The 72,089-nt window shown below is 42.3% G+C and overlaps 1 protein-coding gene across 4 annotated transcripts; it reads left to right on the top strand.

Moving 5' to 3' along the window:
- Positions 1–12,135: 12,135 nt before the first annotated feature.
- Positions 12,136–69,831, top strand: tfap2b (transcription factor AP-2 beta). 4 transcript variants are annotated; one of them, XR_013497758.1, is made up of 8 exons: positions 12,136–12,632; positions 17,277–17,726; positions 26,030–26,090; positions 43,272–43,488; positions 55,858–55,976; positions 59,284–59,425; positions 63,901–64,573; positions 69,368–69,831. XR_013497758.1 is itself a non-coding variant. In XM_078212602.1 (7 exons), exons 1-7 carry the CDS (start codon positions 12,552–12,554, stop codon positions 64,196–64,198), a joined length of 1,368 nt encoding a protein of 455 aa, XP_078068728.1. In that variant the 5' UTR covers positions 12,136–12,551; the 3' UTR covers positions 64,199–66,539. The 4 variants fall into 4 exon arrangements, 2 of the variants coding, with proteins under 2 accessions (XP_078068728.1, XP_078068730.1); XR_013497759.1 differs by lacking the exon at positions 69,368–69,831 and adding an exon at positions 64,722–64,900; XM_078212602.1 differs by lacking the exon at positions 69,368–69,831 and having other exon boundaries at positions 63,901–66,539.
- The last annotated feature ends 2,258 nt before the right edge of the window (positions 69,832–72,089 follow it).

The following is a 72,089-nucleotide window of genomic DNA, read 5'->3' as shown; positions in this document are numbered from 1 at the left end:
AATGGAAGCCATTCAGTGGGCTCCCCGCTGTGTGCCACGGCCTCTGAGCATCTCCGTGGACAGGATTTCCAGTGTCATCAGAAGTCTCCGGGCCTGCTAGCCTCTCCCCCTGCCAGGAATGGTTCACTGCAGCAGGGTTTACAACAGCTCCCCACTAATGGCAGTGCCAGCCTGGCCCCCGGCACTGCCCAAGGGCAAAATGGCAATGCCTATGGGGCACCTTGGCGTTTCCCACCACGCATTGGGCAGTGCCAAGGGGCTGGGGCCTATTGAGAGCCTATTGGGGTAGGGCCTATGGTGGGGCAATCAGTGGAGGTGGGGGTCCCACCGCACTCTGCACAGGGATCGCTGGAACAAGGAGGGAGGAGGTGATCAGGGCTGACCATAGGAGTGGTGGAGTGGGATGGGGGGTCGGGGGGGGGTTGGGTGGTTGTCAGGACTGCCCGGGGGAGTGGGGGAGGGGAGATCGGGGCTGGCCAAGAGACGTCCAGGAGGCCAGTGATCGGGAGGGGTGGCGGAATCGGATTGGCAGCGATGTGGGTTCGCGGGGCTGGCCAACGATCAGCAGGCTGGCAATGCGGGGCTACTGTACATGTGCCGATCTCAGTGCTGACAGATCGGTGCATGCGCATTGGCCTGCTCAGTGCTATGCTGTCGACCTCTCCAGTGGGAATAAGCCCGCCCACTGATTTTCAGCCTGCACCTCCCTGAGGCACTCTGCAGTACACGGAGTGTGGGAGATCCATTTTGAAAATCACGCTAAAATATACAGTGGGCGTTACTCCCGCTTTTACGCAAATTGGGATAATCTCGGCCTGTATGTTTTCAAGAGGACATAGATATATCTTTTGTGGCCAATGGGATTAAAGATTATGGAGGAAAGCAGAAACAGGTTACTGAGTTGGATGCTCATCCATGATCATTATGAATGTTGGAGAACGCCCAAGGACCAAATGGCCTACTCCTGCTCCTATTTTCTATGTTTCTATGTTTCTCTGAACACCACTTGTGTTGCTACTGCATAGTAGCAACATGAAACAGCTAGCTTCACTTGTTGCTCAATTTTTTCAGATGTGTTGCTCTTCCTGGATAATCTGAGGGCAAAAGTAATGGCCTTAGGCCTGTTCATGAGTTTGCATGTTATACAATCTTGAATGATCTGATCAGGATAGACACTATCCCACAGGATGTCTTCGATGTGCCCTATTTCAGCATCAAGCTTGCATGGTGAGCAAATGGTTTGGGCCCCATTTACAAGTTTGCTGATAAATCTTGTAGTGTGTGGAATGATAAGCATCCCAATGGATGCTTGCAGTATAACATGGTGGAGAACCTCATGGCAGATTTCTCAAATAGTATGCATATTCTTGTGCAGTGTCCTGATGAGTGCAAGATGAAAACTTCAACATATCTCTATTGTCAGGAATTATTTTATGTTGTTAGCATTCACAAAGCTTACTGATGTTTCAACAAATGTGGTTATGTCACTTTTTCCTTCTACTTCCAATTTTCCTGTAAAGTCAGGTGTGGCTCATTTGCTCCAATTGATTTAAATCCTGGATGAGCCCTGTAATCTGTCCTGGACAAAATGTATTTCTTACCGTCCATTGTCAGTATGTTTTGTATAGAAATAAGTGTATCATTCCTGTTTGCTCGAGTGTATGTTCCAACTAAATAATTCAGCAGCAAGCTTTCATGAGTTTAAAAATAAGGAATGTTATTTATTGTCACATATTTACTCTGAATTAACGCAACATCACACACTCAGCCTCATGTATGCATACACACACACACACACTTGAAGGTTAGATACAGATAAATATAGTGCACTTTTACAGATTACATTAAATTCAGTCTCTGATTCTAGATTTATGGTCTCCTGCATGGTAGGCCAGTGGTTTCTTGAATGGTTTTGATATTTGATTTGGCCTATTGTCACATGTACGGGGATACAACGAAAAGTATTGTTTATTGTGCAAAGGGGAGAAGGAAAGGATAGGGTGCAGAATATAGTGTTGTAGTTACAGGCAGGGTGACGTGAAAGATCAGCTTAATATATGATAGCATCATTTAAAAATCTGATAGCAGCAGAGATGATGCTGTTCTTGAGTCTATTGGTACATGTTTTCAGACTTTTGTATCTTTTTCCCAATGAAAGAAGGTGGAAGAGAGTATATCCGGGGTGCGTGGGGTCCTTGATTATGCTGGCTGCTTTCCCAAAGCAGCGGGAATTGTAGACGGAGTCAATGGATGGGAGGCTAATTTGCATGATGGACTGGGCTACGTTTACAACCCTTTGTAGATCCTTGCGGTCTTGGGCAGTGCAGGAGCCATACCAAGCTGTGATACATCGAGAAAGGATGCTTTCTCTGGTGCATCTGAAAAGATTGGAGCGAGTCGCAGTTGACATGCTGAATTTCCTTGGCCTTCTGAGAAAATAAAGGTGTTGGTGGGCTTTCTTAACTATGGCATCAGCTTGGAGGGTCCATGACAGACTATTGGTGATCTGAACACCGAGAAACTTGAAGCTCTCGATCATCTCCACTTTATCACCATTGATGTAGACAGAGGCATGTCTTACATTACATTTCCTGAAGTCAGTGATTAGCTCCTTCATTTTACTGACATGGAGGGAGAGATTATTGTTGCTGCACCATTTCGTCAAATTCTCTTTCTCTTTCCTTACTCCATCTCATCGTTATTTGAGATCTGACCCATTACAGTGGTGTCATCAGCAAACTTGAGAATGGAGTTGGAGCAGAATTTAGCCACACAGTCATAAGCGTATAGTAAGGGGCTGAGGACACAGCCTTGCGGGACACCAGTGTTGAGGATAATATTAGAGGAGGTGTTGTTGCCTGTCCTTACTGATTGTGGTCTGTGGGTTAAGAAGTCAAGGATCCAGTCACAGAGGGAGGAGCCGAGCCCCAGGCCACGGAGTTTGGAGAATGCATTTTGTTAGAATAATGGTGTTGAAGACTGAGCTTTAGTCAATAAAGAGAGGTCTGACAGAAGTGTCCTTGTTATCCAGATGTTCCAGGATTGAGTGTACGGCCAGGGAGATGACATCTGCTGTGGACCTCTTGTGGTGACAGGTGAACTGTAGTGGGTCCTGGCAATCTGGGAGACTGGAGTTGATGTGTGCCATGACTAACCTTTCGAAGGACTTCATAATGATGATGCAAGGTTGAAGTGAGCGTTTTGTAAAATGAAGGGTTCAAAGCAGGTTATGAGGTTTCTTGTAGTCTAGGAGGATGGTTCCCAGATAAAATTTGGAACCAAAACAGATTAAGTTGGCCGCTTGATGATTCACAGCTAGTTTCAGAGTCTGCTTCTCAGACTGGCTGCTGACCGATGGTTCTCAAAAGGCAAAGATGGCACGGCCTTTTTCAGCAGCTGCTGTCTTGTCAGTGTGCCCCTGCCATCAGCCCAGGTCTCTGCTGGGTCCTGGGGTAATAAATGATCTCAGCCTTCGAAGCCAGTTTGGCCAAAATGGTCATACTTGGTAACAACAATTGTCCACCTTGAATTTCTTAAAACTAAAAGGCCATTGATATACAATAGGAAGCAAATGAAGGTCTTTTGCACTTAATTTGTGGATAACTGCTCTCATCCGTGTTCCTTTGTTGAATTTTAAATCTGGTGATACAGAGGGGGCAATCTAAGCATCACGCTCCACCAGCCAATGGGCAGGGCGAGCTGGTAAGATCACGTGAGAGCCGAGAAATCAGGCTCGCGCCCAATTTATCAGCTGTCGTGATCTTACTGGCACTACCCAGTGAGGTCAGCCTCACACCCATTTCTGATGCAAGGCTGAAAAAATTATTTAAATTAAATTTGAATAAAATTTCAATGTAATTAGCGCGTCCGAGATGTCATCGTCCGGTCTCAATTGGCTCTGTGGCCTCGCCGAGGGTAGATAGGCCCGGGCGGTGGGGTGGGTCACAGGATTGATTGATCAGGTGGGTGGGCGTGCCATGAGATGCCGAGGACCCCCATGATAGCTAGAGAGAGGTGCCTGCATCAGGCCATGGAGGCTGGCTGAGAGCAGCAGAAGCTGAGTGACAGCCTGTCTACTCTCACAGCATTGGGACCTGCGCATGTGCAATTGCACCCTCTGCTGCACTCAGTCTGCGTTCGGGTGATTTAAGCCTCAATTCTTGTCCCTACAGATGAGAAACGGTTTTTGCTTTTTTTTCACTCTTAGTGCAAAAGATCGCAGATTTGGACTCGTCCAAAAAACGGGTCAGAAACTCTCCCATTTTCACGTTCGTCCTGAACTTAGAATTTTTTTCATAAGATCGTCCCCCCAAGAGTCTAGGAATTCATTGATGCTGTGTTTTGAATAAGCTTCAAACAATAGCAGGTACTATTTTCAGAGATAACATTTGTCTTGGTATGTCCTTCCTAAGGGGAGGTCCTCACCCATGGTAATTCAATTTGGAACTTTCTGGAAACTTAATAGTCTGTGTTGAATGGGTAAACATCACCTGAGCTCTTGGAGGTCATCTTAACCATTGAGGAGTGTTGATTTTAAGACAAAAGATGTTCCAGAAACTTCTATATGAATACAGAGACTGAGATTTTCCAGCCGTTCATGCCATGTCGCTGCTGCAAGTGAGGATGGAGAATTTAGCGCTCAGCCAAATCTCCGTTCACTGCAGTGGGACTGGAAAATCCTGCCAGAGTGAACAGCCGGAAAATTCTGCCCATTATCTAAAGTTAGGCACATGTGTTCACTGGGCATGACAATAACTAAAGTTCTTCTGATGAATAAAATAAAGGATGACATCTTCTAGAAAACATTGCTGGAAAACTTATCCAAATGTCTAGGGGGCAATTTATGCCCTCTTTGGTGTTTCAATCAATGAAACAACAATTTGCAATACCATAATGGGCGGGATTTTCCAGCCGTGCTCACCCCAAGACGGGAAATTCCCACCTGGATTCAATGGACCTTTGCATGGTCCACCCCTCCCGATACGATTCCCTTGGTGGGCAGGATGGAAAAATTCCACCCAAAGCCTTCAATGCAGTAAAATATCCAAAGTGCTCCATGGGAGCACCATCAGACTAATGCTGACACCAAGTCAAAGAATGAGATATTCAGAAAGGTGAATGAAAGGTTCACCAAAGTGGTACGTTTAAAGAAGGCTCTTAAGGAGGAGATACTGGTGAGGAGCTGAAGATATTTAGGGAGAAACTTCCTGAGCCTAAGGCCTAAATAGCTGAAGGCACAGCCACATTTGGAATGACAGAGCAGACAGAAGATAGACAGGAGGTCAGATTTTAAGGAATGCAGAGTTTCTGGAGGGTCACATGGAAGGAACGGGTTACAGGAATGGAAAGAGGCAAGGCCATAGAGGGATTTGCACACAATGAGTAGTTCAAAATCTTGGTGTTGCTGGACTGGCATTCAACGTAGATCAGCAAGCACATGGACAAAGGGTGAATAGAGTACATTTTGGTTCAATGAAGCTAACCCCAGGTTTACAGGTGATATTGCAAAGGGGTGTATGCAAAAGATGTGAAGGAAGAACAAAAGAAGTAAGAGGAGAACCACTAATTCACTAAATCCAGGGCAGGACTTACTCAGTTAATGGTAGGGCTTTGGGAAGTGTTATAGAAGAAAGAGATCTAGGGGTACATGTTCATAGCTCCTTGAAAGTGGAGTCACAGGTGGACAGAGTGGTGAAGAAAGCATTCGGCATGCTTTGTTTCATTGGTCAGAACATTGAATACAGAAGTTGGGACGTCTTGTTGAAGTTGTACAAGACATTGGTAAGGCCACACTTGGAAAATTTGTACAGTTCTGGTCACCCTATTATAGAAAGGATATTATTAAATTAGAAAGAGTGCAGAAAAGATTTACTAGGAGGCTGCCGGGACTTGATGGATTGAGTTATAAGGAGAGGCTGAATAGACTGGGATTTTTTTCTCTGGAGCGAAGTAGGCTGAGGGGTGATCTTCTAGAAGTCTATAAAATAATGAGGGGCATAGAACAGCTAGATAGTCAAGATCTTTTCCCAAAGGTAGAGGAGTCTAAAATTAGAGGGCATAGGTTTAAGGTGAGATGGGAGAGATACAAAAGGGTCCAGAGGGGCAATTTTTTCACACAGAGGGTGGTGAGTGTGTGGAACAAGCTGCCAGAGAAGAAGTAGAGGCGGCTACAATATTGTCTTTTAAAAAACGTTTAGATAGTTACATGAGTTAAGATGACTATCGAGGGATATGGGCAAACAGGGCAATTGAGACTAGCTTAGTCATTAAAGAAAAAAGGGCAGCATGGACAAGTTGGGCCGAAGGGCCTGTTTCCATGCTGTAAACCTCTATGACTCTAAATTGTGATAGATAAGACTTGATATAAGTGGAACACAGTCCATTCATTGAGCCTTCTGTTCCTATTAGTTTCCTGGTTTTCAACTGGATATGGTAAGACTAAAGATTTGCCCTGATCCATTGGTTGTCAGACTGTTTAGCTCTGTGCATAGTCTCAAGCTTTAATTACTTAATATACAGATAGCTCTGTGTTGTAATTTTGCTAAATTGATGCCTCGTACTAAGATAGACCTAGTGTACTCCTTGAGCATTCTTATACACTCAGGATTCACCTATCCCCTTGACAGAACTGGTGGAGGGAGGATGTATGGGGCCATAAAGTCATAGATTTGAATTGGAACATAATTCTGTGGTTGCCACAGATGTTTCACAGGTGTCCTGCAAATGCCTAGTTTTGCTATATCTTTGTTATCCGTCCTTATGCTGTTCCACTTAACATTGCAGTGGTTCCACTGTAAATAATGGAGGAGGGCATCACTGTGAAGGTGGGATTTTGTCTGCATGAGAATTGTGTGCACACTCTAAACATGCTATAATCAAAACACATGCCTACAACAAATCGATTGATGAAGACAAGGTTAATCACAGTGAGGCCGGAATTTTACCGCTTCGCCTGCCCCAGAACCCAGAATCGGGGCAGGTGAGGCCCGCAGAATGGCATTCTCCGTTGGCCTCGGGCAGGATATTATGAGCCTTGGGCGGGTTCTGTTGGATCCTTCATACCAGGCTCATTCTGACCATTCTGCCTTTTAATACAGTGTTGGACATTGAAGCTTCTTACCTAGAGTACATTTTGTGTCCTTGCTTTTTCATTTTTGTCTCTAAGTGCTAATCATCACTGGGGAGCACTGATGCATTATGCACATGTCTCCATCATTCAATCTATCACTAACAACTGTGCTTTCGGCTCAGATCCCTCTCTCAGGAATTTCTCCCTCAATCCCTCTGTCTCTGCAGCTTCCTACTTTTAATTTGAGAATCTCCTTAACACACAAATCTCAGATCAAGCATTTCATATCCTTCTGGTGTTTCTTCTTTGGCTTAGTCTTTACTTAAGCCTTTGTCAATGACAGATTAGAATGACTGCCCTTGACATCAAGGCAGCAATTGACTTGAGTGTGTCATTAAGGAGTCCGAGCAAATCGGGAGTCCATGGAAAAGATGAGAAAGTCCAAATATGTGCAGGTTAGGTGGATCGGCCATGTTAAATTGGCCCTTAGTGTCTCAAGATGTGCAGGTTAAGGGGATTAGCGGGGTAAATGCATGCGGTTTCATTGATAGGGCACAGGTGGACCTGGGTAAGATGCTCAGTAGAAGAGCTGGTGCAGACTTGATGGACCAAATGGCCTCCTTCTGCAGGGACTCAGTGATTCAATAATTTGATGACTTGGGGGAAAACTCTCCACTTGTTGGAATGATACCCAATGCAAAGGAAGATGGTTGTAGTTTTTGGAAACCAATCATCTCAGCCCTGGCACAGGCTCCTTCAGCAGCACATTCTCAACTTGTGCTCTCATAGAACCCTACAGTGCAGAAAGAGGCCATTTGGCCCATCGAGTCTGCACCAACCACAATCCCACCCAGGCCCTATCCACATATCCTTACATATTTACCCACTAACCCCTCTAACCTATGCATCCCGGGACACTAAGGGGCAATTTAGAATGGCCAATCAACCTAGCCCGCACATCTTTGGACTGTGGGAGGAAACCGGAGCACCCGGAGGAAACCCATGCAGACATAGGGAGAATGTGCAAACTCCACACAGACAGCGACCCGAGCCGGGATTCGAACCCAGGTCCCTGGAGCTGTGAAGCAGCAGTGCTAACCACTGTGCTACCGTGCCGCTCTCTACCACTTAGAAGGACAAGGCCTAATTGGTATAGAAATACCACCACCTGCAAGTTCCCCTCCAAACCGCACATTATTCTGACTTGCAACTACCATCTCCATTCCTTCGCTGGATCAAAATCCTGGAGCTCCCTCCCTAACAGCGAGGCGTATCTACCTACACCACTGGGGCGATTCAAGAAGGCAGCTCAAGGGCAATTAGGGATCGGCAACAAATGTTGGTCTGGCCAGCGATGCCCACTTTCCAATAATCGTGAAAAGCGCATTATGAATGCAAGTTGTTGTTTGCTTTTTTGGCTCTTTATAAACTTTATTTTTCGATTTTAAAAAGTGTGATTCCACTGCTTATAGTCACAATCGGATAAATATATAAATGACAGAAAGTATAAGTGCACCGTTTTGCATAGATGGCGGTCTTTGAGACCGCGAACGCCAAAACTGGTTTGGTTGCAGTTGTATTTTGTAGTTTGTGTCACTGCCAGGGTAAAACCAGTTTGGAGCAGTGTGAAAATTGCGATGGCACTAAAGCGTAAAATAATTTGCATGGATTTCTTAGTATGCTATGATGGCGTTATATGAATTGGATCAGTTCATGGGGACATTCAGATTTCATCTGGATGAAGATTTTATCTTGTGTGTCTCCGTGGACTCCACACGATGGCGCTATTGTGAATAAATTTGTGAATTAACCCACAGTGCTTTTTCAAATTGGTTTATTTCACAATCGCGGGGACGGATATAAAGCCCAAACTTACATTCAAACTAAACCTGCATGGACGTTTCAGTGCTTGTAAAGTTCAAATGAAAACCTATACAAAATAAGCCACTGGAATCACTGGAAATAGCAATCGAAAGTCCTGTGTACTTCAACTCTGTTGCACAAAGCAGTTTATTTTTCTCTGAATTCACGAATTGACTTAAAAATGTGCTTGTCCTGAGCGAAAAGGCCAACTTATCAAGTAGTCACCTCAATAATAGGAGTTATTAAAACGCTACGATTGTGAATCCTGTGCTTGGGTTGGGCCTAAATTGACATTTCGAGTGGAGATGAGTAGCTGTAAAAACTGATTCTGAAGTTGAAGTTAATGACAGACAAATAGCAACGGTTTAGTCTCACTCCAGCCCATCTTTCTGAGAGCAGAGAGGAAGATCTCAAGTTTTAGAGTTGTTTTTCTGAAATGTTGAATCAAACAGTTTCACACAAGGGTGTTACAAAGTCCAGCACGAACGTGGCTGTACCGCACAGTGAGTGGGAGCATTGTGCAGATACCGGTGAACCCTACAATTCAACAGTTAGTCAAATACATGATACACCATGCACCGTCCTTTGGTATCTGTGGATGCTTATATCAATTGATATCCTTTTGTGTTCGGGCAACAATTATGTTAACCTCTTGTTAACATTATCAGCTAAAACTTTTTAATAATCTGACTAAACGACGCAAATTATAAGCAGGCTGAAAACAAGTCAATATTCCCACAGGGTGCAGAAAATACATTTAACGGTGAAAGGGCCATATCGTCCCGCTTTTAACAATTAAAGTGCCGATTGAAAGGGGGGAATATCAAATTACGTTCGAGTCGGTATTTATAGCTTAGATTTGTTTATTTTCCCACGGGGGCAGGGCAGCAAAATATTCGAATAACGTGTAATGAATGTGCAATGTGGTTTTTTTCTCTCTCTCTCTCTGATCCAGCAGTGGCGTTTGCACCCAATCGCCGACAGAGGGCAGAGCAACTACATATAATCGGCTGGCCCATGCCGAGCCAGATCATTTCCCAAGTCGGAATCGCCCTTTAAAGCTTCTTCTACAGTGTCTCGCCGTCCCAGTGTCCAAAAGTTAGGGATTTCCGCCACAAAATCAAAAACGGGTCACAATTTCGAAAAGTTCCATCCCCCGGGAGGCAGAAAAGGGGTAATACGAGGCAACAACTTGGAGGGACGATTCTTCATGAAATTATTTGGCTTACGTATAAATTAAGGGTATTATAAAATGAAATGCTTACCAGTTTAACAATTTAACCAGTTTGTAACAACTTCGATTTATATCAAGAATTGAAATTAATCTGTTAATATTTATAGTGTGTGTGTGTAATCAGCATTCTTTACCATAACGCCATTTATAGTATCCACCCCACATGTTAAAACTATCACAACACTTTTGCCATTCGTTTGAAGAAAAGTGGACAATTTCTGAGTCTCAAATTCCTCCTTGAGTTATTTCGAGGCGTAATCTTGAATTGGAATGACCGTACTTCGGTACATTTTCTCTAACAAAGAGGACATGCTTGTTACCAACACTGTCAGTGTGGGCAATAGTTGGGTTACTTTTATTCAGAATAACATACAATTCAATTTGAACGTTCTTTTGTGCGGGATCAGCTGATCGAAGCAGCTGTTGGCTTTACTGATGGAGCGGTGGACCCGGGTGTAACCGCAGGCTCCACACACCCTCCCAGCTCCAGCGAAAAAAAAATCATTTCATCATTAAATGATCGCAACCCAGCCATAGCCAATCAATCAAATTGAGTTTCCGTGCAGTTTCTTTCAACTTATGGATTAGCTTTGGCAAATATAATTGTTTCCAAATATCGCAGCTCCTGAAACTTCGTTTCTCATTATATATGTGCGATGTGCATTTGCCAGGAACATTATTTAGTTGGTCTTGACGACATGGAAAGGGCATATGCTGATTCTGGGACCACTATGACCTCCAAAGGATTTACACTAATAGCGTTTTACTTCATACTAGTTGTGCTACAGAATTGGCTTATTCAATATTTGTCTGTCTTTCTATCTGTTCACTCGAAACATCTACATCAATCTATATGTTATCTATCTCCATCTATAGAATAATCCAAAGGAAAAAAAACAGGAACGAGTTCACACGGTTATCAATTGAAACCTGTTTATCGTGTATCTCTCTGGATATTTTAGTACCTATTTATGGCCATCTGTTTCTTACATGTATTGTATAAACGATGCGTGTTTGGTAGGGAAGTTATTTGGTATGTTTGACGACATAGAAAAGGCACATGGATTTTAATATTGAATCTTATCAGCCGCGGCTCGCTTTGTATCTGCTCCGTGTAGAAATACAGAGGATGGAACGATTATCTATCGATATATATATATATAAAATGGAACTTTTATTTTATGTTTGTGTAACCACCAATAAATATTTTTTTAAACCAGTATCTTTTTTTAAAAAAAAACGTTTTGGTGAAATGTAAGCACCCAGTTTGTTGTAATATAGGTTTCTGAGAGTGTTATCAAATTGAGAAAAGGCGACTCAATCCTGCTAACACTATCGCTATTGCTTCGCTATTTTAAAAGTTACGAACACAAATCTCAACCGTATGATATTGTGTGTGTGTGTGTGTTTTCCTGCTATTTCAGAAACGGCGGCTATGATTGTTTGATCCATTTTCCGGTCCCCTCCTAACTCCTGAACATGAAATTGATCATTGTTAAATCCACTCTGGGGAAGCTAGTCTCTCGTTCCAGGGTGGTTATCAATACCATTCGAGTTGGGATGGTTGTAATGGTGAACAGAGTGTGTTTAAAAGGGGGAACGTCAAATAAATTAAACACTTCGCGGGAAAAAATGCACATATTCATCAGTAGCCGGATGACTGATAGGTGGAGAATTACTCTGAAAGTCAGGAAGGTCAAAATGATAAAAGTGACCCAATTCATTGAGAATAGGGGTGCTGGACTGTGTGTGATGTTAGTGACTGTATTTGCTTCGAAAGTGATATTTAATTTCATGTTATAGTGCACCGAAACTAAGGAAGTGTCGGGTTCAACAGAACGAACTAAAACACTCCATATACTCCAATTACAAGTTTTCCTGAGATGCTGTGCATCCAATGGGAGAGATAGATTGATGGAGAGGCAGGCGGAGGTGTGCCCTCATATTGCACTGTACAGGCATATATCCTATCTCTAAATGTTTCAGATAGATCGACATATAAATAGATAGAAAACTAGGCAGGCAGACAGGCAGGCTGGTTTTACGTTTTACACCCCACACAGACAGTAAGGGGAATTTTAAATCCACGGCATTGATGGGATTTCCATTATCAAATAAATCCGTTGTCTTTAGTTTGCTGTTTCGGGTTTGGGCTAAACTTTGGAGGTTACCGCTTGAGTTGGTAAATGTGTGCGTTCTGGGGGCTGAGGCGCTAGTGTCACTGTATCGAGTGCTGTAGGAATTCGCCTCGGAATCGGGTTCCCCATTTCTCCCTCCAATTAAGTCGATCATTAGCGAGGGGAGGAAAGAGAGGAGAGAGAGAGAGAGAGACAGCGAAAACGAGAGGAGAGAGAGAGAGAAAGCAGACAGCTGCTCTTCACATGAATGCACCCATCTTCTAAATATCAGACTGCAAATATGCTTTGGAAACTGGTGGAAAATGTCAAGTACGAGGACATCTACGAGGTGAGCAAACACGGGGATTTTTTTTATATTTGTACTGAGGGCCATGTGAATGGCTTTTCCCAGTGCTGTGTGTGTTGCTGTTCTCGTCTAAGTAGGACAATCTGCTTCGTTCACCGAAACGAAGCATTTGTCAGTTATGGTTTGAGATAGATTTTAGTCTCTCTCGGAAATGTCAGCTTAACTTCAGTTATGTAGACCAAGTCTGTCTTTTCATAGCATATCAACACGGGAGGTGAGGGGGGGGGGGGGGGGGGGGAGGTGAATCTTGTTCATGTGTGTTGGCCTCCTGATTGTGAACGGCCGATCGGAGATCGTACTTGCGCAATTTTCGTTAAGGTGGCGATTTTATGGGCTGTCTATGTGAGTTTATTTTTTGTGCGCCGGGATGTCTGTTGCAAAGGCTGCTCGGAAAACGAGGGCAATGTTCCTGTCTCCAGCCGTTTGTTTATGATAATGTAATTGCTTCCAAATGATAAAAAGTGCATTTTAGGAGACCGGTTTCGGGGGTTGTGTGCGCCTTCAGTCCTGTTGCCGGCAGCCGCTGAAGTGAGACGGTGTCAGGCTGGAGATTGCGAGAGGTCAGATTCTCTGAGCCACTCATTCCGGGAGCCGGTTAATGTTTAATACAAAAAGTTGTAGCTCACACTCGGCACATTTGGCATAGTTTAATTTATGGGGAGATTAGAGGAAGGGAGGTGTCACATATGGACACGCGTGCAACCAGAATTGTAAGCGGAAGGAGAGATTGCAGATAAATGATGTCAGCGGAGTGTTTTGCTTGAAACTGTAGCAGTCCACCCCCCCTTCCCCCCACTCCCCAAAAATTGGCTTTCCATAAGGCTGCAGACTCGGAAAAGTTAAAGGCAAATAACACGCGTTGGTAAAGGTTTCCTAATGTGTTCCCGGAATGGTTTGTTGAATTAAGTGACTAGCATAACAATGCACTGAGAGGCCAGAAAATGGCCCGTGAAAGAGAGTGAACAGGCTGATGAATTGATGCCAATGTGCTGCTCACGAAGCTTTTCGAGCACCCCAGCGGGTAGCCGCCCTCGATACAGCCACAAATGTCTCCGCTCTCAAGGCTCCCGTCAGGCTAATTATCAACTCCAAGCTGGCAAAAGTCCGAAACATTTTCGCGACAGAATTTCAGCACAGACCGGTAAAAGGTCACTTTAACTTTCTCGCTGTTCGATGGTGAGAAAACCTTTGGCCAATCTCTGATGGGATCTGTGCAGCCACATCGCAGTACAATTAAACATCAATGTTTGAACAGTACTGGACAAGAATTAACTTTTGCTTTGCTGCTTTCATTTTAACCGTGCGGCCAACAAAACAGCAAAACAAAACTCGTTGACTTTTGTACATTTTTGTTCCCTTAAGACCAACCTCTTATCCTATGGTCATGTCGAAATTAGGCCGTATCTCCCGATTTGTTTAATGCCAAGCTCTTGTCGTGTCCAAACTGTTTAAAGATTCATCAGTCATTTGAAAGCCAAATACATTTAAACGCCCTACTCTTCAATGCGAACTAACGCACATTTTTTAAATTTATCAATCATCATTTACATAGAAATTTATTTGGGGATAGCATTTGCGCTGGTCATGTTAGGCTGTTAAATTATTCTTCTGGATTCAGTTGTAAGGCAACATCGACTTTGGAATCCAATTATCCAGCACATGAAAGGAAAACCCTCAAGTTATAAATGCGAATAAAAAAAACATTTATTTATTTGCAATGTATGGTGCTCGGGGTTAGTATTTTTGGATATACACGGGGCTGACCTGGGGGGTTTGGGGGGAATGGTTCCAGTCGTGTTCGATTCCAGTTAGTGGGAGATTTTGAACTTTTTAAGGTAGTCATGGAGGATGTGGCGGGACAGGTCGAGGCAACTGATGTGAGGAGGAGGTGACTGTATCAGCAGAAAGGCCGGACAAGCCAGTCGAACGGGTTCGGCAGTAACCCGGAACAAGTATTTCACATCATGCCCCCAAAAAAACCCAAACAGGCCCCTCTGGCTCGAAGCAACCCTGCAAAGGACAAGACTCTGCACAGAAACCCTTGTAAATGTTTTACAGCTGGCGGCAGGAAAGGGGGGACTTTATTTTTGTTTAAGTGAGATAACGTAGCGAGGGTTGGACTTGCAACGCCTTAGATCACGGGCTGAGATAACAAAGGAAGCTTTGGCCTTCCAAAAGCAATTTGCAAAATGTCTGACATCTTCCCCTTCTTCCATTTCTCATGTGGGGTTCTGGGCATTTGGTTTTTCTACTTACGCGAATTCCTATCCATTGCACTTCATTTGAATAGAGAGGGAGAGAGAGCACCCTTTATAAATCTATACCAAAGTATTGTTTTCCTTTCATGTTTTTTGCTTTTGGATTAACTTTTTAATCCCCGCCAAAACCACGTGACAAACACTGTGTAACATTGAAGATGCGAGAGGCAGTTTCTTTAAGTGGATTTCTGATAAGATCAACTTCATGTTGCCGGAGGGACAAGGTGAATTGGATCTTATCAGGAGTGGCATTGGTTTAAGCACAGTTTTAGGACGACGCTGAGTTGGTTTTAAGTGGCAAACTGCTAGTTTAGAAAGTAGCAACATTAGGCTGTGCATTTCCCCAAATTCACTTCACAATGTTTGGAAGTACAAGTTATTTTTCTCTGAAGGAGATGCAGCATTATTCTCTCCCCACCCCCTCCCCCTGTAAGCGTTGCTGCCTCAATAAAGTGCAGGGGGCGGGACATTTATTTTGCCCCCTTTGATGCAGTTAGCGAAATTCGGTTCCGATTATAGTAAAGACAACAATGGCATTGTAAAATTCCGAATTCCGTATTGAAACGTAAAACACGCCAAGTTAAAGAGAGAAGAAAAAAGACTAAACTTAGCCGAGTGGACGGCTAAAGAAGGCGTTTGCGTGCAATCGCTCTGGAAGGTTGGGCGACATTAAAGAGGACGCTGAACAACGCACACTTTTGAACGGAACAGAAGCGAGCCAAGGGTGCTGCTCCTTTAAGACAGCTGTTTTGCTTATTTGACTGGACCGCTTCGCTACGATCTTTTGATCGTCTGGCTATTTTTCTACAAAACTTTTTTTTTGCCCAAAAGTCTGGCCAGGGTGCTTTCAGCTCTCACTGCCCTCCCCTCCCCCCCCACCTCCCTCCCTCCTTGTCTGATTACATCTAGTAATTCTCGTCTGAATGCACGTCATTTACAATAGTAGGGGAGCGCTCGCTGGCTGCTTCACGCTCGATTTGCCACCATTCTTCCTTTAAGTATTCGTGTAATATTAATAGTCATGAATATCAATTATTATGAGGCGGTGTAGAGTGGCAGAGAGGGATGTGAACAGTCAGCACCTTGCCTTGCAGAGGTGAGCACTGGATGTGAAGCTGGAGATTTTTAAAAAATATATACATATACAGCATGTGTCCACTTTTTGGCCAATTTTGATGGATATAGTGTTGGAGATACTTCAGGCTAGCGAGCGTCTCTCTCTCTCTGCAGTCTCTCTCCCCTTCTGGTTGATGGTCTATGATCAGATTTACTACAGATGCTAGTCCACACTTACACAGCCATGGTGAGTTGGATCAGTGCTCGACACAATCCCATTTCGCCCCAAACGCTGGTGGCTTAGTAATTTAGTCCATAATTGCAGCCTCTTTCTCTCGTGTTTGCATTGTTATCTAATCGGGTTTAGATGGACGCGTCATTGGACTAAAACTTTCCACCGCGCTCCATAGCTTTTGGCGATTTGAGTTTCAATTTTAGTTAAAGATGTTATTTACTTTACTTTGACATTCCGCTGCCAACTCGGACTGTTTTTTTTTGTGATCACCGAGGCGACCTCCAGAGCGCAGCTGCATTGCCCAAATTCATCGTTTGCCTTTATTTCGCATCTCCATCGCCTTTTTTTTGGGACTTGTTTAAAAAAGCAATTGGCGGGTGCAAACATCTGCTGCTGTCTTTATTTTCCTTCCTGTCTGAACTTACGTGCGTATTGGTGGAGGGGGGTGGGGTTCTTCTATTTCACAGTATTTCATTATATTTGTGATATCGAATGTAAAGGTGTATTTGTAACCCCCCCCCCCTCCCCCCCCCCCCCCCCCAAACTCTTCTATTAACCCATGATTGAGTTCGCAGCATTGGCCTGAGACTGGACTGTCTGCTGTTCATTTTGAAACATTTGTTCCGAACTGATGTTTACCACGATCTCAGCTCATATCCTGCCAGACCAGAGCCGCTGTTAAATGTACAGCCCCTCTTAAACACATTTTGTCGGATATCTAAGAGTGGAGATTCAAAAAATAATCGAGCGGCTGTTTCAGATTCTCTCTCCCCCAATATTACACTACTTTGTTATCCCGTCACCACTTTTTAACATTTTAATGCGGTTTTCCTTTGCATTTTTCTCATGCCACTCTTACTCTGCAACGTTCTCCTGTTTTGGTCGCATTCTTTTTCAATATTTCCCTATTTATAGTCAAATAATGAGACCAGAATGAAAGGGCCTCTTTTCGAATCACCGTTCTTGGCTCTGTGTTATCTTCATTTTACACATTATGTGCATTTTACTTTCAGAAATATAAGATGTCATAAAACAAGAGCAATATTTAAACTGAGTCCTGTTATTTCTTCCTTGCAGGACCGGCACGATGGAGTTAACAGCCACAGTTCGAGGCTGTCCCAGATCGGGTCGGTCTCCCAGGGACACTACTCGACGGCACCACCACTCTCACACACCCCGACCTCGGACTTCCAGCCACCTTACTTCCCTCCTCCTTACCAACCTCTCCCTTACCACCAGAGCCAGGACCCTTACACACACGTCAACGACCCCTACTCCCTGAACGCCCTACACCAACCCCAGCAGCATCCTTGGCAGCAGAGGCAGCGGCAGGATGTGGGTGCCGAGCCTAGCCTTCTACACCAGCCCCGGGTTCTACCCCAGATCACAGGGCTCGACCCTCGCCGGGATTATCCCGGCGTGCGGCGGCCTGACGTGCTCGTCCACTCTGCTCATGGACTCGACTCGGGGATGGGAGACAGCCTGTCTCTGCATGGGATCAGCCATCATGGAATGGAAGATATTCAGGTGAGCCGACACTCTTCAACTTGCATTCCAGTCCGCTCACAATTTTTAATGTCGGTTCAACGTCCATGTGCCCAATGCACTATGATACCGGTTATATCAATAGAAAGGTGCAATTCGTAGTCAAATCCCAGGGCGGCACATTCAAGCATTTGGCTTATTTGACTCGTAAGTTTCATGTAAGGAATCAGAATGCCAAACTATTAACTCAGATTTTAAAGTGCTGCAAAACGCTGTTTTAGCGATTGAAACTCTTAACTTTCCCCGACCGAAGCCCTTAGAAGAAAAGATTGACTGCCACTTTGTTAGGTGACGAAGTTATTATAAGGGCCCATATCATGAACGCATTTCAGGGCAAGGCTCACTCCACTAGGAGAGCAGACCCTGGAATCCAGTGCAAGGTGCAAATGACCAAGGCTTCCTTTACAGTCTACACTGCAGTTCATGCATGTAGTTCCCATTGCCGTCTGTACACAACACGTTTCTGTTAAGTATGTACTCTGTCGGCCACAAAATTGTCTTCGCTTATCAGAACTAGCCCCCAGAGAGGAAATCACATTGGAATATGAATGATGGTGCTCCATAACACCATTTTCTGATGTGCCTTTAACTGCAATAAAACGATGTGGTGCATCTAATCCATTTGCATTGTTATCTCAGTTTATTTTGGTGGAATCGATTTCATAATAAATAAATGTAATAAAAGCGGTTGTACAATTCGAAAGAGGGCTTTTCTGAAATTAGAAGACTGCAAAGGTGCTACTCAGCTATAATGGGTAGGGGTGTGTGGAAAGGATGAGATGTTTAGAAGCACACAAAATATGAACTACTGGATTAGATCTGGTGTACTATGACTTCGGAATAATATTCAAGAAAGTATTATCTAGTTGATTGTTGTTATTGGTTATTTACCCCCCTTTTGATTGAATAGACGTTAGTTTGTTCTGTGTACATGTGTGGAATTTGGGAACTATACAGAATATGTATGACAACAGTCTGTAAATTGTTACTTTGATGATACTGTACTCAGCACTTATCCAGTGAAAGCCTATATGTGTATTGAATCCTACTAATGTGCCGGATTTGCTGAATGGATTGTCTTTATGTGTCTGAAAGGATCCCAAGCATTTCGGAGATTGGTACATACATTATAAACATATCCAAGCTGGGAATATTATAAGCAATTGAAGTTTGAATAATTCTAAATTTCTTTTAAGAAAGGAAACATGGTTTGTTTAGAAAAACATGCACTTACTCATAAACAAAGATGGCCGCTGTGGTTAGCGATTGCGCTTTCACCATAACGATGGTATATCTAGCACCTTGCAATATTTCGGCAATGTTAGAACTACAAGGATACTGTGCACATTTAATTCTGAAGTCACGATTGGCTGTTGCAAAGCATGTATACATTTTCTTAAAAAATCGACAATCATTGCCTCTTCATATTTGTTGAGTTTATTACAGAACATGATTCCCTGAATTGTCTTGCATGTTAGCTTTTGGATTAGCCTGCAATTCAGATATAATCTGAGTTGTGCTTCTTTGCAGCTTTGGCGCCCTGAACTTTTCACTCAATCCTCCGAATATGACCATTCAGTTAGGAAACAATTCACTGGACAAACACGTCCTTGCCTTTCGTTGAAGATAAATTTCTTTCACCTAAGCAATATGTAAATAAGCACATCACCAAATCATGACTTCACAAAGTGCTTAACCTTGCATTTTGTGACTGTCTTGGCCTCTATGCTGTCCTCGGTAGATCAGTATAAGTTGATAATGTAGCCCCTTTATTTCTATTGTTACTGGGTCGTTTTTAGTAAGATTAAGTGCTGAGAAGGATGGAGCATGCTAAATGCCGCGCTGATTTATGCAAGAAGAATATTATCACTTCCAAATGTTCACAGGGGACAAATTTCGGTTTGTTTTTGACATCTGTCCTTCTATAGCTCATTCACTTGGTAGCTGCTACTGTCTGAACGAATGAGACGATGATGTAGATTTATTGATAGCTCCAAAGCACGGTCTATGAAGATCACTTATTGTATTGCTGTCTTCACCGTGACATTTTTTGTGCGCGTGTTCGCGTTTTCAGCAGGGGACTACACAAGCACGAGTAGGCTTGTAGCTGCATGCTTTAACTACAGAGAGACTACCATTTAACCATGCATTTATTTATTCTCTGCATCATTATGATAGGCCCAGGCAATTTGTCATAACTATGTTTTTTTGCACATTTAAAATTATGCATGCAGCGCGGGACTCTATCAATGTCTCAGTGCACTTTCCATAGTTAGAATATTGTTTTGCGATTTCACTTCAGGACGATTAGCGTCAGCCATAAATTTAATCAGGGGAGATCCCACGTTGATACGTGCGCACATCTCAAATCAACACTTCAATGGGATTCCTTCTGAAACTAAAATGATATTTTGTTGTATAATTACTGAACTTCACAGCATCAGTAAGATAATTTACCATGATGCCAGCGTCCATTCATCTCCGAAGCATTTATTTGCTGTAAAACTGCATTCATTATTAGAGAAATTACCCGGTGTGCGCACAGTCACTGTGAATGGAATGGTAATTCACATTTGATGTGTCCAATTGTATAAAATACTTATTGTCCAGGACAAAATTGATCCGTATATATATATATATCAGGCAATTACCATAATACTTCAGCCGACAGATGGAATTCCCAACTATAACAATTACCTTGAATTCAAACTTCAAATAAGGGAGCAGTTCCCAAAATCTAAGACTAAGATTCAGCACAATGTTTAATACAAGTGGGAGCCGCTCATTATTTACGAGGCTATTGTGTCCAATTCGGCCTCGTTGCCTTTTCAAACTGGTAAACTCATGAAGGGAGGCCGTTTTCATTGAAGGGGAAAGTCTCGATTATATAGACGGCCACATTCCTGGTTCGGGTTACATTTGTCGAATAGAAGATTGAAAAAAGAATTCAATAGGACCAAGAGATTCTGTAGAAAACATGGCGTGTTTTGGTGTAGCGTTCGCAAGAGCGCGTCAAGTAAAGGGGAAGTGTCCTCGGTAATTAGAGAAGTCAATTGTGCGAGTATGTTAGGATTGCGGAGCGAGACAATATCAAAATACACTTCCCGTTAGTATCAAAAATAGTGTCGTGCAGCTGATACCGCCAGGAATGCCTGTTCATAGGAAGCGTCGCATTGTTTAAGCGCAATGTTCTTTGCCTTTGTGCATGCATCGGACTATAAAATGAGAAATCTGAAACCTAGAATGTTAATGAATGTTTACTCAATTCACACCAGCGTCCCCGCAATTGCCTTTGAATTCTCTGCTACCCTTCTTGCTCTTTTGACAAATTAAAGTCAAAGCGTCTGTAATCATATGGTGCAAAATGAGATTTCATCACTAATATTTATTTTGGCACAAATGCTCAACTTCTTAATTGCACCTCTAATCCGTCCATTTCCGTTCGATTCGCATTCCCCTTTCTTATTATTAGGCGACAAGTCATAAAACTGAGTTGATGTTATTTAAGAATATTATCAATACGCCAAGCCGTATTGAACATTTAGGAGCATAGCGAGAGAACAATTATTAACCCATTTCAACCAACATAATCGATGGCATTTCAATGATAATAGTATGGATTTTTTCGCCCTGACATATTGGAAATGGGAAAGCTTAATATTTAAACTGAATAATAGGTTTTAAGTCAAGAGTTTATGTTTCGTTAATGTAAATGCATTGTGAAAATATAATCGGAAAATACACCTGGGAAATCCCATAAAATGACAGATTATTGTAACCAATCTAATCCCCTTCAGCCTGAAAGCACGTTTAATAATGGTTCCGGACCGTTCTCCGTAAATGGTTAAATCCTCAATATTTCTGGGCGTTTTTAATGCGTTCTGAACCCAGGTGAAACATCACTAAACAATTCACCTATGCCGAGTATTACCTTTTCTCTGCCTTTAAAAATACAATGTACTCAGTCTATACTCGTAAATAATGCGAGCAATTGGGGGTTAAATAGAATGTCACATTGCTGATCACTGTGTTGAGTTTAGTATGGCCTGGTTTAGCAGGTAAAGTGCTGGGAGAAACCAGGAACAGGGGGAGAGATACAAAAGTAAAATCTCTGCCTCAAATATCTCGTGAGGCGCGGGGTGATCAGCGGCGAAAAAAAGTTTGAGTGTTAGGGTTTCTGTGAGTCACTGCAACACTGTCAAAGTTGTTAAATCTGTTAACAAAGCATCAGAAGAAAGTAAAATGAGAAATGAGGATATGAAGACTAAGCGTGCCCTCTGATGTTTGCTGTTTTTATTTTTTTTTTAAACTTTTACATCTTCCCTATTTAGTCAGCTTATTTTTTACTTGAAACAGTTTTGTTCCTATTTGCGAGAGATTGACGCTAGGGAAGGCAACAGCTTAACCGAACACAATGTTCATCCCTTCTTCACAACCCAAATGGGTGCATTGCTGTAGACACTGCTTTTTTAAAAATACTCTATTATTTTAAGGAATAAAGGACAAACATTTGTGAGAAAAGTCCTGGTGTGTAAATTAGAGCAATTTTACCCCAATACTTCTCGCTACCTTTAAACTTGGCAGTATCTGGTTAATTGAACAGGAAAACATCACTAAAACGAGTCAAGATTAATCATAATTTCGCTGAATGGATTTTTACTCAGAAGGAGGGGGAAAGAGGAGAAAAGTGATTGATGTTTTCTTGGTTCATTTACGATGATCTCTAACCATGTATTTCGCCCTTAAGATCAAGTTGGTTCTAATTTAGCACACTGTCTTTTGTGATAATAATCTTTTTTTAAACTAAGCATCGCATTTCTATTGAAATAGATTGGACGTCTTATCAACGATTAATTGAATAAATATTTTTTTAAAAAGCACAGGAAGAATATAAGTATTATTCCGATTTTAACATGACATGAAGGATAACATCCGCTTAAGATAATCACCATGATAATTCGTAAGGGGTCAGCGCCAGTTTTTAATAAGAGAGGGGGCGGGGGGAAGTGGACTTTAATAAAAATAAGTTCCTGTTGTAAGTTGAGGAATGTTGTCGGCATTTTCAATGTCCTTTCGTTAAGCTATGTAAACCACCGTCCCCATCTGGTATCAGCCCATATTCTGAATGCCTTCCTTGTCACACTTTCTATTCATCTACCAGCGATTTTCGCTCCATAAAAAGTGACGATGATATTTTTACATACGTTATCAGTAAATAGGATATTAATGTGTGAAAAGTGAAACGCGCTTGGGCAGTGTGTGATTCTGTCAGTCTGCATGTAATCTAGACTGTAAATATTGCCAAGAAGATTTCATCTGGACAGCTGTGGGTTTCAGTTGGGACCAGTGAATTCCATGGCTTTGTTTTAATAACAATGCCATCTTCTCTCCAGTCACCTGCGACCTCTGGAAAGTAGATTTTAAAACTTGGCAGCAGGGTAGGCAGTGCTATAAACGGCATCCCACAATTCCAGCCGCTTTTTCGGGCAGTTTCCAAATCCTTGTGGAAATGTGGTAACATGGCGGGATATGCCGCTGGTGAAATAGTTACTCTTCGCCCCTCCCCCCCCCCTCCCCGTATCTACCATGTGGTTACTGGCGACCTTGCTTCTAAATCGGACATAAGTGTGCATACATCAGAGCCTGACTAATTGTAGATGTAAGACAGTCACACGCAGGCTGTGAGCAAATTGGACGCTATGGCTTCGAAAATTTAAGCCCCGTTCAGTTTAATTCCAGAGCGAGTCGTTTGAAGTGTAGGGGGCGCGTCACTGCAGACACCACGTGTAAAGGAAAGCAAACAATAAAAATGAGGTGAAATGCAAGGGGAATACATTTCAGTAAACTGTTTGTAAGCGTGCACGCGTTTCCTCTCGCAATTTGTTAAAATCCTGCTGTTCGCATCCCTTTAAAGCAAAGAGTCTGGTAATTAAAAGTGTGAGTTGTTTTTCCCTCATTTCCGCATGCATTTCTAATTAAATCTTTATGATACTCTCTGTGACTATTAACTGCCAACATGCTGCGTGAATATCCTCTACAAAAACCCAGCAGGCGGTGATAATTAGATAGAAAATCAAAGTAGACCTTTTCTCATTAGCTACATAAACTTCTTCTTAACATTCTGTTTAAGTTCTGCAGCACCCGCCACCCCCCCACAAAAAAATACTTTTGTTGACCAAGTAGATCAAATCAGGCGCATCTTAAATTAAAAAGATTATTTAGAGCTACGTGTACCATATTTCACCTTCCAGTATATTCCATGTTAACATTTAAAAAAACAGAACTAATTGTAATATCAAAATGAAACTTTACACTATACACCGGGCCCAACACACACCAAAGCATACTAACTTAGTGTTCCAAAGAGCGAATTTCGGCGTATTTTAATAACTCAAAATATTTTGCATTCACAACAATGACATCTTATTTTTACTTTGCATGCTAACGCCCCAATACCTAATATCAATGAAAGACAACAACACGTGTTTCGGAGGCACGTGGACATGACCACGTTCTCGTAAAAATTATTTCCGTCGAGTATTTCTGTAACAGTAAATTGCGTTTGCGGATTTTTCTCTCTGTATATACCGAAGAGCAATTCACCTCTATATGTGCCGACGTAGAAAATACTGCCGCCTGGGTATTAGGGATCCCACACCAACCATAACCCATTATGCCAACATTAAATACACAGGATAAAAAAAACATAGCGTCAATAAAGGGTTGAGTAAATAAAGACAAACTTAAGTTTTTTTTAAAAACTGCAATTCGAGAAAGCTGAAGGACTAGTGGAAAGATAATGTGGCGCTTTCTTTATAATCTTAAATCTGTAAGGTGGAACCAATTCACTTTTGCAGATCTTGCTCGCCAATATTCAGTATCGGTTTTCCTTCTACATTATGCTTTCAGTTTTGGAAAGATTATCACAGCTGTTTGAGTTGAAATTATGAATACATTTTACGTTTGTATGGATTGTAGCTGTCCAGGTAGAAGCGTTCTTTGCCCAATAACAAACCTGTTGTATTTTTTCAACACTGGATATTGTTTGCTCCTTTACATCATTTATGCCATTCACATTGGAAGGATTTCAGTGTTTATTTGCGATGCTATCATAATACATACTAGGCCACGTAGACTTCTATCTGAATCGCATCGGCATGTATATATATCATGAACTATTACAGTAGCTATGCACCATGTACACATCTATACAGCCATAGATAAACCAATTAGATAATGCATCTATGATCACCCAGAGAACATACTAGAGTTACATATCACTCAGTTCGTGTCATTATTTTGTCTAAACAATATAGTTGGAGATCAGTAAAACAAAAACAAACTAATCATTTCAGAAATGACCGTGCATATCATACGGCATCATCTGAAGAGTCAGATTATCACAAGCACCTGAATACAAAAGCACATTCAAAAAAATCTTTAACAGTTTCATGATCATGGTTTAGTTAAAGATGTGGTAAGATTCTGCTCTGCCTTGTTCCCCACGGGTCAATGAAGCGCACAGTCATTTCTAAACTACAAACTCTAGTTCGACGCCTTTTTCAAAGTCATCGTGCGGCCCATTGTATGCCAATTGCTGCAGTACGCCATACTCCTGTTGACAAACGTCTAAAATATCACATGCTTAATTGAAACTCTTTTCAATGCTAAAATAACAGTTTCATTGTTTACTCCTTTATATTCATTTATACCACACACTGGAAGGATGTCAGTGTTTATTTGCGATGCTATCACAATACACACTAAAGGCCACGTAGAATTCTATCTGAATCGCATCGGCATGCATATATCTCATGACCTATTACAGTAGCTATGCACCATGTACACATCTATATAGGCGTGTATGAACATATAGCTATTGTAAGAGAGAATGATATATCTGTGTGCCATTCTATTTACATATATGCATGAATATATTGTACCACTCGGGTAAAATATACCTAATTCGCTTACAGGGTTGTACATTATAATAAAAGAACAGTTTTTTTATTTACGTGCTTCTTCTGTGCAGGCTGTGCAGTCGATAATAAAAAATGTCATGGGTCCCAGATGTCGGACAGCTTATTTTCTGATAATATGTAATTCTAGCGAATTTGATTTCCTCTGGTAATTTTTTCTTAGAATAATAAACCTCCGACCAGGTAATATAAATGGAAATAACAGATAGTCGAGTTCGATTGAACTTGATTTATATACATGACTGTTTAATATCAAGTCAATTTGAATAGTGATATGACCCTAACTGTGTTTTTTTATATTAACAGGCTTTGGATGACACGGGTACCACGGGCATGAGTTTATTGGACCAATCTGTCATTAAAAAGGGTATGGAATGTGAAAATGAATTGAAATGGATGGTTAAATTGCTCAGTCACATTATGTATTCCAGTAACCATGTAGTACGAACCTACTTAAATATAAATATATGTATAGCCCGATATCAAAATTGTCCACTAAATCGAGTGATTTCGGAATCCACATAGCATTATTTTTTGATGTTGTTTAAGCGTGCTTATAGTTCATTTAAATGTAATCCCACGTCATGGTTTGTAATTAAAATACCGAAGTTGTCTCGTCAATATATTTGATTCCAAATCTGAGGCACTTTTCTGGACTTGAGGGACGGACCGTGGGGTAGCTCATGCAGGGATTGTCGAGGATATTTTTGGGGAGTGGATCAGAATGCATTGACATGAATATGTGTAACATGCACTGAGTATGAAAGAAAACGCAACAAATTTAAAGGATTAAGGATTGGCCTGATGTCATCAGGTCTATACATGTAAATTCCCTGTAATATTTTTAAATAATCTAATATTTAAAGTATTGCCACTATCCTTTTACTTTCCATCTCTCGCTACATATCCAACAAAACGAGAATCATTTCTTGAAGAACCACACTGTAGCTTTAACAATAAAACACGCTGAGAAGGTCCAATTTAAGATTTTGGTCTGTAAACGTTCCCAAAAAATGTTTGAAATCATAAAGAATCCTCAGTTTACCGAGAAATGTTTACAAAGGGATGGATAAATTGATGGCCAGATAAATGGAGCAATGGAAAGATGGTTTGACGGACGGGTGGATGAATGGGTGGAAGGAAGAATGGAAGCACTGGACAGTAGAAGAGATGGATAGGCAAATGGACAGTCAGAGGGTTAGACATTTATCAGATAAATACAATTACAATGTTAGTCCCGTCAGCGTTTGTCATTGGTAGACGAAATCAAAATGGAAATGCAGATGGCTATAGCTTTACTCTTCGCTGGCCAACTTAACCCTTGCATTTTCCAAATTAAGATTGAAGATAACATTAATCTTATCCAAAGGATGGGCGGTGTAACAAAGTATGTCAGTTTTTTTGTTTAGAAAATAAATATTAGAAATGTATATATTTAAACTCGATGTTGCTTTCCGTTGCTCGTGTCCTTTCTCCTCAACATCTCTTGAGATGGTTTTGCTGATACTCTTCACGCAATATTGTAAGTGGTGTGTTGGCCATTGTTGTTTCTGTTATAATACACTGGTTGTGTTTGTTGGGTATACCAATGGTGGTTTTCTGCATTGTAACATTTTACTGACCAAGTTCTTGTCAGGGTTGTTTGCTGTTCCTTATTTGATGTTATTGTGATCACGTGTGTTATGATATTTTATTGTACTGATGGTGCCAAGCATTTTTGCTTGTATCCAGGCCTTCAGCACCAGTCTATACCCAATGTTTGTGCTTCTCTCCCCTCTGTGCTTTGCCTCACTGGTTCTCTGCACTACGTTACCGGTATTGGAGTGGTGCTTCCGTTTGGTCGCGCGTCCCCCGCTTTTGTGTTGCTGTCTGTGTGTGGTAACCTGTGCTGATGTGTTGTGATTGTTTTGACATTCCCTGCACCTTGCTATCCCAATGCAAGCTCCGTGAACCGTGCACAGCCCAGCTTTCTATTTTCACCACGTCTGACCGATCAGCCTGCTCTAATCTCCGTCAGCGAGTTTTAAAAAAAGACACAGGGGACAGAAACTGCTTGTTCGCAGCTGTCACGTCACCAGGTGACTATAAGGAGATGGCATATCCGTCCCGGTTCCATTGACTCTTTTTACAAAGGGACGGGAGAGCTAAAGTGTCCGCTTGGCTTGGTTGTAAGGCGACTGCCCTACATTTTCCCGGGTGAAGTTCAGAGGCCACACTGTGAGTGATCAAAGAAGATGCCAAATTTTAGAATAATTGAATAAAGTAAGATTCTGCAATCTTTGGCTCCTCTTACTTTTCAGGGGGAAGAGTATAACTCGTGAAGATAAACGCTTTATAGCCATCTTTAAAAGGGCTGGTAACTCAAAAGAAACACTTCGGCCACTGCCTTTAAAGCTGTCACTTAAAATATAAAAATAATGAAGCTATAGCCGGGCCTACGATACATCCGCCCCATTAGAACAGCTATCGTTCCCTAATATTCTTGTTTACTACCTGTGAGCTACAATGAAGATCTTGGAAAACATGAATAGTTTTTTCTAATGTGTCTCTTACTTTCTAAATCTGATTCTAATTTCTCAACATGGGGATGATCATTTGAATCACACAATGGTTCCAAAACAGAAGGAGGCCATTCGGCCCTTCGTGTCTGCGACCGTGTATATTATCCCTTTTCAGCTAATGATCCAATTCCCTCTTGAAAGCCTCCATTGAACATGTCTCCCCCACATAGTCTCAGGCGGTGCATCCCAGATCAGCGCATGGAAAAAGTTTTTACCTCATGTCGCCATTGCTTCTTTTACCAATTCCACTAAATCTGTGACCTCTGGTTCGCCATTCTTCTAAAAATGGGAACAGTTTCTCCCTACCTACGCATTCCAGCCACATCGTGATTTTGAGCACCTCTATCAAGTCTCCTCTCAATCTTCTCTTCCCCCGCGGAACAGTCCCAACTTCTCCAATCTATCTACCCAACTGAATTCCTAATCCCTGCAACCATTCTGGTGAATCTTTTTTGATGTGGAGACAATACACATCTCTTTAACCTGTGCTTAATGCTCCCTCCACCCACATTGTCTGTATCTTTAAGATCTGGTTGGCTGTAGGGATTCGCATTCTAATCAGTGTTCTGTAACTTGATTTTGTGTCTATGTGCCCTGTTTGAGAGCACATTTCCACTCCATCTGACGAAGGAGCAGCGCTCCGACAGCTAATGGCATTTGCTACCAAATAAACCTGTTGGACTTTAACCTGGTGTTGTTAAAACTCTTACTGAATCTTTTTTGCAGTCTCCAATACCTTCATATCCTTCTTAAAATGTGTAACTCAATCTGACTGTCCCAGAAAAGTAACAAAACAACAGCTGTGAATTATTACTGCTATTAAGTTCTTCCAGAGTTATCTTTCCTTCTGCCATTAACTTTACAAGTGCGGGTCATTACCAGTAAAACCGTTTCCTCTTCGACACGTACTTTAACCGTCTTGTCAATTCATTGTTCTTTGACAAAATTGAGCTTTTTGTTTCCTACAAACTGACAAGAGCGACAACAAACTTGATTTGCCGAAAAGGTTCCTTGTCACCTCGAAAGAAAGATAAGCTAGTTGTCAATAATGACCCATACTCATTTTAAACTAAAAACAATGTAAATGCAATACCCTGCAAAGTTCACTGTAGACTGATCTTTCATGCAAGAGGCGAGTTTAATTTTGGAACGGCCAACTTATTTTTTACGATTTCCAAAAATAACTACCAATCAGTTCCCTGATCACATTGTTTCTGCAATACACTATTACTGCTTTTTCACATGCAACCATTTAAGGTAATTTCAACTCGCGGCGGGGGTGGGGGTAACAGGCTTGTTGGCATTTTCCACACGAGTAAATATATGGATATCTGTTTCTTTTTGTTCTGCCGGGAGGGCTTCAAATCATTCCCCACTTCATTCCGGTGGATGTCCGATTGACGACGTGGCCGGAATTCTCCCGTCCCGCCCGCCACGGGAAATGTAGCGGGCGGGCGGGGGTGCGGGCCATGCAAAGGTCCATTGACCTCAGGCGGGATTCTCCGGTTTTAACGCGAGCGCGGCCGGATAATCTTCAAAACAAACCATGACCATCACCGTACCCGGAAGTTGAGGGCAAGTCTGCACGATTTGTCGCGAATACATTAATTCTATTTGTTACCTTAAATTTTTATCTCGGATCAAACCATTAAAGAGGGTTTGTATTTTAAGCTGACCTAATATTGAGACAGTCGGACAGATGTAAATATTGTTTCCTCGTGGTACCTTCATTGGTCGATGATACGCTTTGTCACCGTTGCTAAGTTTTAAAAATGTTATAACATTCTACACTTGCAAGTGCATCTCAGAAAAGCACAGAGAGTGCATCACTTCCGCTGTTAAACAGATGAATTAAAAATAAAATTAAAGCAAAAAATCAACGGTAGCAGAGAGTAATTTTGCATGATTTGTTACAAAGAAAATAATATGGATCGCGCTTATTACGTAAAGCTTTTACACACGATCAAATCACTAAACGGTGGTGATAAAAACAGATAAGTCTGGTTCAATGCTCCCCGCCTCCCACCCGAATCCCTCAAAAATACCACCAAAACTGATCAAGTTTCGTTCTAAATGCTAAAGATAATCATGAAGAATGTGGATAATATCATTGGAGAGGGTAGACTTACGAACATAGGATTTAGGAGCATGAGTATGTCTGGCTCCTCGAGCCTGCCCTGCCATATGATAAGATCGAGAGTTCTGGGAGACCAAGACGGGAATATGAGAAAATACTACCTTGAAAATAAATAGTAAATTGGCTTATGTGCATTGGAATAGTAAAATAATAGGACTATAGAAATGTACATTGCCTGAGCCTTATTGTTGAGGATGAAGAGTTGTTGCTGATGTTGTTGAGGTTTTTAAAAAACTTGCTATCTTTTACATGTGGTGGTGGAGTAAACACAAATGGGGTGGCACGGTAGGCACAGTGGTTAGCTTTGCTGCCTCACAATGCCAGGGACCCGGGTTCAATTCTGGCCTCAGGTCACTGTCTCTGTGGAGTTTGCACATTCTTCCCATTTCTGCGTGGGTTTCCTCTGGTGCTCCTGTTTCCTCCCACAGTCCGAGAGATGTGCTGGTTAGGGGCATTGGCCATGCTAAATTCTCCCTTAGTGTACCCGAACTAGCGCCGGAGTGTGGCGACTAAGGCATTTTCACAGTAACTTAATTGCAGTGTTAATGTAAGCCTACTTGTGATACTGATAATAAATAAAAATAAGTGTACTGGGGAGGATATGGAAAATGATTGATGAATTGATAGAAAATTAGTTTCTACAGAAAATAAGCGGAATTAAGGTTAGCAAAACCATGGTCTCTAATAACATATACCGTAGAGATTGTTAAAAATAAGTGGGTAGCAAATCTTTGATATCTTTTCAACCTTCCTTGAATGTGCAATGTGCACCATTGGGAGGGACAGTGGACAATCTAACAATTCTTCAGAAAGGGAGAGAAGGGTAAACTGAGTGACTGTATGACAGTTAAGTCAAGCATTGGTTCTGGATGAACTCAGATAAAACTTCCAACGTTGTTCAGAGTTAAAATGGGCAGTAACATATCAGCTACCCCACTCAATAGGGTATGCAATCAACAGGAGAAACACGACTCCCATTTTGTGCAACCCCCACCCGCCCACCACCCACCCCCTCTGAAGATTGGAGCTCCACTATTAGAATCCATCATCCATGATAAAATGGGCAAGCTTAGGTTAACAAATGGGACCTGGCATGAGCTTGTGAAAGGCAAGTTCTGATTTGTAATTTTTGAAGGAGCCCAACCGGATAGAAAAGGCAAATTAAGTCAACTTACTGTACTTGGATAATTGGAAGAGAACCCATGATGTCATAGAAATGACTTGTTGAAAATGAATCAGACCCAGGGCATAAGAGGGAGGTAGGAAGATGGATGGTGGACAGAATGGAAGAGTTAGGCTAAATATTGGAAAAGGTTTGAAAATGGTGTATTACCAGAGCTGACCACTTTTGTTCCCAATGTATGAAGAGGATTTAGACTTGTGGTAGATAAAAACATAGAAATACAGGAACAGGAGACCATTTGATCACTTGATTCCACCATTGATTAATTTTGAATTTGACATAATTCAAAATGACATCATTTTGAATTATGTCAAATTCAAAAGTGACATAATTCCATATAACTTTTTTTGCTGCATACTCATATGGTTAACAAAAATCTATCAATCTTAGTTTTGAAATTATCAATTGTACAATCAAATGCCATCTCTAGAAGAGAATTCCAAATTTTGACCAATCTCTGCATGAAGAAATATTTCCTAATTTCACTCCAGAGATAGCTGACTCTATTGTTAGACTACTCTTGCTAGTTCTAAAGTTTTAAGTTTATTTATTAGTGTCACAAGAAGGCTTACATTAACACTGCAATGAAGTTACTGTGAAAACCCCTTAGTCACCATACCCTGGTGCCTGTTCAGGTACACTGAGGGAGAAATTAGTATGGCCAATGCACCTCCGCACAGACAGTGACCCAAGCCAGGAATTAAATCCAGGTCCCTGGCGCTGTGAGACAGCAGTGCTTATCACTGTGCCACTGTACTCCATAATCCCTAACAAATGGAAGAAATTTCTCCCAATCTTTTCTCCTTATTATTTTGAAAATCTATGTAAATCAATCCCCAACCTTCTAAATCCCAGGATATATAACATGAGTTAATGAATATTTCCTGTTAACTTAACCTCTGGAGTTTTGGGATTATTCTGGCAAATCTATGCTGTTCTCTCTCTAAGGACAATATATCCTTCCTCAGGTCTGGTGCCTAGATCAATAGTTCCCAACCTTTTATATGTCATTGCACACCTTTATACTATAAAAAGTTTTGAGGCAGGGCTATTTTCTCTGAACTGCCCTGTACCAAAATCATTTTTGTGGGTGATTTTCAGCCCTCCTTTGCTGTCAGAGAGAATGGTGATATGGGCGGAAAATCTAGACAGAATTGGGAAACACGGCTTTCCATGTTTTACTGTGCATGTGTGGATGTCACAAATCCTTCCACCATAATAATGCTGAGACTGATAGCTTCAGTTCTTGCTACCGCAAAATCCAGATTATTGGTATGGAAAAATGTGAACAATACAATATAAATGTAAACTCTATATGAAGGAACTATGATTTCCTTAAACACCACAGTTCACAAATAACTTACCCAGTTCATGCGAGATTTAATATTTTGAAATGGTCAGCAACATAAATGTTGACTTTTTCTCTGCACAGATGTTGCCTGATTATCTGAATTTTTCCAGCATTTTTCCTTCTAATGCCAGATTTCCAGCATCAACAGTATTTTACTTTTGTATTAATATTTTGAGCACTGTTACCTCAAGTAGAATAATAAAATATGAGGGAAAAAATGGAATCTTCATTGAAAAAGAGGAGAAAGCTAAAGCAAGTTCACAAGTTCATAAGATATAAGAGCTGAATTGGGCCATTCTGCCCATCGAGTCTGCTCTGCTATTCAATCATGGCTGATATGCTCCTCATCCCCAATTTCCTGCCTTCTCCCCATAACCCTTCAACCCATTACCAATTAAAAATCTCTCTAACTCTTTCTTAAACGTACTCACTGTCCGAGCATCCACCGCACTTTGGGGTAGTGAATTACTGCACAAGACAGAAATGTTAGCATAATGCTAATCTAATATCTAGGCATTAGCTGAACATAACTATCGATACAAGTTATTAGCATGGTTTCAGTATTGTAATTTTCAGAACAGCATATGCCATTTTTTTCCTCTCGCTGTCTCTCTCGCTTGTCCCAGTGTTTGTGTGCCCTTTTAGAGTTTTCACTTTTTGTGTGGATGCGTCGGGCCTTTGTCTTCAGCTCTAGGTCCCACTGGTCATGCACATGGCCCTGACCAATGTAAAAAAAATCTAAACCATGCATGTGTGGCTCTTCCCTGGCCGGTGCATGCGTGGGAGGCCTAAAGTTCATTGGGTGTTGGAGATGTCGACCACAGAGCTGAAGACAAAGGTTAGTTTTAGTTAGTTACATGAATCTTTAATCATTTTGAATCTTATTTTGGGGCACACTTATGGGGGGTCTACACGGCACACCAGTGTGCCATGGCATATCGGTTGGGAACCATTGGCCTAGCTCACTCACAGTCATTCAAACGTGATTTAATCAGGATTTTGTATTGCTGAAACATGATTCCCACCATCTTCTATTCTAGTCCTCTAGATATAAAGACCAGTACACCTTTTGGATTATTTTTTGCTCATGGTGTTTCAATGAATTGTGAAACTGGGCTCCAAAGCCTGTTTGAACTGCCATTGTTTCTCATTTTTCTCCCTTAGAAATTACCCCATTTTATCCTTTTTACATCCAAACTGAATGGCCTCACATTTGCCTAAATTGAAATCAATTTGAAATCAATTTGCCACAGCTTTGTCCATTCGCTTAATCTCTCAGTTTAATGTTCCACCTGCACTGCTTTCAATGCCACCTACCTTCGTGCCATTGGCATATATGGATATTTGGCTTTCTATCCCACCATTTAAACTCTTTAACAAATGTGGTGAATAGTTGTGGAAAATAGTGGGATCATTTGGTTGTCTTCAGACTGAACCAGGTAACATTCGTGTTGCACATGCCTGGAAATACTGCCCAAGGGATCATTCGAATATCCTCCTTTAGGTTTCATCTTTAATATTTTGACTGAGGTGCCAATATCTGTTGCACCTCCACAGTCAGCTTGGCCCCTATTGCGAGGTCCAATTTTAGGCCACCTGTCTCACCAGCAATGGCCCTCCAGTAAGTGCTAGAGGGTGAGGAATAGGAGAAGCCAATTGTAGACAGGCAGCATTCCCCAAGAGCCCCGCTCCTGTTTGCAAACTTGAAAGAAAATTTGTTTACCTTTTTGGATTTTACCATATATTAAGCTGCATCCACACCAGCAAAGCCTGAGCAAAGCAGTCCGATTTCTCAGTGGATTTCTAAAATAAGTATTAGATCCTCATTAGTACATGCAAGACATTTACTGTCTGTTTTATATGGCTGCTTGAAGTCTTGAAAAAGGCCTTTTCCAATATTTGGTTGGATGTAATTTAGGCAACCTTGGGGGCAAACTCAAAACTTGTTGATGACACAAAAGTAAAAGATTCATCAAAGGAGACATGGAGAGTTAGGAAGAATGATGTACAGATGTCAGGTGCAATTTAAAGGAGTTAAGCATGAGATAATACAAAATGGACCATTTTGGACCAGGAGTTCTGATATATATATATGTTTTCCAGAAAGTCACATTGCAGGTACATATACCAAAAAAAAACCACCAGTATAATGCTGGGCTTTGCAAATAGAGGTTTAAAATAAAAAGTGAAGAAGTAACAATGAATTTCTGAAAACATTGGTTAGGTCAAAGTTAGAGTACTGCCTATAGTTCAGCATGCTCGATTGCAGCAAAGGCATTAATGATATAGGAAATATACAGCCTGGATTCCTCGGAATGATACCTGAAAACTAACATTCTCTGGGGATATTTGGGGATTGGGTGGGGATTAAAATTCTGCAGACATTCTTATGCCATTACTTTGTCAGAAAATCAGTTGAAATTTTGCAGAAACAATATAAATGGCTCAGACAATTTTATACCAAAGTTTCAGTTAGCAATCCAGAGAACCCTTGTATCAATTGTCCTACACTATGCTACATCCACTAGATCAGGGAAAGCTAAGCCAAGAATTTCATAGAATCCCCACAGTGCAGAAGGAGGCCGTTCGGCCCATCGAATCTGCATCGGCCACAATCCCACCCAGGCCCTATTCCCGTAATCCCACATATTTACCCTGCTATTCTCCTGACATTAGGGTCAATTTAGCATGGCCAATCCACCTAACCCGCATATCTTTGGACTGTGGGAGGAAACCGGAGCACCCGGAGGAAACCCATGCAGACGGGGGAGAATGTGCAAACTCCACACAGACAGTGACCCGAGGCTGGAATTGAGTCAGCAGTGCTAACCACTATGGCACTGTGCCACCCAATTTACTCAAGTTTTGTTTGCAATTATGAAAACTTTTGATTGAATGATTAAGCAAATCTTATTTTCATTGGGTAGCCACTCACTGATGAGGGGGTCATCAATTTGAAATTGTCAGTAAGAGTGCATGGGGAGATGTTTGGAAAACATGTTTTTACAGAGGACTCTTGGAGCTTGGAATGTTTTGCCACAGGAAGTGGTTGGGCGGAGGCCACTATATCTTTTCAGGGGAATTTGGATGAATATCAAAAAGCTGAAGAAGATACAAACCTATGGGAGGAAGAGTGCAATGCGTTTAGCGTTCAGATTATTCCAGCTAAAGCCAGTTCAGATGTAATAATCCAAATGTCCTTTCTGTGCAGTAGATCTTCTTGGTTCCACACAACAGCTGAAAAGCAGCTTAGTGTTTCATTATGACTGTGTTAAACTACCATCATTTTCAGGATTGTTATGCTGAGCTAGTAAAATAAGAGCATTTCCACGTTTAGCTGACAACCAGTAAAACCCTATTCGGGAGGGTTTTGATGTGTACCTATAAAGAAAATGGAGAGAAGTAAACATTAAATGTTTTCACCGCGCGCGCAGACGATTCGAGTCCACTACTGACAAGCCAATGAACGTTTGCACATTTAGCAAATGTGCTGATTAGAGTGCTTGTAAAAAGCGAAATGTCAAGCAAGAACAGTAATGTGCATGTGTAAAATCCGACTCTCCACAATGGCAATAGCTTAAAGGAAGCGATTAAAAATTCTAGCTGTGAAATGGAACTGTTGTTGGAAACACTCAGAATTGCAACAACTTTGCGGAACTCAAGTTTGCTTAGCAACATGAGGGCAGCAGATCCTTTTGTAGTGGCACCACCTCTTCTTCCCGTGGCATGCAATGCGCATGTGTAGGAAGCGGCTCCACGCAAGATTTGGGTTCCACAGCTTTTACACAATTGTTCGGAACCTTGTTTTTGACAGCTTGTACATTTCCAGTCGCCAATCATACACTTTAAGTGCTTGCTGCAATAACGCATTCGCTTCAACTTGGATTTTTCACTTTTGCGTTGCTAAAGATCAAAATTTAATTCTATAGATTGAAACTGCAGACGCGAATTGTATGTAAAATGAATGATTTAGAAGCAGTCTTTTTAGATCTGCTAATATGGATTTATTTTATTATGGTTGGGGGGGGGGGTGTGTCTGTAACCCGTATATATTGGGCACGGTTATCCGATTCCCATGTTTAGGTGACACAGCATTAGCAGTGGTCTTCCATAATGATACATGGGACATATAACACGTCACTGACACTGCTTAAGGTGAATACTCATTCCTGAAACCATGACCGTTCGGTTGAAAACGGCCCTCTCGCCATTAGGAGTTATTAAAGCATGTTTGGCTGAGTGTAAACTATGAACGGGAAACTGATGCAAATAGATATCAAAATACTGAAGTAATTCATATTAACGGATTTGAGTTAGCTCGGTTTGTGAAATATCATGTGCACACTCAAATATATTCATTTGAATAACGGTTGGCAATCACACCTGATAAAAATAATGTCGATTTTCTAAGGAAAATAATGTTATTTTTAGATATTGATAGCAGAAACAAAAACTGTGCCTGCAACTAACTGAAAATGTCAGTTGTCGATATTGGGCAATATTTGATTACAGATATCTACAAATAAATGTCCTTACAGGACCTTAATTTCAGGGGTAGAATTTGCAAAGGTCGCCATAACGATTATGAAACATGTAGCGCCGAGATAATGCATTTCAGATAAATCCAAATTAGAAATTGTCAGCACGTATTATTTAGCGCCTTCAATATTCACCTTTTCTTTTGCTTTTTGTTTCCCCTACGACAATTTATTTATACTCCTCGCACAAATTGGAGGCATTCTGTTGCAGAGATGAGTGATTTCATGTTTTTTAAGGATTAAATACAGCGCAGGCCAACCGAGAAAAGGGGAAGCTAATACTTAATTGTAAAATACAGAATGGCTGCGTTTCCAAAGTGGGGTTAACGAGATGGTCAAGAGTCAGTGTGCCGTATTTTGTGTGGGAATAGCTGCCTGGCACTTTTTAAGGTAATTTACTTAACAGGAAATGAGTTGGTCCCAGAAGAGAGAGCAAACGAGGAGAGTTAAAGTAGCCAGCGTGATAAATGACGCTTTCATTTAGGGATCTCTAGAGCTCGTTTAAGTCTAATTTTCCGTATTAGCCCCTGTTGAGCTATTAATACAGTACTCAGGGACCGTGGCTCCTGTCTGAGCAGAGACATTACAGCTAACATTAAAACACACTCTTGATTTCAATATGTAGATAATGGGAGGTGTTTTAAATGTTTCTGCTAATATAAATTGACAGAGGGAGGCAAATATGATTTGCAGGGGCCTGGTCAATCAGCAATCAATAAAGTGAAAATGGTGGTGCTGTGTTACATTAGCCGGTTAAAAAAAATCAAACAAAGCAATGGGAGAAAGCGCTCACAAACAGAACCTTGAACAGTTTTTTTTATATCGGGTTAGCTTAGTGGACACGCCAGAGCTTATAATGACTATTGCAATCACTGAAATACTTGCACATTTTTACATTTGGTCAACTGGGCATTTAACAAATCGACAGATGAATGGATAGAGGCACTGCATTGTATATTCATAATGTGATCATCAACATTGCTACTCGAAGAAGAACGGAAACAAGTAGCTTAACACTTTTGTCTAGGTTTTTAAAAAAAGTTTCATTTTAGGTTCAACATTAGCTATATCAATAGCCGCACGCACTTACCCATTGACAGATATCTCTGGATCCTACTGTCAAATTAGACCTACACATAGTGAGGTAGTTTGATATGCATTCACATACAAACACGATGCATATTAACACTGACTTTTGCTGTGGATAAAGGACATTCTTGCTTATTAACTAAGGAAATATCAATTGCAAAGGCAGCTCTGGACGTGTGGATAAGTCCTGATAATCGCTGACGAAAGATAACTGAATTAGGATTGCTGTTAAATAGAAGCGAATGTCTTAGTATACTGTATTGTTTGCAGTCAGAATTAAGCACGGATTAGGTTAACTACATTAAATGTGCGCCCATTCAAGGTTATTATTAATGCATTAACTTCCATAACAATTGCATGTACACTTGCAACATATTTACACATTGCATTACGAAATCACACTGAAGATGTGAGGCTGAACATTCTGAACACGTAAGGAATTGAAGGCTTCAAGCTGCGTTTTTGTCACGGTCCATTGGTTTGCGATTTCCTCTAGTCGTTTGAACGCTATCAAGTTCGTTGCAGAATTATGTTTCAAAGCACAATCTGTTCATAATTATTAACAAATGAAGCAAGTATTATTTTCCATATTGATGATCTGTAAAAGAAATTAACATGAAAATATGCCTTCGAGATATTCTAGGGCTAAATTAGCAAAGTGATATTACAAGACTTTAATAAATATGGTTGAAAGTACTGAACAGAGCTACTGCTCCAGTGGTTTGTTTTGCACTGCACCCTGTAAACTGTTGGGCGGATGGTGTTTAGTAACTAGGCAATATCTATACTTGTGTATGTACTGATCCAGTATCACTCATTCCTTCCGTGAAACATCAAAAACGGCAAGACATACAGTCAGATAGACGAACAGATTATTTAGGCTATAAATCTATATTCGGGCATATATATATATATCTATATATATATGTAGATATATATCTACATATCTATATGTGGGCGTGTTTACTGCCCAGTTAATGACAATTCCTATTCTCATGGTTCATGGTTGCGGGATATTGCAGTGTAGAGGTGACTCAGAATGCTCTCAGCAACACATTTTCAGACCCTCCAGCACATTGAAAATTCAGACCCGTGACCCATACTTTTCACTTCTAATATTGGAATAGCTTATTGGAAGCACTAAGACTAACATACACATGCATAAAAAGTCGATGTTAAAGCGTTAGTTAAAGTAAGATATATTTTTAGAGGCTCAGAGCCGATAAAGTAACCGTCGCGAATTTGCATCACAGCAGTAATACTCTGCAATTGATTTTAGCAAGCTTGGAAATCATTTGGTAGTTTCAGGATTATCTGCAGATCCAATGGAATTAGTTACCACTAGCTTATACAGATTCACTTGTATTGTTTCAAGTGAGATTTTAACACGACGTGGCCAAAGATCTAAGCATTCTCGACAAAGCAGACGGGAAATTATGACAATTGTATGAATTATATTTCGCGACACACCGTAAACCCAATAAAATAGGAGGTGCAATGGAATGCAACTGTAAGCACACATCTTCCACCAGTGGCCAAAGGCTCTTCTGAAGTTTGCCTTAAATGTTGTCAACTTTCGTGCATCTTTTTTCTTGTTAAGAGTGCTCATATATTTCTCCCTCACTTGAAAACTGAAAGAGAAGCAAATTATATTTAACCAGCTCGATTTCCTGTGCCGAGGTTCATTGACGAGACGTATGTACACTGCCCTTCATCTGGGCAGGAGGGGGGAGGACGGCTGAGAGGAAATTTTCGACGTAACACGTTGACAAATGGGTGGACCTAGTGACCGTACGTCATTGCAATGTTGCAGTCGGATTGAAGTGAGAGAGAGTGAACAAGAAAGGTTTGCAAAGTTGACATGAAGGCAAAATACAGCGCATTCTGGAGATCTGACATTGAAAAAACCCCAGAGATTACTGGAAAAGGGTCAGCAGGTCTGACAGCAGAAACAGAGTTAAACTTTTGAGTCCGATGAGACTCTCCCTCTCTGTTTCTCTAAAAACTCTGTTGTGTATTTCTCTCTCCACAGATGCTGCCGGATCTGTTAGGTTTTTTGTTCTACCACTTTTTGCTTTTATTTGCCAAATGGGCAATTCGTTGGTCATATTTTAGTGTAAATTAACAAAAACGTGAACTCGTAACGAAATTGCAGCCGCAGATTTTTCATCAGCTTGTCTGAAAGTTGAAACTTGCCGAGTTATGCCGTCCCGAGCAGCTGGCGCAGTAGCCAAACAGGAATTGGTGTTTTCATCCCCAATTCTAGTGAGAATCTTAATGGAATTCGGTAATACACTCTCGAACACAATTGGCACTTTTCAATTGAAACTGATGAAATAAAAGTCGGTGGTTTCCTTCTGAACTGGGCGGACAATTAACTACATTACAAATGTGTTAGTGACAGCATTTCTAGTTCACAAGCCAAATTTCAACATTATTTGGAAACAGACGCGGCTTTCGAGTCCATCTGGGTTTTATCAAAACGCTCACAGACCTGGAAAGGACGCACTCGCTAGCTTGTTACCAAAAAAACTTTACCTGAAGTGGAAATTGATACGTGATCTGAGCGTGGGAACTGTAGATTCATCGAATAATAAGCACGCTTTGCCTTTTGTTAATTAATAAATGATATTTTCCGTTTTCAAACTAAACACGTTGGGTGATCTGCAGTCAGTAAGCCTAGGTTAAATATAAAAAAGGGGATTTACAATGTATGTATCCCCACAATGCAGAAGGAGGTCATTTGCCCCATCGAGTCTGCACCTAACTCTCCAAAAGAGCATCTTACCCAGACCCTAACCCCATATTTACCATAACTAACCTTCGCATCTTGGGACACTAAGGGGCAACTGAGCATGGCCAATCCACCTAACCTGCACATCTTTGGATTGTGGGAGGGAACCGGAGCACCCGGAGCAAACCCAGGCAGACACGGGGAGAATGTGCAAACTCCACACAGGCAGTGACCCAAGGCCGGAATCGAACCCGGATCCCTGGCGCTGTAAGTCAGCAATGCTGGCCACTGTGCGACCTTCCCGCCCATGAAGTCACCCAATTTAACCTTTTCTTCTTTTACTCAATCCGATTTAATTCTGTGGCATCTTCCCGAATAATCTCTTCTGCCAGACAGTGAACGCTGACGGCATTATTGCAGAAATGCTCCCCAAGGAGTTACTGAACCCCACAAAGTGAGGGGAGTAACTGAGGTACACCACCGCTGACCAGCTGGGGCTTTGAGTTCGGTTCCCTATACTGTTGGGTTGCAGTGATTCCAACCATCCAGTTTTGCCAGTCACGTCATTGCAACTATATAAACGAGGAAGAACGAGAAAAGAAATAAAAATGCTCAAAATGTTTATAATTATTTGTGTACCTTGGAAGGGATCTGTTGGGGAGGATTGCTCGAAGTCAATCAACAAGTGAGTGATTTAACGCAGATTGAAAGTCCATGACCATAGTTGGCTCTGGCTTTTATATTTTCCTCGTTTATTGGTTAAATAATTTAAGCCACAAATGCTTAAAGTAAACATATTGTGGACAAAATGGCACACTTCCCTGAAGTTGAAAATCGAGGTTTCATGCATCATTTCGGATTTTTGAGTGAGAGACGCAAAAATCAATTTGATAAATGTGCAAAATGAAATAAGATGCAATTAAAGTAATTCCGAACCCAACACATTTTTATGTTGCACATAAATTCACACCGAAATATACCATATTCCCATTACTCTGCATTCGTGAATTTTTGACTGTCGTTTATTTGTTTGATCGGTAGCAAAGTGTTTTGAAGGGATTAAGGAGATAAGGCGGGGACATCAAAGTATTTTGTTAGCCTCTGCGTATTAGCTTGTGCTAATGGGCTGCTGTCGTATTTTAATGTGCATCGGAAGCGATCACATGCAACAATTATCTAGTTGTCACCAAGAGTGTTAATAACACACTATTTTTCTCCTTTTTTATTTTAAATTGGATAATTCTTAAATTATAGAACTGATACATATGGGGACTCACCATCTGTCATAGCCCCAGTCAAGTCAACTATAATTAATAATGCATTTCAAATGAACATTAGGTTTTTTTTTACAACCGATTCGATTCCAGCCTCTGTTGCAGCTGAAGATTCCAGCCATTCCCTTTTGAAATGATTTGAACTTCCTTGACAAATATTCAGAAGAAATGCAGTGCAAGCGTTCAGTAGACATCTTTCAATTCCGTTAATCTCTGGAACCTTTTTATTATTTTACCAGGTTTTGTTTCCCAACTTGGAAACCTAGAATTCCCCATGAACATTATAATTTTACAGTCTACATGATTTATCCCGTCTAACGTAACAGAGAAGAGTTTATGTAGAATCCAATGTCGATTAAAGCACGCTCCAGGCAATGCCCCAATGTTTTTTTGGAAGAGATTGGAAACTATCCAGAAATATGAATATACATTTTCTCACAATTTCAGTTCATTACTGAAGCACAGATCCATTCCCCATGGAACTGACTAGCTTTACTTTTATGTGCTAATTATACAAACATTTGTCCGCCGAAAATATGTTGCAATTGAACCCAAACAGACCCGTTGGGCCGAATGACACTCTGGGCTTTAAATGTTAATGATGTTATATTCAGTGTCAGATGGTACCCGTGTTTAGATGGACGCAGTGCTGACTTCTGCTGTTGTGTCTTTTCCTTTCAGTCCCCCTTCCTCAGAAGAATATCACCTCTCTGATGATGAATAAAGACAATCTACTGGGTGGAATTGCTAACCATAACGAGGTATTCTGTTCGGTGCCAGGACGCCTATCCTTGTTGAGCTCTACGTCCAAGTACAAGGTGACTGTGGGAGAAGTCCAGAGGCGCCTATCCCCACCAGAATGTCTGAACGCATCATTGCTGGGGGGAGTGCTGAGAAGGTAGGTCACACACGCACATAAACCAATCTTTTACAATGAATCACTTGGAAATGTGCAGAAAAACATTCGGCGCATTTGCTACACATCACAAAATGCGTTGGACTTGTATGTCTACCGGCAGGTCGCAAGTTTTGTCCATCTGCCCATCCATCTAAATTATTCAGACGTATGGAACTCGAGCATTCTTTTTAACATACCATAATATTACAGTCAATATATTCATATTCACCCTTCTGTTTGTCCTTTCTCAGAACTTCAGAACATAACATTAGTAACTATTAAAACACAAACCTGGATGTCAGTGGACATGTAAGAGTACAGCTATGCCAAAACCTCCTGTCTGAAACTTGTATGTGTAGCGTGTATACTCTGGCAGATCTGAGGAATACTGTCTGCTGCATCACGCAATGGGGTTAGTCACAAAGCATCCATACGTAAGGATGTTTGAACACAGGTGATCCTCCCATGCTTCGTTTTGTTAAAATAAACAATGAGGGCATTGATCAGAACATCAGCTTCCTCGCTATGTGAAACCATATCTGGAATATTGCGCACAGTGCTGGTCTCCTTATTTAAGGAAAGATGTAAATGTGTTGGGAACTGTTCAGAGAAGGTTTACCAGACTAATACCTGGAATGGGCAGGTTGTCTTATGACGAAAGGCTGGAGTTTAGAAGAGTAGGGGAGGCTTGATGGAAACCTTTAGATCCTGAGAGGTTTTGACAGGTGGATGTGGAAAGGATGTCTCCTCTTGTGGGAAAATTTAGAACTAAGAGTCACTGTTTAAAGATAAGGGGTCGCCCATTGAAGATAGGAGGAGATATATTTCCTTTCATAGGGTATGAACCTTTGGAACTCTCTTCCTCAAAAGGCGGTGGAAGCAGAGTCTTTGAATATCTTTAAGGCAGAGCTGAATAGATTAGTACCCTGAGCTGCAAGGATGTGGCACGTTATGGGGGTAGGCGGGAATGTGAAGTTGAGACTACAATCAGATCAGCCTTTATCTTATTGAATGGGGAGCAGGCTCGAGGGGCCGAGTGGCCTACCCCTGGTCCAAATTGGTATGTTCGTACAATAAAAAAGAATGAAAATAAACCGGATCCTCACCCCCAATATGTTTTACTCTTCTGAAGACTGCAGGCAAGGATTTCACTTATTTCATCACACTAAACTGATTTTAATTAAAATCTTTGGAAGTGCTTTTACCCCACCAAACTATTAGATAGGGGAATGTCCAGACACTTCTACCGTCACATCAATGGAGATTCAAAAGTATAGGCAACAGTTTAATTCTATCCATGATTGTACCCTGAAGCTTCAGTACCCTGAGATGCAGCACTCTGAGCTGTAATACCCTGAGCTGTAATACCCTGAGCTGTAATACCCTGAGCTGCAATACCCTGAGCGGCAGTACCCTGAACTGCAGCACTCTGAGCTGCAGTACCCTGAGCTGCTGCACCTTGAGCTGTAATACCGTGAGCTGCAACACCCTGAGCTGTAATAACGTAAGCTGCAATATCCTGAGCTGTAATACCCTGAGCTGCAATACCCTGAGCTGTAATACCCTGAGCTGTAATACCCTGAGCTGTAATACCCTGAGCTGCAATACCCTGAGCTGTAATACCCTGAGCTGTAATACCCTGAGCTGTAATACCCTGAGCTGTAATACCCTGAGCTGTAATACCCTGAGCTGTAATACCCTGAGCTGCAATACCCTGAGCTGTAAAACCCTGAGCTCTAATACCCTGAGCTGCAATACTCAGAGCTGCAGCACTCTGAGCTGTAATACCCTGAGCTGTATTACTCTGAGCTGCAGCAATCTGAGCTGCAATATCCTGAGCTGTAATACCCTGAGCTGCAGCACTCTGAGCTGTAACACCCTGAGCTGTAATACCCTGAGCTGCAGCACCCTGAGCTGCAATATCCTGAGCTGTAATACCCTGAGCTGCAGCACCGTGAACTATAATATCCTGAATTGCAGTACTCTGAGCTGTAATACCCTGAGCTGCAATACACTGAGCTGTAATACCCTCAGCTGCAGTCCCCTGTGCTGTAATATCCTGAGCTACAATACACTGAGCTGTAATACCCTCAGCTGCAGTCCCCTGTGCTGTAATATCCTGAGCTACAATACACTGAGCTGTAATACCCTCAGCTGCAGTCCCCTGTGCTGTAATATCCTGAGCTACAATACCCTGAGCCGCAATACCCTCAGCTATAATACCCTGAACTGCAATACCCTGAGCTGTAATACCCTGAGCTGTAATACCCTGAGCTGCAGCACCCTGAGCTATAATATCCTGAATTGCATTACCCTGAGCTGTAATACCCTGAGCTGCAATATCCTGAGCTACAATACCATGAGCTGCAATAACCTGGGGTGCAGCACTCTGAGCTGTAATACCCTGAGCTGTAATACCCTGAGCTGCAGCAATCTGAGCTGTAATACCCTGAGCTGAAATACCATGAGCTGTAATGCCCTGAGCTGCAATATCCTGATCTGCATTATCCAGAGCTGCAGTGCACTGAGCTGTAATACCCTGAGCTGAAATACCATGAGCTGTAATACCCTGAGCTGCAATATCCTGATCTGCATTATCCAGAGCTGCAGTGCACTGAGCTGTAATACCCTGAGCTGAAATACCATGAGCTGTAATGCCCTGAGCTGGAGTACCCTGAGCTGTAATACCCAGAGCTGCATTATCCTGAGCTGCAGTAACCTGAGCTGCAGCACTTTGAGCTGTAATATCCTGAGCTGCAGCACCCTGAGCTTTAATACCCTGAGCTGCAGCACTCTGAGCTGTAATACCCTGAGCTGCATGTACGCTGAGCTGTAATACCCTGAGCTGCAGCACCCTGAGCTGTAATACCCTGAGCTGCAGCACTCTGAGCTGTAATACCCTGAGCTGCAGTACCCTGAGGTGTAATACACTGAGATGTAATACCATGAGCTGTAATGCCCTGAGTTGCAATATCTTGAGCTGCAGTAGCCTGAGCTGCAACACTCTGAGCTGTAATACCCTGAGCTGCAGCACTCTGAGCTGTAATACCCTGAGCTGCATTACCCTGAGCTGCAGTCCCATGAGTTGTGATACCCTGAGTTGCAGCACTCTGAGCTGTAATATACTGAGCGGCAATGCCCTGAGCTGGAATACACTGAGCTGCAGCATCCTGAGCTGTAATACCGAAAGCGGCAGTACCCATGGAACCATAGAACCATAGAAAATTACAGCTCAGAAACAGGCCTTTTGGCCCTTCTTGTCTGTGCCGAACCATTTTTTGCCTAGTCCCACTGACCTGCACTTGGACCATATCCCTCCACACCCCTCTCATCCATGAACCCGTCCAAGTTTTTCTTAAATGTTAAAGGTGACCCCGCATTTACCACTTTATCCGGCAGCTCATTCCACACTCCCACCACTCTCTGCGTGAAGAAGCCCCCCCTAATATTCCCTTTAAACTTTTCTCCTTTCACCCTTAACCCATGCCCTCTGGTTTTTTTCTCCCCTAGCCTCAGCGGAAAAAGCCTGCTTGCATTCACTCTATCTATACCCATCAAAATCTTATACACCTCTATCAAATCTCCCCTCAATCTTCTACGCTCCAGGGAATAAAGTCCCAACCTACTCAATCTCTCTCTGTAATCCCCTGAGCTGCAATATCCTGAGCTGCAATATCCTGAGCTGTAATACCCTGAGCTGCAGCACTCTGAGCTGTAATATTCTGAGCTGCAGCACCCTATGCTGTAATACCCTGAGTTACAGTACCCTGAGCTGTAATACCCTGAGCTGTAATACCCTGACCTGCAGTATCCTGAGCTGTAATATCCTGAGTTGCAGCACTCTGAGCTGCAGAACCCTGAGCTGTAATACCCTGAGCTGCATTACCCTGAGCTGTAATACCCTGAGCTGCATTACCCTGAGCTGTAATACCCTGAGCTGTAATACCCTGAGCTGCATTACCCTGAGCTGTAATACCCTGAGCTGCATTACCCTGAGCTGTAATACCCTGAGCTGTAATACCCTGAGCTGCATTACCCTGAGCTGTAATACCCTGAGCTGCATTACCCTGAGCTGTAATATCCTGAGCTGTAATACCCTGAGCTGCAATACCCTGAGCTGTAATACCCTGAGTGCAGTACTCTGAGCTGTAATACCCTGAGCTGTAATACCCTGAGTGCAGTACTCTGAGCTGTAATACCCTGAGCTGTAATATCCTGAGTGCAGTACCCTGAGCTGTAATACCCTGAGCTGCATTACCCTGAGCTGTAATATCCTGAGCTGTAATACCCTGAGCTGTAATACCCTGAGCTGTAATACCCTGAGCTGCATTACCCTGTGCTGTAATATCCTGAGCTGTAATACCCTGAGCTGTAATACCCTGAGCTGTAATACCCTGAGCTGTAATACCCTGAGCTGTAATACCCTGAGCTGCAATACCCTGAGCTGCAATACCCTGAGCTGTAATACCCTGAGCTGCAATACCCTGAGCTGTAATATCCTGAGCTGTAATATCCTGAGCTGTAATATCCTGAGCTGTAATACCCTGAGCTGTAATACCCTGAGCTGTAATACCCTGAGCTGTAATATCCTGAGCTGTAATATCCTGAGCTGCATTACCCTGAGCTGTAATACCCTGAGCTGTAATATCCTGAGCTGTAATATCCTGAGCTGCATTACCCTGAGCTGTAATACCCTGAGCTGTAATATCCTGAGCTGCAATACCCTGAGCTGTAATACCCTGAGCTGTAATACCCTGCGCTGCATTACACTGAGTGCAGTATCCTGAGCTGCAGAACCCTGAGCTGTAATACCCTGAGCTGTAATATCCTGAGCTGTAATATCCTGAGCTGTAATATCCTGAGCTGTAATATCCTGAGCTGTAATATCCTGAGCTGTAATATCCTGAGCTGTAATACCCTGAGCTGTAATACCCTGAGCTGTAATACCCTGAGCTGTAATATCCTGAGCTGTAATATCCTGAGCTGCATTACCCTGAGCTGTAATACCCTGAGCTGTAATATCCTGAGCTGCAATACCCTGAGCTGTAATACCCTGAGCTGTAATACCCTGCGCTGCATTACACTGAGTGCAGTATCCTGAGCTGCAGAACCCTGAGCTGTAATACACTGAGCTGTAATGCCCGGAGCTGTAATACCCTGAGCTGTAATGGCCTGAGCTGCAATACCCTGAGCTGCAATACACTGAGTGCAGTATCCTGAGCTGCAGCACTCTGAACTGTAATATCCTGAGCTGTAATACCCTGAGTGCAGTACACTGAGCTGTAATACCCAGAGCTGCGAAATCCTGAGCTGCAGTGCCCTGAGCTGTAATACCCTGGGCTGTAATACCCTGAGCTGTAATAACCTGAGCTGCACTACCCTTAGCTGCAGCACCCTGAGCTGTAATATGCTCAGCTGCAATCCTCTGAGCTGTAATACCCTGAGCTGCAGCACCCTGAGCTGTAATATGCTCAGCTGCAATCCTCTGAGCTGTAATACCCTGAGCTGCAGCACCCTGAGCTGTAATACCCTGAGCTACAATACCCTGAGCAGCGATACCCTGGGCTGCAGCACCCTGAGCTGTAATACCCTGAGCTGTAATACCCTGAACTGCAACACTCTGAGCTGTAACAGCCTGAGCTGCAATATGCTGAGCTGCAGTAGCCTGAGCTGCAGCACTCTGAGCTGTAATACCCTGAGCTGTAGCACCCTGAGCTGTAATACCCTGAGCTGCAGTACCCTGAGCTGTAATACCCTGAACTGCAACACTCTGAGCTGTAACAGCCTGAGCTGCAATATGCTGAGCTGCAGTAGCCTGAGCTGCAGCACTCTGAGCTGTAATACCCTGAGCTGTAGCACCCTGAGCTGTAATACCCTGAACTGCAACACTCTGAGCTGTAACAGCCTGAGCTGCAATATGCTGAGCTGCAGTAGCCTGAGCTGCAGCACTCTGAGCTGTAATACCCTGAGCTGTAGCACCCTGAGCTGTAATACCCTGAGCTGCAGTACCCTGAGCTGTAATACCCTGAACTGCATCACTCTGAGCTGTAACAGCCTGAGCTGCAATATGCTGAGCTGCAGTAGCCTGAGCTGCAGCACTCTGAGCTGTAATACCCTGAGCTGTAGCACCCTGAGCTGTAATACCGTGAGCTGCAGCACTCTGAGCTGCAGCACTCTGAGCTGTAATACCCTGAGCTGCAATATCCTGAGCTGCAACACCCTGAGCTGCAACACGCTGAGCTGCAGTGCTCTGAGCTGCAGTAGCCTGAGCTGTAATACCTTGAGCTGTAATACCCTGAGCTGCAGTATCCTGAGCTGTAATACCCTGAGTTGTAATACCCTGAGCTGCAAAACCCTGAGCTGCATTACCCTGAGCTGTAATACCCTGAGCTGCATTACCCTGAGCTGTAATACCCTGAGTTGTAATACCCTGAGCTGCAGCACCCTGAGCTGTAATACCCTGAGCTGCAGTACCCTGAGTTGTAATACCCTGAACTGCAACACTCTGAGCTGTAACAGCCTGAACTGCAATATCCTGAGCTGCAGTAGCCTGAGCTGCAGCACTCTGAGCTGTAATACCCTGAGCTGTAATACCCTGTGCTGTAATACCCTGAGCTGCAATACCCTGAACTGCAACACTCTGAGCTGTAACAGCCTGAACTGCAATATCCTGAGCTGCAGTAGCCTGAGCTGCAGCACCCTGAGCTGTAATACCCTGAGCTGTAATACCCTGAGCTGCAATACCCTGAGCTGCAATACCCTGAGCTGCAATACCCTGAACTGCAACACTCTGAGCTGTAACAGCCTGAACTGCAATATCCTGAGCTGCAGTACCCTGAGCTGCATTACCCTGAGCTGTAATACCCTGTGCTGTAATACCCTGAGCTGCAGTACCCTGAGCTGTAATACCCTGAGCTGCAATACCCTGAGCTGTAATACCCTGAGCTGTAATACCCTGAGCTGCAGTACCCTGAGCTGTAATACCCTGAGCTGCAATACCCTGAGCTGTAATACCCTGAGCTGTAATACCCTGAGCTGTAATACCCTGAGCTGCAGCACCCTGAGCTGCAGTACCCTGAGCTGTAATACCCTGAGCTGTAATACCCTGAGCTGTAATACCCTGAGCTGCAATACCCTGAGCTGCAGTACCCTGAGCTGTAATACCCTGAGCTGTAATACCCTGAGCTGCAATATCCTGAGTTGTAATACCCTGAGCTGCAGTATCCTGAGCTGTAATAGCCTGAACTGCAATATCCTGAGCTGCAGTAGCCTGAGCTGCAGCACTCTGAGCTGTAATACCCTGTGCTGTAGCACCCTGAGCTGTAATACCCTAAGCTGCAGTACCCTGAACTGCAACACTCTGAGCTGTAACAGCCTGAACTGCAATATCCTGAGCTGCAGTAGCCTGAGCTGCAGCACTCTGAGCTGTAATACCCTGTGCTGTAGCACCCTGAGCTGTAATACCCTAAGCTGCAGTACCCTGAGCTGCAGCACTCTGAGCTGTAATACCCTGTGCTGTAGCACCCTGAGCTGTAATACCCTAAGCTGCAGTACCCTGAGCTGTTATACCCTGAGCTACAATACCCTGAACTGCAACACTCTGAGCTGTAACAGCCTGAACTGCAATACCCTGAGCTGCAATACCCTGTGCTGTAATACCCTGAGCTGTAATACCCTGAGCTGTAATACCCTGAGCTGTAATACCCTGAATGCAGTACCCTGTGCTGTAATACCCAGAGCTGTGATATCCTGAGCTGTAATACCCTGAGCTGTAATACCCTTAGCTGCAGCACCCTGAGCTGTAACACCCTGAGTTGCAATATGCTGAGCTGCAGTAGCCTGAGCTGCAGCACTCTGAGCTGTAATACCCTGAGCTGCAACACCCTGAGCTGCAACACGCTGAGCTGCAGTGCTCTGAGCTGCAGTAGCCTGAGCTGTAATACCTTGAGCTGTAATACCCTGAGCTGCAGTATCCTGAGCTGTAATACCCTGAGCTGCAACACGCTGAGCTGCAGTGCTCTGAGCTGCAGTAGCCTGAGCTGTAATACCTTGAGCTGTAATACCCTGAGCTGCAGTATCCTGAGCTGTAATACCCTGAGCTGCAACACGCTGAGCTGCAGTGCTCTGAGCTGCAGTAGCCTGAGCTGTAATACCTTGAGCTGTAATACCCTGAGCTGTAATACCCTGAGTTGTAATACCCTGAGTTGTAATACCCTGAGCTGCAGCACCCCGAGCTGTAATACCCAGAGCTGCAGTAGCCTGAGCTGTAATACCCTGAGCTGTAATACCCTGAGTTGTAATACCCTGAGCTGCAGCACCCCGAGCTGTAATACCCAGAGCTGCAGTAACCTGAGCTGTAATACCCTGAGCTGTAATACCCTGAGCTGTAATACCCTGAGCTGCAGCACCCCGAGCTGTAATACCCAGAGCTGCAGTACCCTGAGCTGCAATACCCTGAGCTGTAATACCCTGAGTTGTAATACCCTGAGCTGCAGCACCCCGAGCTGTAATACCCAGAGCTGCAGTAACCTGAGCTGTAATACCCTGAGCTGTAATACCCTGAGCTGCAGTACCCTGAGCTGTAATACCCTGAGCTACAATACCCTGAACTGCAACACTCTGAGCTGTAACAGCCTGAACTGCAATATCCTGAGCTGCAATACCCTGAGCTGCATTACCCTGAGCTGTAATACCCTGAGCTGTAATACCCTGAGCTGCATTACCCTGAGCTGTAATACCCTGAGCTGTAATACCCTGAGCTGCATTACCCTGAGCTGTAATACCCTGAGCTGTAATACCCTGAGCTGTAATACCCTGAGCTGTAATACCCTGAGCTGTAATACCCTGAGCTGTAATACCCTGAGCTGCATTACCCTGAGCTGCAATACCCTGAGCTGTAATACCCTGAGCTGTAATACCCTGAGCTGTAATACCCTGAGCTGCAATACCCTGAGCTGTAATACCCTGAGCTGTAATACCCTGAGCTGTAATACCCTGAGCTGTAATACCCTGAGCTGTAATACCCTGAGCTGCAATACCCTGAGCTGTAATACCCTGAGCTGTAATACCCTGAGCTGTAATACCCTGAGCTGTAATACCCTGAGCTGTAATACCCTGAGCTGTAATACCCTGAGCTGTAATACCCTGAGCTGTAATACCCTGAGCTGTAATACCCTGAGCTGCATTACCCTGAGCTGTAATACCCTGAGCTGTAATACCCTGAGCTGTAATACCCTGAGCTGCATTACCCTGAGCTGTAATACCCTGAGCTGCATTACCCTGAGCTGTAATACCCTGAGCTGTAATACCCTGAGCTGTAATACCCTGAGCTGTAATACCCTGAGCTGTAATACCCTGAGCTGTAATACCATGAGCTGTAATACTCTGAGCTGTAATACCCTGAGCTGTAATGCCCTGAGCTGCAGTACCCTGAACTGCAACACTCTGAGCTGTAACAGCCTGAACTGCAATATCCTGAGCTGCAGTAGCCTGAGCTGCAGCACTCTGAGCTGTAATACCCTGTGCTGTAGCACCCTGAGCTGTAATACCCTAAGCTGCAGTACCCTGAGCTGCAACACTCTGAGCTGTAACAGCCTGAACTGCAATACCCTGAGTTGTAATACCCTGAGCTGCAGTATCCTGAGCTGTAATAGCCTGAACTGCAATATCCTGAGCTGCAGTAGCCTGAGCTGCAGCACTCTGAGCTGTAATACCCTGTGCTGCAGCACTCTGAGCTGTAATACCCTGTGCTGTAGCACCCTGAGCTGTAATACCCTAAGCTGCAGTACGCTGAACTGCAACACTCTGAGCTGTAACAGCCTGAACTGCAATACCCTGAGTTGTAATACCCTGAGCTGCAGTATCCTGAGCTGTAATAGCCTGAACTGCAATATCCTGAGCTGCAGTACCCTGAGCTGCAGCACTCTGAGCTGTAATACCCTGAGCTGTAATACCCTAAGCTGTAATACCCTGAACTGCAACACTCTGAGCTGTAACAGCCTGAACTGCAATATCCTGAGCTGCAGTAGCCTGAGCTGCAGCACTCTGAGCTGTAATACCCTGAGCTGTAATACCCTGAGCTGTAATACCCTGAGCTGTAATACCCTGAGCTGTAATACCCTGAACTGCAACACTCTGCGCTGTATCAGCCTGAACTGCAATATCCTGAGCTGCAGTAGCCTGAGCTGCAGCACTCTGAGCTGTAATACCCTGAGCTGTAATACCCTGAGCTGTAATACCCTGAGCTGTAATACCTTGAGCTGTAATACCCTGAGCTGTAATACCCTGAATGCAATACCCTGGGCTGTAATACCCTGAGCTGTAATACCCTGAATGCAGTACCCTGAGCTGTAATACCCTGAGCTGTAATACCCTGAGCTGCAATACCCTGAATGCAGTACCCTGAGCTGTAATACCCTGAGCTGTAATACCCTGAATGCAGTACCCTGAGCTGTAATACCCTGGGCTGCAATACCCTGAATGCAGTACCCTGGGCTGCAATACCCTGAGCTGTAATACCCTGAATGCAGTACCCTGAGCTGTAATACCCTGGGCTGCAATACCCTGAATGCAGTACCCTGGGCTGTAATACCCTGAGCTGTAATACCCTGGGCTGCAATACCCTGAATGCAGTACCCTGAGCTGTAATACCCTGAGCTGTAATACCCTGAATGCAGTACCCTGAGCTGTAATACCCTGGGCTGCAATACCCTGAGCTGTAATACCCTGAATGCAGTACCCTGAGCTGTAATACCCTGAGCTGTAATACCCTGAGCTGTAATACCCTGAGCTGTAATACCCCGAATGCAGTACCCTGAGCTGTAATACCCTGAGCTGTAATACCCTGAGCTGTAATACCCCGAATGCAGTACCCTGAGCTGTAATACCCTGAGCTGTAATACCCTGAGCTGTAATACCCTGAGCTGTAATACCCTGAGCTGTAATACCCTGAGCTGTAATACCCTGAGCTGTAATACCCTGAATGCAGTACCCTGAGCTGTAATACCCTGAGCTGTAATACCCCGAATGCAGTACCCTGAGCTGTAATACCCTGGGCTGCAATACCCTGAGCTGTAATACCCTGAATGCAGTACCCTGAGCTGTAATACCCTGAGCTGTAATACCCTGAGCTGTAATACCCTGAGCTGTAATACCCCGAATGCAGTACCCTGAGCTGTAATACCCTGAGCTGTAATACCCTGAGCTGTAATACCCTGAGCTGTAATACCCTGAGCTGTAATACCCTGAATGCAGTACCCTGAGCTGTAATACCCTGAGCTGTAATACCCTGAGCTGCAATACCCTGGGCTGCAGCATCCTGAGCTGTAATACCCTGAGCCTCAGTACCCTGAGCCTCAGTACCGTGAGCTGTAATACCCTGAGCTGTATTACCCGAGCTGCAGTACCCTGACCTGTAATACCCTGAGCTGTAATATCCTGAGCTGCAGCACTCTGAGCTGCAGCACTCTGAGCTGTAATAGCCTGAGTTGCAGTACCGTGAGCTGCAATACCCTGAGCTGTAATACCCAGAGCTGCAGCACCCAGAGCTGTAATACCCAGAGCTGCAGCACCCAGAGCTGTAATACCCAGAGCTGCAGCACCCAGAGCTGTAATACCCAGAGCTGCAGCACCCAGAGCTGTAATACCCTGAACTGAAGTACCCAGAGCTGCATTACCTTGAGGCTGCGGTTTCCTGAGGCTGCGGTTCTTTGAGGCGGCAGTACTCGAAGGCTGCAGTTATTTTGCAGTTACCAGAGTTAGGCTCGTGGAGTAGGTAGCTGATTCACCAAGGTTATGCTGCCAACAGTGCCTCACCTCCAATGTACTAAGAAAAACTCAGATTTTGACTTGAGGAAACAAGAGAAAATCACCTTCTAAAATAAAAAAAGATAAGTTTATAAAGTGCCAAGATCGTCTAATTGACCAATTCCGTATTTTGAAAGACGGCCTTGCTTTGACCTGACGTTAGAGTGCACCTCATGTGAACTCAAAATGGTGGGAGAAGGAGTCCCGTGGCATGATGTCACAATTTCCTGCCTTTCGTGTACTGGGTTTACCTTGGGAGTTGACTTCCAATTATGCTGCCATGTTTGGGTTCATACACATCCAAAACAGCTCACTGTTAAGATGAAAATAGCTGTATAACTGCATCTTTAAGAAATAATGACTTGGCCCATGGGTATCATTATAAATTTCCGCTGAAACCTCGTGTGCAAAGTCACCTTTTAATGGAGTCTTCCTTTTCCGGGATGTATGAAATCTTATGGGCGCGCGTAGTCTTTGAACGGTTCTACACAGAAACACACATAGTATAAAGACGGCTTCTTATTGTATTGCAGAGTTTGAAAATGTATTCTTTATTGTTTTCAGAGCCAAATCGAAAAACGGTGGAAGGTCGTTGAGAGAAAAGCTAGAGAAGATCGGATTAAATTTACCCGCAGGCAGACGTAAAGCTGCAAATGTCACTTTACTAACCTCGCTCGTAGAAGGTAAAGACACGGTAACACTTTCATTAAGGAACTCTCTTGGCTGGACCTGATGGGCAGATGGCCCCAAAATTAATGCCGTCCACAATAACTTACCTGAATCACCCAAGAAAGCTGATTATTTATGTGCCCGTATTCAATATAGATCATGATGACAGGAATATAATTTCGCTGCGTTATTTTATATATATGGCTTGCACATTGACCAATGCTCATTGCACTAAAGATAGTTGTGGGAATTAGTGACCAAAATATCATAGTTATTCTACTTTCACGATTAAATAAAACATGTTAAGCAAACAATTTATTTGAACTTCCAAGAGAAATTATATAATTAATTAATTGATTTTGCAGACGTATGGTGTGCAAAAATAATAATAAATGTTAGAAATGCATTTACCTTGTGGCCATAAGGGGTTTTAGTTAACCTTCATGAATAATTTGTAGTTGTCGTCAAATGTTCGTATGTTGAAATGTTTAGCGTTTTCAAAAAACTGGTTACGCATACGCACACACAAACACACACACACACTTCTATCCTCTTTATATTTCTATTTATCTTCCTGTGCACAGCTATGAAGTACATTTGAGTACCCGTTTCTTCTCACTCATAATTTCCCAGCATCGCTTCCCCAGCCCAGTATTAATGCCAGCTAAAACATGTTTAGAAAAAAATGACTATCATTCGTGTGTGCACGATTATGTAAAGAGATCATATCATTTCTCAATAAAGAATACAAACGCGTCTGATTTTACGAAAACTGAGCCGGGTTATCAATTAAATAATTAATGGAATTAATGTTATATATTTTTAAACAACCAAAGAGTCGTTAATCTTGTGTATTCTGGTAGTAGTACTGAAATATTCTATAATATTGTTGAATGGTTCATAATAGGAAAATTGACATTGTAGATATGTAGAATGCCTAACTGTTACCCCTTTTCTGTTTACCACGGCTTCTGACACACTCGTTTATATCTGTATATATATATATACACACAATTATCGTTCCTGTATGGGTCAACATAATAAATATTTAACATTAGTGAGCTGATTAAACTATGTTTTTTTCCAATTCTGTTCTCCAGAAGATGCAACAGAAATTGAAAATTGTAATTTATGAATATGTGTTTTATGGCAACACCGTCATTAGGGCTAAATCATTTTTTTTAAAAAAAGACAATGCTTTGTTTGATCATTAGCTGTACGGTATCTGTTTGAATCATCTAGTGCTGATGATAATTTCATATGCAGGGTCTAAGCTATCCCCTGCAAAGTACTTTGTTTGAAAAGATTCACTGCTGGAGGGTTGAGGCATTATCTACTGGAATTCCCCCAGAGCTTGGCTTTGTAGTGTTACCCAGCCTTCCCTGCACTCTGAAACATCAGCATCAGGCGGCGAAGGTTGGTGACATGGAACTCCCTGCAGAGTGTTCTTAATAAACACACATGCATACTTAAAATAGCTATGTAGGGAATAGGTATTTTCTATCTGGTCTGTGCTGTTTAAACTGCGTTTTAAAAACATCTCAGAGATAGAGGAGGGCGGGAACAAGAGAGTATTTATCAGTTTACGGCAATTTAAATCATTCTGATGAGGATTTGGTTTAGCTGTTCTTAATTGATCCAGAAAGTTTGCAAACGGTAGTATTTAAGAATTGCCTTGCTCCAAAGTAAACTGTCTTGTTTATTGTATTGTCGTTTATTGTCCCCAATGGAAATAAATCGCACCGTGTTATTTAGCCATAATTGGCAATACAGTGTTTCTAATTTTCATTTGGAAATGTACCTAAGTTCTCAATATTTTATGTGGAGAATGCTGGATAGCAGCTCCTTGCATGACTAAGACAGACGGATATCCATATACAGAATATATATTCCATGACAGATAGACAAACAGATAGATGGATTGTAATTATTCTTCTTGCGTCTGCATGAGTGCCATCAGACATTACTGATCACATTCTGAAAGCTCACACTTCACTGTTGCAGTTTGTTATTTTGGCAAGTAACACTCAGTTGCTGCTTGTTAGAAACTCCTGGGGGTCCTTCGTTTAATTACAATATTTATCTTTTCAAAGATAAATGTTCCACAGTCAGCCCCTTCATAACAGTCAACTGCTTTGGAATGAATGTAGTTCAACGGGCATTTGTTTTAGATTGCCTACAGCAAATACTTAAACATCTACCTGAGGTAAATAACGAACATCTTAGCCACTACGATATCAATAAAGCAAGCCATCACATAACCCGACAAACTCAGCAACATGTATGCGCCGTCTAATTACTGAACACATAACATGTAGGCCAAGAGGTAACAACATAGCTACCATTTTGCAAAAAAAGCGAATTAATCCAAATGTTTCCTTTCAGTTCTTAGAAGCTTTATTTTGACAATGTATACTCACAGTAGTGGTTAAGCCACTTTGTATCGATAACCAGATGTGTGAGTTTTGCTTTCAATGTTTATGAACTATGTATAAGTTAAAAACCTATCTAAATCTGGATGTGAGATGCGAGCTCCAAATAATACCAATTCCAATCTACTCCCATTCCAATTTCCCAGGTATTCCCCTCACCCCTCCCCTACGCTCTATTCTTAATATAGAATTATTTCCCCACACTCTATTCTTAACATAGAATTATATCTATCTATCTATCTATCTATCTATCTATCTATCTATCTATCTATCTATCTATCTATCATCTGTATAAAAAAGTAAATCATGCAAAAAGGGAACATTATAAACTGAAGATTTTAAATTGGAATGGCGTGTATTGTGTAAAATATTAGCCGCAGATAACTTGTTTTTGACCTCTCCTTCCAGTTTCGCCGACAGGAGACAGGGATTGCTAAATTAGCATATGCATATTTGTTAATCAGATCATCTCAATGTTAAATTTATTAGATGTAAGAATATAACATATTGGGAGCCCATTTACTTCTCAGCTTGGAGATTCTCCTGAATTCTCAGAGGAGGTTCTGCAGAGAATATTCGGAGCTGGTGCAAGGATAGTACATTACGAGACATAACCTACCCGAGAGGGACACTTAATACTACTGATACTGGCACCGCACGGTGCGGCGTGGACACAAAACTCTCGAAATGTAAATTGTAACAGATTAGGTCAATGCACGGTTAATATTGTTCATGATTTAGTTCTTTGCTCCATTCACTTTCCAGCCCTTTGATAAATATGTATGCAGATATTGGTATACATAGGATATAGGTGAAAACTTGCATACGCAAGTCCATATGTTTCTTTATATGAACAATGAATGAAAATTATTTTGGTTCTGTCTTACAGGTGAAGCCGTGCATTTAGCCCGGGATTTTGGGTATATCTGTGAAACAGAATTCCCTGCCAAAGCTGCGGCCGACTACCTGAACAGACAGCACACAGATCCCAGCGAGTTGCACTCCCGAAAGAACATGATTCTGGCCACAAAGTGAGTCATTCACTTATTATTTTGAGGGACCGCAGAAACAATCGGTTGTGATTAATATTGTAGGTGCTCGGCAATGAAACATGAACAGAATGCGATATTTGAAATTAGGTGGATGACTTGTGTTGCATCTGCTTCAAGCAGCATGTGCCTGACTGAAAGCTCCACTGTGATTTTAGGCTTTTTCCAACAAATGCATCAACACACAGTTGGAGTAGACAGAAACAAAATGGTGAATTGCATAAACTGGTCGCTGATTTTATGCCTTTTAAAAACTGGGTCTTTAAATAGGAGTTCCCAAAACTTTAAAACATTGTTTCCTTCAGTGGGAAAAGTGGGTGCTAAACACTTAGATACATTTAAATGATCAAGCCACGGTTTGTTTTACGCAGTACGCTGGGAGTTAAAAAAATAGTTTTCAGAACAGTATAAATAATTACTCCAAATCTTAATGAGTTCTTGCAGTTTTAATCAGATCCGACAAAGACAAAATAATGTCTTTAAAAATATCTTTGTGGTTGTTTATAACATTATGGCGGAAAACCCCCTAAAATTCCCACCAATGATTTTGGAAAGAAAAGACTGAAAAATCATTTGCTCAAATTTGTCCAGATGTTAGCTAGACGTGATTTGAATTTAATTGTTTCTTTCCGCCGGGTCAGAAGATATTACAATCTCAGAAGTTTAATTGCTTGCAGGCGATTCTTTTTCTTTGAAGACTAGAAGCGCTTGGCTTCCCTGCCATTAATCCTTCACAGTGAACGTTTCCTACTTTACATAGTAAAAAAAAATTACAAGGACGATGAATGCAGGCGTTTAGAATGTTCCCACAGCAATTTCCTATGCGTCTCTCTTATATGCGTGTTACCTTACCACACACGCGGAAAACAGCATAGGGAGGGGGAAAGGACAACAGAGACGGAGAACGCCAAAAAGAAACAAATATTATATTGTTTAAAAATATAATTCATTGAACATTTGTTGTCATCAGGATTTCCGACTGCAAAGTGGCCGGGATTGCCCGCCGTCTAATATCTCTGTGGATTTTCTGCAAATAAACTTCGGCCAGACTAAACCGCATCTCCCTACTGCCCATCCCCCTCCCTCGCCACCACTATCCCCCATCATTACGTGTTTAAGAGCTTTGTATAGGAGTGGTGCATCTTTGTTCTTGTTGTTGGGGATGTTCAAAGTATAAAGATGTATGAAGTTACATTTTGATAGCTTCATTATTTGAGGCTCATGTATAAAGCAATGATTTGTTTGGCCCCATTTACAAAAGTTTCCGGCTAACTACTCAACAATTCTCAGTATTAATGATATCGACAATAATGATAACAAGATATTTTTGGCTCCAAGTTTACCAATCTTTTCTCATCCTGTGCGTTGATATTATCAGAGTTTCTATCAAGTGCGCCATTGAAATACGCATAATTTCATGGTCATTGAAGACTACTCACCATACATGTTCTTGTATTTTTATTGGAATGTTATTTCTGTATAACATGTAGTAATTGGGTTATTCCCCAGAAATTAACTGTTGATCATTCATGAAACCAGTGACTGCATCCCAATTCTTCACAGTGGGTCGACCCGGCATCCGGGGCGTAGAATACTTTGAACATTAATATTCACAATACTCTCGTGTGGATCCGAATATTCTAAGTGGGTCCGAAATATCCTTATGAACGTCACAGTCTATATATTGTTGAATTAAAACCTATACAGTGGAAATGATTACATGGCTGCATGATAATTTAGGTTTGAAATGATGCCACTAATCCTTTTAGACTTATTTCTCATAGTTTTTGTTCTATAAGCCTCCATTAATGAAATTGCTGTCCTGTAATCACTCCCAGTTCTATATTGTCTGGCCGTTGATAAGATTAACAAAGAAAAGGTGATATTCAAAGGAATGCAATGGCGCATTCTGTCGGTGGCATTGGCATGGACCCTCATGCAGAGCCGCTAGACACAGAAGAAAATAATCTAGGTGCCAGCCTTGTCATTCCGAAAACGATATTACTCGGTAAATTGTTAAACCAGTTGGCAACAGGGTGTTAGATTATAAATAATTCACAGTGTATTAACGACCTCTCAGTGTTCTGAGATTTTAATTTTCTTCATTGTGAAACCTTTCTATTCAAATATTTTCTTCAGGGAGTGTTTCGGTGAGATCATTTGTGTGTCAAGTTGAAGAAGGCTAATGCTGGGAAATGGGAACACTTTTCCATTTCAACACTCCGTATACATATTCATTATTTCCAGGTCAGGTGTTGCAATTATACGGTAGCTTCCGGTTTGATCCGGGTGGCTGTGGTCTAAGTTCCAACCATACAGGGATTAGTTTGTACTCTCAGTTTGGAACTGCAAATGTCCCACGCAGGAGACTGAGAGTGTTCTGCGCATGCGGGGAATTTAAACCTTCAGAAACAGGAGCACCCTGTGGACATTCCCAGTTTTTCCAGATAGGTTGGGAAAATGTGCAAGAGGACCATAGGGCCTTGAACACGTCAAATCCCAGATTAAACGCGTGTTAGAAATACACTGCGTGCAATGTTAAATATAAGTGTGGTGTTACCTCTTGCAGAGATTCTTTAAATTATTTTCACCCTATTAGACCAAACTTATACTCAAACCATGAACTACCTCAGAGTCAAGCTAAGGTTCAAGTTCCTTAGAAGCAGAGTTTAAATATCAATTTGCTCATGTGGGGGGAGGGGGGGCGGGGGGTGGTGGCGGATTTCGTTGGGATGGAAAGTCGGGGAAGCACCTCCCACTGGTCCTCCCTGACTTCGGTTAGGTTCCCGTTAGTTTCACACCGTTTCCCTGGGTTTCCTGGCTCTTTCGCGGGGTGAGCGGTAGAACCACTGCCGAGATTCAACCTCTACGGTATCTCCCTAACCCCATCGCTCACTCTGGGGAATTCAATTCGGACAATCAACAGAACAAACATTCATTTAAATACAGGAGTTGGGACGTCTTGTTGAAGTTGTACAAGACATTACTAAGGCCACACTTGGAATACTGTGTACAGTTTTGGTCAGCCTATAGAAATATAATGATACCATTAAACCAGAAAGAGTGCAGAAAAGATTTACTGGGGTGCTACCGGGACTGGATGGTTTGAGTTATAAGGAGAGGCTGGATAGACAGGGACTTTTTCCCTGGCGTGTAAGGGGCTTAGGGGTGATCTTATAGAGGTCTATAAATAATGAGGGGCATAGATGAGGTAGAAGATAGTCAACATCTTTTCCCAAAGGTAGGGGAGTCTAAAACTAGAGGGCATAGATTTAAGGTGAGAGGGGAGAGATACAAAAGGGTCCAGAGGGGCATTTATTTCACTCAGAGAGTGGCGAGTGTCTGGAACGAGTTGCCAGAGGCAGCAGTAGAAGCGGGTACAATTTTGTCTTTTAAAACACATTTAGACAGTTACATGGTTAAGATGGGCACAGAGGGATATGGGCCAAATGCGGTCAACTGGGACTAGCTTAGTGGTAAAAACTGGGCGGCATTGACTAGTTGGGCCGAAGGGCCTATTTCCATGCTGTGAAACTCTATGAACTCTATTTCCCTGTCAACCTGGATTTAACCCGATTCACTGGAAGTAAAGTAACAGCATGCTGACCTAATGTGCCTCCCTAGTCACTCGATGTTCAATAATGTTCTTTAAACAAAACCTTAATTTACCAGAAACTAGACAGAACGAAGTTTATACCATACAGTGCCTTTACGAGCAGCGAGTGGAAAGCTCTGAGAACTATTTGACTTTCACTGGAATCCACAAGTGTAAATCTGCGATTTAACTCTTTAAATATTAACTCCCCTGAAAATTTCATGCCCTCTCTGATTCGATTCCAAAATGCCCTGTTTGAATTAGTTTTCCATGTGTTCGCCGGGGTGTTCATTTGTAATGATTTCTGATTTCGCGCACTTCTTAAGGCGCAAGATATTTGCTTCCAATGACCAAATTATGCTGCTATCGCTCACGTGTTATTGGTTGAAAAATGACTCCCCCCCCCCCCAGTAGACGTGTAACCCTACCTAAGCTTAACTCTTCCACCGGTATGAACCTGCGCTGCTTTCAACAGAATTATTTCACAATAAGATTAATCTATATTTAGTTTGCACCACTACGTTCATTCCTTACTAAATTAAAGAAAGATTCACATCCGTGGGTCATTACGGGGATTGAGAACATATGAGATTCCATTAAAAACATCCTGACTTCTTTGACAATTGTAGTTGTAGAGAAGACTATTGTAGACATTCGTATACTTTGGAACTCAATGCCGTACAGGCAGCTTTTCGTTAATCGCGGTGTGCGGGTTGAGGGGGGTGGTGGGGCGGGGGGAGGTGGGGGGGGGGGGGGATGGGGTTAAACCAATTTCCATAGCAACCGGATAATGTGCATTGCATACATCTGATTTGTGTTATCTGACGGCAGCATTCTTTTGTCTTGTTTTCTTAACCCCCAGGCAACTTTGCAAAGAATTTACAGATCTGCTGGCACAGGATCGATCTCCATTGGGGAACACCAGGCCCAACCCCATCCTAGACCCAGGCATCCAGAGCTGTTTGACTCACTTTAGCCTCATTACGCATGGTTTTGGCTCTCCTGCCATTTGTGCTGCTCTCACAGCTGTCCAGAACTACCTGACGGAAGCATTAAAGGGACTGGACAAGATGTTCCTAAACAACAACCCAAATAGACACACATCTGGTGGGGAGGCAGGCAGCAAAACTGGAGACAAGGAGGAAAAGAACAGGAAATGAGAAACAGTCCTCCAAACTTTTTATTTTCTGTAGCTTTATATAAAAAAAAATCTTCTATTGACTTGGAAAGGACAACAACGCACACATAACGGAGCAACACTGGGTCAACTGTTTGCAACCACAATGGACCTGGATGCAAGGCATCAAGACATTTTTTCTTGGTATTTTTCCAATTTTGCAAACATTTTGACTTCCATTTTATGTCAGAATGGCAGGTGATTCCAAGATCCCTTTGTGCGACTGCAAATTGATTGATTTTTAAAATATTATTATCAAAATCCTTTGGTCCCACGTTCATTTCAGGTCCGATTTCTGTGCACAGTTCTGCATGTTATGAGGATGGAAACATTTCAGCAAAACGAAAATGACTATCAGGTAACATAAACACTTAATAGCTTTTATTTCCCTGTTTGGATGCATTAGCTTTAATACAGAGCCTATACTCTCAATGATCTAATGGTTTGCACACAAAATTTAACATATGGTGACAGTAATGACATGTACCTGCTCATTCTAACTCCAGACATCACCCTACAGTCAGTGGCATGGCTGACCATCACCTTCCGCTCCACATGAATCTAAACGAGGGATGGAGCTCTAAGGAGATAATTATTCACCCTCGATTGCAGTTGTCAGATCAAGTTCAAGGTGAACACCAGCATTGCAAAAAAAAAACTGCGAAAGAACGAGTACAGCCAGACAGTGAGTTCACTTCAAAGAGACAGACTGAAATCCAACAGAGATTAATGAGAAGGGAATATCGCATAATAGAAATGGGCAGTGGTCCACCTCTACCCCACACCCCACCCCCACCAAATGACGCACTCTCTTTAATTCTTGGTACATTCCGACACATCATTAAATTTAACCCGTCTTCCTTTCAATAATTGTTCTGCGTTTGGCAGCATCTAGTTAAATGCTCAGTACGAGAGGTTACTCCCCTTAAAAGCCATTAGCATTTTGATCGATCTTGTTTTTGCTGCTTTTTAAAAAGACCTTTCCACTGTCCCTTCAAGGACGCTTAACTTATCGTGCAACCTCCCTCAGCTCAGAGGACGAGTAAGCAACATCTCCACCCAAAGCACTTTTGATCTCAGCTTATGTGACGTTTGCTCAATATGAATTTGGACAGAGTTGGCCAGTGAACACACTGAAGGCACTGTCCTTACAAAAGTCCTTACACCTAGTGAACTGATGGCCGGAATTGTCGATGGGAGATTTTAGCAGCAAACATATGGACCATTACAATATCAGAACAGTCTGGTATAATCATCCAGGAAGAAAATTCGCAGTTAATAAAATATTTGCTGGTCCCAAAAGAACCTCTTTTCAGAATTGCACCATAGACACTTGTCAATGTTGTCTTTTTGTTTCCAAATTATACATGTATATTTTCAAGATTACATTAATCGTTGTTAGTTAGTCAGTTGTACTCATACATAAGTAAGTTAACACCCTGCCCAATACTTTATTAAACTGACAGCAAGCACTCGGAGAAAAAGGACGAGGGCTATGTTTAAAAGAGAGTATTGGTTATTGCAGGTCAGCAGACACGGGCCGGTAGGTAAACCATGGATTTAGATTAGCATGCAGATTCTTGGAGCTGGGTTGCCTGGAAGTCCTGGGGCTCTCTGGGACTAAAGGAGTGGCGTTCTTCTAACAATAACAGCGTTCTTGTTTCTTAACTGTGTTTGTTTTCTGTATTTCCTGGAAAGGATAACAAATTCTGTCCTCACGGCCCAGGAAACGTTAATCAGTTATGAATGTATAAACATTTCGAATTGCTTCCCATCTACTGTGTTTCGGTCAATGGAACAGCGCTGTACTCAGATCTCGCCTGCGTAAGAGTTTGAAACAAGTTTAATAGCAATATTGTAAGGGGAGACGAAGTGGGGCGAGGGCGACACGCACCAAGTTCCACACCTGAACAGTTAGTAAAGCACGATAGGCAAATCATGGAGCCTGATTGTTCCTCATTAATCCCACTTTGCGGTTCGAAGAATGAGAGTGATGCAGTTATCTGCATCTGGACACGGTTTTGAGCATATCCAGTTACAGTAATTATCGATTTAGAAGCAAGGCATTATTGTAACATTCAACAATTTGGACCCTATTAATCTGTCGGACAGCCATATGGTAGTCATAACTATTAAAACACCTCTTAATATTTTCAGCATACAGTCATTGTTCCGTATTGCTCTTCTTCACATCTTGCGTCTTTCTTGCTAGAATGTACAGCCACTTTACAGTCTTGTATTCAAATGGTTGGCCATCCAACAACATTTCTCATTACTTGTGAGCATAGTTATATTACCCTACTAAATGAATCATTTTTTGATATAAAAAGAAAAAAAACCCTGTGACGTTGTACAAAACGCAAAGCTCTTTTGAGAAAATTGGGGCGGCACGGTAGCATAGTGGTTAGCACTGCTGCTTCACAGCTCCAGGGTCCCGGGTTCGATTCCCGGCTCGGGTCACTGTCTGTGTGGAGTTTGCACATTCTCCTCGTGTCTGCGTGGGTTTCCTCCGGGTGCTCCGGTTTCCTCCCACGGTCCAAAGATGTGCGGGTTAGGTTGATTGGCCAGGTTAAAAATTGCCCCTTAGAGTCCTGGGATGTGTAGGTTAGAGGGATTAGCGGGTAAATATGTGGGGGTAGGGCCTGGGTGGGATTGTGGTCGGTGCAGACTCGATGGGCCGAATGGCCTCCTTCTGCACTGTAGGGTTTCTATGATTTCTATGAAAAAGTTTTCCTTTTCACGTGTTTTCCTTGATTCCCACTTCTTTGCCCCCAGGCTATGCATTTCAGTGGAGGAGTTGCCCACAAGCCGAACCTGTGTTTCTCGGTGAGTCCACAGGTGGGTTATGGTGGAGTGTTATCTCCCAAAGCCACCCCGGCATCAAAAAATACTGGCCAAACTCATCAGATACATGGCAGGAAAGTTGGAATCCTGGGAGTATTCAGGTGTGAAAGGAATGTTTGACTGGTTTGTTACTTCGGCACTTACTCTTGATAATTTTGAATCATTTTTTATTCGACAAAATACATTGATATTCCGAGTTAAAACCGTCACTGACAGTAAGACCCCAGGTCCCCGAGAATCTGCAAGGGAATCAGATATATGGGCAATGGTCACTGCCATTGTGTGGATTGTTCTTTAGAATTCTGTGGTAAGTAGAATGCAATAAGCGAACAGGATCAATTTATGAAATATATTGTTTGCTGCCTATTTTCTTTCCACTGACTCAGGGCCGCTTCTGTCATCGACAAAAAATGAATGGCAGTGGTAAATGGCGACCAATTCCAAATTGTGAGGATAAACTGATGCATTAAAGTTTACCCCCAGGTTAAGACAAAACAACCCAACCTCCTGTGTTGAGGACTTTCATGTAACCCGATCGGAGGTCAATCCGCTTTTGATGATAACCCCGTTTTGTCCTGAAACAGATACAAAGTTGGTATTTCGACGGGTAAACCTCAGTGTTTGACCAGTATTGATGCAGTAATTCTAGGGCCACTTTATACATAAATATAATCCGCTTCCACTCTTGTCAAAACGCCACTGGATAAAGTGAATATCACCTGCAACACTGTCAGATACAATAAGAAGTTTAACAACACCAGGTTAAAGTCCAACAGGTTTATTTGGTAGCAAATGCCACTAGCTTTCGGAGCGCTGCCCCTTCGTCAGGTGGAGTGGAGAAATGCTCACAAACAGGGCATACAGAGACACAAACTCAAACACTGTCAGATAAGCAGGGGAAAGGCAGGCTTTCATTCTATTGCTTCCACCATACATATTCCCAACCCCTCTCCCCCTCCCCATCCTCGGCTGCTTTGTCCCCTCCGTCCCCCTCTAGGGTCTGAACAGGTGAGGAACTACTGCACAAGGAACAGTTTGTGCATCAGATTGGGTGACCGTGGATTCCTGGAATTCCGGGGTCACTGCAGTTCAAAAGACACACGCAGATCTGATTAACCTCATAGTTAAAGCCAACTGAGATACATGCAAGATTAGTAACAGAGGTTTTAAATGCCCGGCACATGAAATGTTCAGCTTATCTTTAGCTGTCTGATGCCGATTTTGCTCTCCTCTCTTAATATGCAGCCATACAAGTTTACGGAACAGAAGGAGGTCATTCGGTCCATCGTAACCGTGCCGTCTTTTTGGTAAAGTGATGAAAACCTAATTGCGCTGTTAACTCCCTTCCCCCATCCCCTCACTCTAACCTTAAAAGTTGACAAAATATAGTGTCCAATGTGCAACGGAAAGTAATTAGAAATTGACGATGAATATCGCAAATTGGTCAAGAATTGGATTAAAAGTCAGATCACACTGATGTTGTAACTCAGTCTAAAACGCTTTGACCTGGTCAGACACCCACAAATAAATGCAATTAACAGATCCAGCGCGTTTATAGCGGCGTTTGGCGTGTGACATTTGCTAAACCACCGATTAACAGAAACCTTTACAATTATCACTGCCCAGTGCAAACATTTTTAAAAATCGATTGAAGAGCATAATTTTTATTTAATAAATGACTTACTGACACAGGAAGGAATGTGTCACCTCCGCCCATTTCGTAACGTTCTCATCACCAATCCTCGAGAAACTCCCTGACAATATCAAACAGATCGTATCCTGATTTCAATAATCTCCCGTGCCAGCTGAAGTATGTCCAGCAACCATCTGATAATCGATATTATTGTAAATCAAGTATAAATGTTACAAAATAAGTGCACTCAGTACGCGAAGTCAGTTTGAATGAACATCTTTGTTTACCATACCTTCCAAATGAACCTTTTACCTGAGTGGCATCCTTTAACACTGAATATGGCAAGTTTCTAATTCGCAGCCATAGTGTGAAACAGTCGTAAATTCAACAAAATATCATAGCCTTCAACAATGCTGCCAGGGGTCCCCTTCTCCCACGCCATGAACGAATATGACACTTTAATCACCCTCAATTCTTTACAAGTTGCTTATACATTTAGACTGGATGCTACGTTGTCAAAATGTGCTTTGAACTCATTACTACAATGTGCCAAAAACACGTTATGAGCAGATAACATAGTTTGGACCGTTCCCATCCTTGTCACATGCTAGGGGAAAAAATGTTTTGACTCTGGTGTTTAGGCAACCTGATTATCTTTTTTTTTAAAATTTCCAGACAGTTATACAACTTGGAACATCAGTTCTGCCGAATCGCCATTGGGAATCAGCTTGGAGGGGGAGGGCGGGTTGTCATTGTCATGTTTGTATATATTTATTTAATGTTAATTTAATGGGATTGTAAATATGGTGAGCCAGTAGCGGGGTATTTATCTATGATTCCATACCTCTGTGAGTGGGTTGAAAATGCTTGACGCTAGATAGTCCACTATCTGATTTCTGTTCACTAGACACATTGTAAAGGTGATGGGTAGAACTTGTTTATTGTCCAGTTGTGGTCTCATTTTAAGAAAAAAACGTTGAGTACCTTGTGGTTTTGTTGTATTTTATTCAGTTTAAATGTGATGCTGCTTCACTTCTCAGACAGATTATGTTGCTAGGTCTGTCCACCTACTGGTTGAATGAAAACCAATCTGTCTTCAAGAAACAAACGAACACATAATAAACCTTGCTTCCGAAATGAAATGGGTTTTTTTCTCTCTCTTTCATCTTTCAGTAAAGCAATAAACTGCACCTATAATATCAGTGTGTATTTGTTCCTGAGAGATTTTAAAAATTATATTCGGTCAGAAAACCTGCTGAATTTCAGGATGTTTTAATGTCGAGATATTTATTCAAGTTATAAATTGTGCCATTTAAACCTTACGTTTCGGGACAGTGGACAAATTTTACCATCCATCGCTGGACGTTGAGGGATAGGTTTTGCCCCAGCCAAGGCGAATAGCAGAGTTGTCCATGGCGTCGATGGCAATTGGGAGATGTACCCTTGCAGGGTTCTCCACATTATGTCGTGTGAATAACGTTTGATTGTCAAATGCTTTATTTGATATTTATTTGGCAGCTTTTCTAAAGAAAAACAACGTCAGGAACTTACAAAAGTATCCATTCAGTTATTTTGTATGTCTTGATGCCATTGGTCATAGCAAACAAATACATTACATTTACATAGATTACAATAGAAGCATTAATATGCACACATGACCCATAATTCCCCCCTCACCTCACTATATACGAGGCTGCAATATGTGGCCTCGCTCGGCTGCCTTGCTGCTGGGAGCCCATATCCAGAATGCGTGGCTGCATGACTTCAATATCTGGCCTTGGCATTCACGGAGGGAAAGCACTCATAAAAGCCGAAGGCCAAATGGCCTCAAAGTCTTTTCTGGTTTTCGCCCAGCTTATTTTTCGCTATCCACATTTTGTTTCTTCAAGAAACAAGAACTGAGCACATGGCTTTCCTATTTAACTCAATTGCTAGGTCACGTTAGCCCTGACCTTTCGTTTTCTCATCTGTACCTGCTTGTGAAGCCTGTCATTCCGAACACTCTACCCGTTTCATATTTCTTGACTATAATAATCGAGGTTATAACTGAAATGACAATAGTTTCATACACGATTACTGAACTTGCTCTTACTTTATTTAAAACATAACTTAAGTATTATTTCCAGAATATTTCTGAGACTGCCTTGGATTTCTCTCAGCTGTGGAGATAAAAGCAGACTAAAATGACAATTCTGCACTTAAAGGGCAAGTATTGTGGTACTCATGTATAATACATACATACATTCTCAAAATTACCTGTTAATGGTATACATTTCTTAAAGCCAACTTGTGAATTTTGACTATGTATTATCTACATATTTATATATTATATATATTAAGAATAAAGAAGGGACCATTTTGAATAAACCCCTTTAAAAGATGCAACTCCATTTCATTCAACCTTAAAACTGTCCTTTTTCAAGTGTATGTCTTTCCATTTGCAAATTTTAAATTTGTGGTGAGAATGGATATCAATTCTGGAAGTTTAACTTTTACCATCCATTATCAGCTTATACAATAAACTTAGAATCTTATAAATAAGATGATAGTGATAGTGGAGTCAGACATTTTAGGAACATTTAAGCGGTTATTGGATAGGCACACCAGGATGATAGGGAGTGGGATAGCTTGATCTTGGTTTCAGCTAAAGCTCGGCACAACATCATGGGCCGAAGGGCCTGTTCTGTGCTGTACTGTTCTATGTTCTATGTTCTATAACTTAGATCCAGTTATCTTAGAAAACCGGTTTGAGCCTGTCCTTTTGTGTTTCAGCCAATTTTGAAAGAACTATGCTATATGTTCCAACCGGCCCCACCCCACCAAATTGCATTATTGCTATTTTTTTCATTTCCCTACCACTCATTTTTTGGCCTCTTTGGATTAAACTAGGAAACAGTCATCAGGTTCTGCATAATGCTTAGCAGTTTCTTGATTCACCAGAAACTATGCTAAAAGTGGACATACTAATTCTTATAGAAGTTTTTGAATCCCTACAATGCAGAAGAAGGCCATTCAGCCCATCAAGTCTGCACCGACACCATTCCCACCCAGGCCCTATCCCTGTAACCCCACGTACCTACCCTGTTAGTCCCCCTGACACTAAGGGGCAATTTAGCAGGGCCAATCAACTTAACCTGCACATCTTTGGATTGTGGGAGGAAACCGGAGCACCTGGCGGAAACCCACGCAGACACGGGGAGAATGTGTAAACTCCACACAGACAGTGACCTGAGGTCGGAATTAAACCCGGGTCCCTGGTGCTGTGAGGCAGCAGTGCTAACCATGTGCTGCCCAGTGACGATATGAAGATGTTTATCCTTTGACTCCAGGGTGAGTATGAATCCAGGCTGCGGAAAGGAAAACTTAGCATGTTGACATATTACCAATGCTAAACATT

The sequence above is a fragment of the Mustelus asterias genome, chromosome 5 (genome assembly GCF_964213995.1).
Source record: "Mustelus asterias chromosome 5, sMusAst1.hap1.1, whole genome shotgun sequence".
Lineage (NCBI taxonomy): Eukaryota > Metazoa > Chordata > Chondrichthyes > Carcharhiniformes > Triakidae > Mustelus > Mustelus asterias.
The sequence above is the reverse complement of the archived record's forward strand: the minus strand, read 5'-3'. Positions and strand labels throughout refer to the sequence as shown.

Excerpts from the sequence above, each read along its gene's own strand:
- tfap2b (XM_078212602.1), top strand. The coding sequence starts at position 12,552 with ATGCACCCATCTTCTAAATATCAGACTGCAAATATGCTTTGGAAACTG. Across the intron at positions 17,727-26,029 it reads ATGGAATGGAAGATATTCAG|GCTTTGGATGACACGGGTAC; the intron begins GTGAGCCGACAC and ends TTATATTAACAG. Across the intron at positions 43,489-55,857 it reads CTGGGGGGAGTGCTGAGAAG|AGCCAAATCGAAAAACGGTG; the intron begins GTAGGTCACACA and ends TATTGTTTTCAG.